This window comes from Dama dama, chromosome 2, assembly GCF_033118175.1.
Source record: "Dama dama isolate Ldn47 chromosome 2, ASM3311817v1, whole genome shotgun sequence".
Lineage (NCBI taxonomy): Eukaryota > Metazoa > Chordata > Mammalia > Artiodactyla > Cervidae > Dama > Dama dama.
In genome coordinates this window covers 23931640-24003728 of record NC_083682.1, presented here as the reverse complement: position 1 = coordinate 24003728, position 72089 = coordinate 23931640, and the positions used below count along the sequence as shown (strand labels likewise).

At 38.8% G+C, this 72089-nt stretch overlaps 5 protein-coding genes across 5 annotated transcripts; all 5 read left to right on the top strand.

The window, feature by feature from the left end:
- Positions 1–1455: 1455 nt before the first annotated feature.
- LOC133068220 (olfactory receptor 10D3-like) lies at positions 1456–2397 on the top strand. Its single transcript, XM_061159379.1, has one exon. It carries the CDS (start codon positions 1456–1458, stop codon positions 2395–2397), a length of 942 nt encoding a protein of 313 aa, XP_061015362.1.
- Positions 2398–11288: 8891 nt separating this feature from the next.
- LOC133068212 (olfactory receptor 10D3) lies at positions 11289–12221 on the top strand. The gene has a single exon (XM_061159369.1). It carries the CDS (start codon positions 11289–11291, stop codon positions 12219–12221), a length of 933 nt encoding a protein of 310 aa, XP_061015352.1.
- A 28467-nt stretch (positions 12222–40688) lies between these two features.
- On the top strand, positions 40689–41657 carry LOC133066981 (olfactory receptor 8G1-like). Its single transcript, XM_061158300.1, has one exon. It carries the CDS (start codon positions 40722–40724, stop codon positions 41655–41657), a length of 936 nt encoding a protein of 311 aa, XP_061014283.1. The 5' UTR covers positions 40689–40721.
- A 9937-nt stretch (positions 41658–51594) lies between these two features.
- Positions 51595–54102, top strand: LOC133066970 (putative olfactory receptor 8G2). Its single transcript, XM_061158299.1, has 2 exons — positions 51595–51667; positions 53143–54102. Exon 2 carries the CDS (start codon positions 53160–53162, stop codon positions 54093–54095), a length of 936 nt encoding a protein of 311 aa, XP_061014282.1. The 5' UTR covers positions 51595–51667; positions 53143–53159; the 3' UTR covers positions 54096–54102.
- A 7744-nt stretch (positions 54103–61846) lies between these two features.
- On the top strand, positions 61847–62818 carry LOC133068206 (putative olfactory receptor 8G3). Its single transcript, XM_061159357.1, has one exon. It carries the CDS (start codon positions 61883–61885, stop codon positions 62816–62818), a length of 936 nt encoding a protein of 311 aa, XP_061015340.1. The 5' UTR covers positions 61847–61882.
- The last annotated feature ends 9271 nt before the right edge of the window (positions 62819–72089 follow it).

Sequence of the window (72089 nt, the reverse complement as noted above, 5' to 3'; positions counted from 1 at the left end):
AAAGTTAATCCATATCTCTTCCCTACTTAGATCAGAAATAGGATACATAATATATCCACATATTTTAGTAAAGAAAAACTTATTGCCATTTTAGGCTGTTTCTTTTACCAATATCTTCCATATGGACGAAGATGAAAATGTGAACACTGTAACATCTCATGATTGAAGGAATGGCATGCTGGAAAGAATACAGTGTATTGTGCATTATTGATGACAGTTCAAATGCACAAAGATGCTTTGATAGACTTGGGTGATGGGTGAATACTAAAACTATGAAACTGAACACTTATAAACTATTTATGTATGAACCTGTGTTTTCACAAAAACCGGCATTAAAAAATGGTTTCAGCACTAAATAACAGAAACTGGTGTGAAAACGTCTTTTTAGCTTCACATATGAATAATTCAATTTCAGACCCCAGTGTTCTCAAGGTTGCTTTGAAAGTTCATGAAATGTATTAGTGCAGTGGCAGAAATAGAATAAGAAATGCAGGGTAACAGCTCGCATTGTGTAACTGTCTGGAATGTTTAACAATAATAGACAGGAAGAGTATAGTGAAAAAAAATCGCAAAGGAGGAACTCAGTGACAACTTGGCAAGGGTGTTTATGGAGAAATCTAAATTTAACAAAATGAATGACCGAGCCACATTGTCTTGTCTTCTCAGTTTAGAAAATACAATAATATTTTCTTTTATCTGCATTTCCATAGTTATTTTTTTCCTTTTCCAATTATGATATAATGGATTTAGAATCCTTGGTGTCTAATTCTGGATCTGCCATGAGTTATATATGAGAAATTCAACAATTTATTTAATCTCTCTGAATCATAATTTCTTCATCATCTATGAAATACAAATATTATTCCTATCTTACATATAGGACTCTGTTATTGTTTAGTCACTCAGTCGTGTTACATTCTTTGTGACCCCATGGACTGTAGCCCACCAGGCTCCTCTGCCAGTAGGATTTCCCAGGCAAGAATACTGGAGTGGGTTGCCATTTCCTTCTCCAGGGGATCTTCCCTTATCAGTCACTATTAAGGCTTAACTCAAAAATGGTCATAAAAATTCTCTGTAAACTAGAAACATGTCTCGTTTTTTCCTTTTCTTTTCTCTACTCTATTTTGTTTTCCTTCCCTTTCTCTTTTCTTTCCTTCATCAGTTTTCAAGCCTTCTACTCTCTTTGCCACTTGCTCCTCTCTATCTGGTAATAATAAAACAATGTCTGTCCAGATACCAGCCTGCCTTCAGTCCTTACCCCAGAGATGGCACCTCTTTCTGGGGTATTTGCTATTCTTGATGTCTCAGTCACAATAAGCTTTACCCTTCCATGAATAGAACCTATGACTGTCTTTCTTTTTATGAATCTATTGGTCACAAGCTGTAGATTTTGGTGCTATGGGTCATTTAATTTACTGTCACTTCCCCTCTTTCCAGGATAAAAATCTAACTTTTATGGAGATAAGGAATCACACTTTGGTTAAAGAGTTCATCCTGCTGGGCATCCCTCGAACCCAGGGGCAGGAAGTTGTGCTGTTTGTGGTGTTCTTCATCTTCTACGTCTGCACTCTGCTAGGAAATCTGCTCATCCTGCTAGCCGTGGCGTCCGATTCCCGCCTCCACACTCCTATGTATTTCTTTCTTTGTAACCTCTCTGTGCTGGATATTGGTTTCTCTTCTGTGAGCACCCCAAAGATGTTGGCCAACCTGCTGGTGAAGAGCCGGGTCATCTCCCTGGGTGGCTGCGTGTCCCAGGTCTTCTTTTACCACTTTCTAGGCTGCACGGAGTCTCTGCTCTACACAGTGATGGCGTATGACCGATTTGCTGCCATCTGCCATCCACTGCGTTATGCCATCATCATGAACCGTCGGGCGTGTGCCCTGCTGGTGGCTGGCACCTGGGTTCTTAGCTCATTTCATGCCATAAGTCTCACTACACTGACCTTCCAGTTGCCATACTGCGGGTCTAATGAGATAGATTATTTCTTCTGCGACATCTTTCCTGTTGTCAAATTGGCCTGTGGTAACACACTCATCATTGAGACAGTGAGCTTCACCAACATTGGCCTCGTGCCCATGATCTGTTTCCTCCTCATCGTTTCCTCCTACATGCGCATCGTCATTGCAGTGGTACAGATGCACTCGGCTGAGGGGCGGCACAAGGCAGCGTCTACCTGTGTCTCCCACCTCTCTGTGGTCACTCTGTTCTTTGGGCCTTGTGCTCTTGTCTATACCCAGCCGTCTTTGAGCGAGGTGCTGGTCACTCCAGTGCAAATCTTTGCAAGTGTAATCACCCCCATGCTGAACCCCACAATCTACACTTTGAGAAACAAAGATGTCAAGGGAGCCCTGAAGAAACTGGTTGGGGGCCAGATTGTTTCAGAAGGAGGTCACTAGTCACTTGTGGGTAAAGCTGATTTTTTTCCCTCCTCATTTGCATATTAAATTAGTTTTTTTAAGTATATCTATGATATTGTAAAGTTCTTTCTGCCATAAAGAGAGTGGGGAAGCAACTCTAACTGATCCAAACTGGTGGCATTTTCCCCATCTCAGAGATGAGGCATCAGCAAATGTTTCCTCTAAAGGTCCAGGTAGTATGTATTTTAGGCTTTGGGAACCAGAGGGTCTCTATCATAAATACAAAATTCTGCTATGGTAGCAAGAAAACAGTCATAGAATGAATGAATAAACATAAACAAATGAAACAAGACAAGCCTTGATCCTGTGAAATTCTATTTACAAAAATAGGCTGCAGGCAGGATATTCCCCACAAGCCATAGTTTGCTGATCTTTGTCAGAGGTTAGTTGAATTTGAAATCAGTTTTTTCTAGGCTACGTTGATAGTGGTTTAAGACTAGACTCTGATGTGGGCTGAGTCCCAGCAGGGCACAAGTTGAACTATTGATCAAGGATGGTCAGGGAAGGGATGGGTGTCAGGAACACAGGGAGCACATCCTGAAGAGAAATCCACAGCATCTCAGTGAGACCTGCTCACTGCCACAGGCTCATCTGAATATGACCCATGCTAAAGTTTGGTCACCTGATGCAAAGAAGAGAAATCCTGATGCTGGGAAAGACTGAGGGCAGGAGAAGGGGGTGACAGAGGATGAGATGTTGGATAGCATCACCAACTCAATGGACATGGGTTTGAGCAAACTCCAGGAGACAGTGAGGGACTGGGAAACCTGGCATGCTGCAGACCATGGGGTTGCAAAGAGCCAGACACGATTTAGTGACTGAACAACAACAATGCCAAAAATAATGGGCTTCCCAGGTGGCTCAGTGGTAAAAAATCTACCTGCCAAGCAGGAGATGCAGGTTCAATCTCTGGGTTGGGAAGATCCCCTGGAGAAGGAAATGGCAACCCCCTTCAGTACTCTTGTTTGGGAAATCCCATGGACAGAGGAGTCTGGTGGGCTACAGTCCATGGGGCTGCACAGATTCAGACACAATTTAATGATTAAACAACAGCAACCCTGCCTAGAAGTGTACTGATACCTTTGGTCCTGGTGCTAGAGGTGGTTTGCGGCCAGTTTTCTTAGGCTTGAAGGTCATAGAGGTCATTATAGTAGTAGTGTTAGTCACTTAGTCATGTCCGACTCTTTGTCACCCCATGGACTGTGGCCCGTCAGGCTCCTCTGTCCATGGGATTCTCCAGGCAAGAATACTGGAGTGGATTGCTGTTTCCTTCTCCAGAGGATCTTCCCAACCCAGGGATCAAACCCAAGTCTCCTGCATTGCAGGCGGATTCTTCACCATCTGAGCTACAGGGAAGATGCATAGAGGTCATTACTGTTGCTTATAAAAGCAATTTATGTTTACCTCAGAAGTTGCTCAGCTTCCCTCTGTTGGTATCAATCACCTCATTAGCATCCCAGCTGTGAAACCCCAAAGGTGACTGGCTGGGCACCTTGGAATATTCTGTTGAAATCACTACCAAGTTTTGTCACAAGATAGGATTATTTTATCTCAGTTTAGCAGAGTTGTCAACAGAGTGAATCTCCTCCTGAAGCCTTTAGTTTTTAGACTCCATGCTCAATGGGAAAGGGCACAATATGTGTGTTATGTGTGTGTTCATGTGTGTTACTATAGTTTATTCCAGTGTGACCAGGCCCTCTGAGGGAGCTGAGAAGTAAAGATAGTTCTCTAGTTGGGACCATGGACTTTGCATGTTTTATTCACACTCCGTGTATTCTGGGAACCTACATAAGTTCTTATTTAACTAACTGAGCAAACTGTGTTATTAGGTGGTACGGGCAACTTGAGCTGGCCTCAGCCTAACCAGATAGAAAGATACAGATAAAGCCTTCTTTCTAGTGATATTGGGCTAAGTTCTTTTTTCCCATTTCCACATAAAAACAAATCCAACAAAATCCATGGTGCCAAGCCCCCAGAATATTTGAAGTGGCTAGTATATTGGAGGGGGCTTCCCTTGTAGCTCAGTCGGTAAAGAATCTGTCTGCAATGCAGGAGACCCGGGTTCGATTCCTGGGTCAGGAAAATCTCCTGGAGAAGGAAGCAGCAACCCACTGCAGTATTCTTGCCTGGAGAATCCCATGCACAGAGGAGCCAGGCCGGCTACAGTCCATGGGGTCGCAAGAATCGAACACAACTTAGCCACTAAACTACTACTACTACGATAGTATACTGGAGCGACTTCCCTGGTGAACCAGTGGTTAAGACTCTGTGCTTCTGATGCAGGGGACGTGGGTTCGATCCTTGGTTGGGGAACTAAGATACCACATGTTGTGCAGAGTGGTCAAAAAAATAAATTAAATTAACAAGTGCTTAGTATACTGGAGCTCCTCTTTTGCCATTCCTAATTCTCTGGAAGAATATAAAATACACGTTTCTTCCAAAGGACAGAATCCAAGTGTTATAGACACATTGGCAAGATCATACCAACTTCTGAATTTGACCTTTTCTAGAAAGATTGTCATTAACCATGGTTCTTGTGGCATGGGTAGAAGTCTGTGTGTCTATTATTCTTAATATTATTTTTCCTTATGGATCCATTTGTGTATTCTTACTTTCTATTTTTGTAATTATTCAACAGAGGTTTGGAAAAGGATTGAAAGTGTTAGTTGTTCAGTTGTATCCAACTCTTTGTGATCCTGTGAACTGTAACCCACCAGGCTCCTTTGTCCATGGAATTCTCCAGGCAAGAATACTGGAGTGGGTTACCATTTCCTTCTCTAAGGGATCTTCCCGACCTAAGGATTGAACCCAAGTCTCCTGTATTGCAGGCAGATTCTTTACTGTCTGAGTCACCAAGAAAAGAACTATCCGTCTGAAATCTTGGTGTCTAGTCTAGGAAGTAAGAGAACCAAAAGAATGACTCAAGAAAAGTTGTCTATATATGGAAATATAACACTGATAGGAACTTGGGACAATTGGCAGTTGTCAGGCTTTATCCTCACGTCTGTTCTCAAGTACATTGAATTTTTGATTCATAGAGGTTTATTTATTTATTTTTTTAATCTGCTACTTTCATCTCCTGAGAGACCATTGCCTTGCATCTCCTAGAACACACTATTTCAAATGAACTAATGGTGGAGAAACCTTAATAGCATTTCTAATTCTTCCTAATATCATTCTATGATGTCACAGTTTATAAGTATTAAAATTCCTTCTTAATACAGTTGCTTATTTTCCCGTTAACAACACTCTGTTCATCACACCTTGTTTACCTCTAGTGCACATGCCATAGGTAGTATTGAGTAAAGGATGTCATCCAACAGGTCCTAGCATATGAAACTGAAAGGTATCAATGTGCCTTACTGTACCAAAACTCAGAGCATCCAAGGTTAATCACAGGAAGGAAAATCTTCAGTCCTTTTACAAAACAGTCTCAAATTTGTCCTGTGTCTCACTTTCTCCTTGTTGGCTCCCGCCCTTTGATTAATCAGAGGTACGCATGTTGCAAGTTGACAATCTGAACCTCGTTTAGGCAAGACATTTTTTTCTCTGATTAAAAAAAATGATGTTATTAAAAGGATAGCAATAGAAACAAGGGATATGAAAACTGAGAACAAGTAAATGTAAAAAACAGATTGAGTTGTGAAGGCAGATATCACTGTCTCAGCAATGACTTCATGAAAGTGTCTTCTCTTGGGGAAAGGAAAACACCGGTTTAAGATGCAAAAGTGTGCTAGCAAAGAGATGTGGCCTGAAAAGACAAACCTCCAGGAAATGAAGTACTAAAAATAAGATAGGAGCTGTCACTGTTTAGCTAGAGAATGTGTATGGGGGAGATAGAATGAATTTCCAGACATGAAGAGCAACTTGACTCCAACACAAAGAAATACAAAACATGGAGGGAAGAAGTCATTTATTCATTCAGTAGATGTTTGTTGAGCAGTCTTATGTCTAAGGCACAATCTAAATGCTTTTATACCTGAAATACTGTCAAGTCTAAAATCACTAGGGGCTATTGACAAACCAGATGCAGAAATGTCAGAAAGCCCAAAGAGCAAGTTATATGAGAAACGGTTGTTGGAAATTAGATTGTTTAGACAAAGAGAAAGCAGATATAACCAAGGATCTCAAATTTGTAATGGGATGCTGAATGAAAAAAGGGTTAGATTCTATTGGTAATATGCAAAGAGTAAAACAAGGAACATTTGCTAGAAAACTCAAAGAGGTAGGCTTTAAATGGAGGAGATAATTACTACAGGTCTGCTTGGAAAGAGTGTCATTCTTGGCCCAGAAGCACTGGAGTGCATTCTAGCTGTGACAGAGGATATTCTAAATTATTCAGCAGCCTTTTCAAATTGGGGGTTTCAAAACCCACAGAGATTTCCTGGAAATGATCCCTGCACTTCATATCGGTAAGGAGAACAATGGTGTACTTTTTTCCAATATGTTTTTTTAAACTAAAATGAGCTAATGAAAATATTTTAATGCAGTTTTCCCTAAATAAAAGCTCTGAAAGCCCCTGTGTGGTTTGAATAAACAAGAGCAGCATTTGAGGCTATGAGACTATATGCTCACGATTTGGTCACTGATTTGTTGATGTGCATGCTTAGTCATTCAGTTGTGTCCGGCTCTCTGCAACCCCATGGACTATAGCCCACCAGGCTCCTCTGTCCATGGAATTCTCCAGGCAAGAATACTGGAGTGGGTTGTCATTTATTCCTCTAGGGGATCTCCCACCCAGGGACTGAACTGGAGTCTCCTGTGTCTCCTGAATTGCCCGCAGATTCTTTACTTTCTGAGCCTTGGGAAAGTCTGATTTGTTGATATTGTGTAAAAATAACAATTGATTACCTATTGCATCTTTAAATTGTTTGTCTTAACTGTTTATATGTAATTATATTCACATCGGACTAATGGTTAAAAAGAGGAGGCATGAGGAAAAATGATACTGAGATTCAAACTAATACGGAGGGTAAATGTGTGTGTGCGTGCAGTCGCTGTTGTTTCTGACTCTGTGCAATCCTATGGACGATAGCCAGCCAGGCTCCTCTGTCTATGGGGTTTTTCCAGGAATGTTGGAATGGGTTGCCATTTACAGAAGATAGATGGATTGACATAAATAACACATTTGGCTCATGTTGAACTTCAGAAATTGTACTCATCTCAAATTTTGGTCTCTGGTTTAAAATCATCTTTAGGATATATAGCAACAATGACAACAAAGGTTGTGTTTCTTTTGCTGAGGATATAGACTTTGCACCTGGTTTTTAAAATAAATGATGTGTTTATAAATAAAAGACTGAATCTTTCACTTTTTAACATTATTTTTTAAAAATTTAAAGCATGAAGTGTTAAAATTTAAGCAGTGATTTTTAAAAACTGTTTTTGTCCAGGTATATGTCTTAACACTCAATGACATTTTAGTCTGTACTTTCTGTACATATTTGGTAAACTAGCCAAACAGAATAAGATGTGAAAAAAATTATGTGGTAATAAATTATTTGTTGTTTTCCATAATCAATTCAAGATAAATCAATAGGGTACATTCTTTAGTGGTTAGAAATATATACATATATATGTTTTATATATTTTTATAATAGTACTTAAAATTAATAACATTTTTATTTATTAGTTTTTAAAATTGTTTTTCTTGTGAAATATCTTGTGTATTAAAATACAAAATTTAAAGAATATTAGTAAATTCACGGGAGCTTTTCAGCCGGTACAGTATATAGAATATAATCTAGAAGTTCCCTTTGTGTAATTTTGTCATCCTCATCCTCTCAGCAGTTGTTAGACAGCTGAATTTTTGTTAAGAAAATACCTTCCTTTTATTTATGAATTTGCCACTATGAGTGCATATAAAGAATATATTATTTTTTTTCTTCTGGTTTTGAAATTTGTTTAAAAAGACTAACGTGATTGTCCTTATTACCATCAAACTTGCTTTTGAGATTGATCAGTCTTAACCCATATGGTGTTTTATTCAGTAATAATCTTTGCAGCAGTATATCTATTTTTTTTAGTATTTTAAGAAAGTCAAAATTTAGCATCATTCATCTTTTCGCTTTTTGTTTTCTTTATTTCATTAGTTTATGCTTTTATTTATTTATTTTACTTCTTTGAAAATTAGATGGCTCTTTGCCACATAAAAGATCAGCAGTTCTCACATTTCTGACATCTGTGTTCAAGAGTCAAGTTTCTTGACGTCCTTTAAGTAGGACAAGTTCCAGACTCAGCAAACATGTTTTGTGCTTAGTTGCACATAGTTGTATAAGTTATTAATAAATATTTGCTGATCAATACACTAATAGAATTTTGGGAAAGTCCTGTGGAGAACAGTTTCTCATTCAGGGAAGTCAACTATGCCAATTGAGAATTCTACTTTTAGGAGAATCTGATATTATAAATTATGTTTCCAAACCAAAGTATCATAGAAAAGTGTATGGGCTAAAGAGAAACTGAGATAAAGTATATGAAATTGGATATTTAAAAGCCTGAGTTATATGGTTCCTATTTCTTATTCTAAAAGTATACCCTGAAACTGGGGAAATGGTTTCTACATATGTCCTAACGTTGAGCTGTACCTCTTAGCTTTTCTCTAACTTCCCCAGGTTATGCACAGAAGTGGAAAATATAGATATGGCTCTATCATGTTCACATCACAGTAATGTCACAGAGGAGTTACCATCACTCACTTCTAATTATTCCCTTTGCTCAACAACCCCTGCAAAATAGGACTCATTCAGGAATGGGGTTCCCCAAGGGCTTCAAGAGCATTTAAATTTCCACTATGAGAAAACAATGTTGCTATTAGTGTTTTGGAAGAGATCTTTACAGAAGGCAGAGGGACTTTCAGCTTTCTGTCACTTAATCTGAGTTTATTTCACTAAGAAGAAAGAACTTTTCAGATTATGAGGGGAGATCCCTGATCCTGGCTTGTGGTATGACATCAGAAGCAAATTTGGGTGACAGATCCTAGAGACACAAACAATACAGGGATGAAATTTTCTCCTTGCTAGTCATGTAAGTGCCACCCTCATCTCTCTCTCTTTTTAAGTCCTCTTTTCTTCCTCAGGTATCCGGTGGAAAGGATAATTTGGAGTCCCTGGTTTACAAATGGTCTCAAAGTCCAGGAAACAAACAGAAACTTGTGGCTAAGAATAGAACACTGCTTGCTTGGTTTGTCATTTACCTCATGATGTTGGCTCACCAACTCCAAATCTCCTTTCTTTACAACCAGGGCTTTGGTGTTGATTCAAAATAATTAAAAGATTGGCCACTTAAATGAGCCTATCCCTGGACACCTTCAGTCCATTTCTCTCCCTCTGTGTGACTCTCTTGATAAGATATCCAGGTCTCTCTCTCTTCCCTTTTTTGGAGACTTCAGATTATGTGGGTTTCTCAGGTGGCTCAATAGTAAAGAATCCGCCTGCAATGCAGGAGCCACAGGAGATGCGGTTTTGATCCCCAGGTCCGGAAGATCCCCTGGAGGAGGGCACAGCAACCCACTCCAGTATTCTTGTCTGAAGAATCCTATGGACAGAGGAGCCTGGCGGGCTACAGCTCATGGGGTCACAAAGACTGAAGCGACTTAGCATGCACTCACATACAGATTATGTAGCTCTTGTCTTGGGTCATCTTTTACAACACAAAGCAAAGCTTCTTCTTGGGTTCGGATGCCATATAGCTAACAGAGAAAGTTCAAATATTCAGAGGATGGTGCAAAAGAGAAACAGGTGTATGATCAAGCATCTTTACATGGTTGTTTAGGAAGACTAATATCTGATAGTGTCACGTAAGTCCTTGTACAAGACAAAACAACTGAATGATTTCCTTTCCAGTTATTCATGGAGTTGTTTCATCATCTCATTCATCAGATCTTTATTAAGAACCTACTCTGTGCCGGTCACTGTTTTCTGCACCAAGGGTATAGCAGTACATGTCAAAAAGTATGAACTCTTCTAGACTTTATATTTAAATGTGTGTGTGTGTGTGTGTGTGTGTGTGTGTGTGTGTGGTGGTGTTTCATGGAGAGACAAGATGGGTTTACATTGTTTACTAAGGAGAACTGGGAGCATTTTTAAAGCCTGGTGACCTCAAAAGAAAAAACATAAACAACATAGAGGCGAAGGACAAAATTTGACAAGGTCAGTAATGCCACAGTCCATCACAAGTGCACACAGTGGAAAGACTCATGTCAGGAAAAAAAAAAAAGAAAATGTTTAAATACCTAGCTCTCCCATGTATAGTAACCTCAAATTAGGCAAGTTGTTTACTCTTCCTAATGTTGAGACATTTCCTTTTCTGTACATTTATCTCAAAGGGTTACTGGGAGGATTAAATGAACTGAGATCATGTTGAGTAAACATTTCAAACTGTTATGAGGTTCAACCCTAGGTCTCACCAGAAAACAGATAAAATACAATTTTGTCAGCAGTAGTGGATCACAAATATAGTGATTCTCAAGTTTCATATCTAGAGACATTAAAGAGCCTTTATCTGGTTTTGAGGCTTCTGATAATCCTCCACTCTGAGGGAGCATATGTTTGTATGGTCATCACCCTTCCCTTTAAAAGCCTTGTTCCAACATGAAGAGTACTGTTTTAATAAAGGATATTTTCATTTAGAAACAGTATGATAAACATATTTGGTATAAAAACTATGAAGTTTTGCTATGGTAGCTGCATTCCAGGTTAAATGCTCTGTATTTTGGCTTAGACATAGAATTTCCTTAACTTTGAACCAAGACACTGTAATTTCACTCACATGTTTCATTTCTCCAGTACATTCAGTCTGCTGACACAAACCAGGACATTCTTCCACATCCTTTGCTCCCGTTTTCTTCCACAGGACTGATATTCCCGGAGATGAAGAACTGCTCTGAGGTGACTGAGTTCATCCTGTTGGGAATCCCGCACACGGAGGGGCTGGAGACTATACTCTTTGTCCTGTTCTTGCCCTTCTATGCCTGTACCCTGCTGGGAAACATGTCCATCCTTGTGACCGTTCTTTCTTCTAATCGCCTTCACACACCCATGTATTTTTTCCTGGGGAACTTGTCTGTGTTTGATATGAGTTTCTCCTCTGTGACCTGTCCTAAGATGCTGCTCTACCTCATGGGACTGAGCCCACTCATTTCCTACAAGGACTGTGTCTCCCAGCTCTTCTTCTTCCATTTCCTTGGCAGCATTGAGTGTTTCTTGTACACCGTGATGGCCTATGACCGCTTCACCGCCATCTGTCACCCTCTGCGGTATGCAGTCATCATGAACCCTAGAGTCTGTGTGGCCTTGGCTGTGGGCACGTGGCTGTTAGGATGTGTCCATTCCAGCATCCTGACTTTGCTTACCTTCACCCTGCCATACTGTGGTCCCAATGAAGTGGCTCACTTCTTTTGTGATATTCCAGCACTCTTACCCTTGGCCTGTGCTGATACATCCTTGGCCCAGAGGGTGAGCTTCACTAACGTTGGCCTAGTATCTCTAGTCTGCTTTCTCCTAATCCTTGTGTCTTATACTCGAATCACCATCTCCATCTTGCAGATTCCATCAACTGAGGGCCGTCGCCGGGCCTTCTCCACATGCAGTGCCCACCTCATCGCCATCCTCTGTGCCTATGGACCCATCATCACTGTCTACCTGCAGCCCACACCTAACCCCATGCTAGGAACTGTGGTGCAAATTCTGATGAATCTGGTGGGACCAATGCTGAACCCTTTAATCTATACCTTGAGGAATAAAGAAGTAAAAACAGCTCTGAAAAAAGTATTGTATAGGACAAACCATGTTCCTGAGATTTAAAAAGAATGGCTGGAAGGGTTGATGATGTGGAATTCTTTCTGCCCCAGTATGTGAAATTTTTCTCTGGAATTCTTACATGTGGCTTTTCAGCCCATGCTGAGTGGTGTGGATGGGTATGTCAAAATACATCATCATTTTGTCTGTTTTATTTTCTTGTATTACCTAAGCCCCTCATCATAGCTTCAGAATAGCATGTTGTTGTTATTCAGTCACTAAGTCATGCCTGACTCTTTGACCCCATGGACTGTAACCCACCCGGCTCCTCTGTCCATGGGATTCTCCAGGCAAGAAAACTGGAGTGGGTTGCCATTTCATTCTTCAGAGGATCTTATCAACCCAGGTATCAAACCCATGTCCCCTGCATTAGCAGGCAGAGTATTTACCACTGAGTACCAGAGAAACCCTCAAAATAGTATACTCTTGTTATTTTGCTTTTCTTTTGTGAAGAATTTCTTGCCACTAAAAGGAAGGAAGGTTGCCTTTGCCATGGTACTTTTCCTACCTTTCCTACTTTACTTCCTGCTAAACTTTTTGTGAGATAAGACAGTGAAAAATGAACTCCCCAGGTCAGTAGGTGCCCAATATGCTACTGGAGATCAGCGGAGAAAGAAATCCAGAAAGAATGAAGAGATGGAGCCAAAGTAAAAATAACACCCAGTTGTGGATATGATAGAAGCAAAGTCAAATGCTGTAAAGAGCAATATTGCATAGGAACCTGGAATGTTAGGTCCATGAATCAAGGCAAATTGGAAGGGGTCAAACAGGAGATGGCAAGAGTGAACATCAATATTTTAGGAATCAGCAAACTAAAATGAACTGGAATGGGTGAATTTAACTCAGAGGACCATTATATCTACTACTGTGGGCAAGAATCCTTTAGAAGAAATGAAGCAGCCATCATAGTCAACAAAATAGTCCAAAATGCAGGCTCAAAAATGACAGAATGATCTCTATTTGTTTCCAAGGCAAACCATTCAATATCACAGTAATCCACGTTTATACTCTGACCAATAATGCTGAAGAAGCTGAAGTTGAATGGTTTTATGAAAACCTAAAAGACCTTTTAGAACTAACATGAAAAAAATTGTCCTTTTCATTCCAGGGGACTGTTAAGTTAAGAGATACCTGGAGTAACAGGCAAATTTGGCTTTGGAGCACAAAAAGAAGCAGGGCAAAGGCTAACAGAGTTTTGCCAAGAGAATGCACTGGTTATAGCAAACACCCTCTTCCAACAACACAAGAGAAGACTCTACACATGGACATCACCAGATGGTCAATACTGAAATCAGGTTGATTATATTCTTTGCAGCCAAAGATGGAGAAGCTCTATAGAGCCAGCAAAAACAAGACCGGGAGCTGTCTGTGGCTCAGATCATGAACTCCTTATTGCCAAATTCAGACTTAAACTGAAGAAAGTGGTGAAAACCAGTAGACCATTCAGGTGTGATCTAAGTCAAATCCCTTATGATTATACAGTGGAAGTGAGAAATAGATTCAAGGGATTAGACCTAATAGAGTGCCTGAAGAACATTTGTGACATTGTACAGGAGGCAGTGATCAAGACCATCTCCAAGAAAAAGAAATGCAAAAAGGCAAAATGGTTGTCTGAGGAGGCCTTACAAACAGCTATGAAAAGAGGAGAAGTGAAAGGCAAAGAAGAAAAGGAAAGATATAGCCATTTGAATGCAGAGTTCCAAAGAATAGCAAGGAGAGATAAGAACATCTTCCTCAGCAATCAATGCAAAGAAATAGAGGAAAAGAATAGAATGGGAAAGACCAGAGATGTCTTCAAGAAAATTAGAGATACCAAGGAAAATTTTCATTGCAAATATGGGCACAATAAAGGACAGAAATGGTATGGACCTTACAGAAGCAGAAGATATTATGAAGAGGTGGCAAGAATACACAGAAGAACTATACAAAAAAGATCTTCATGACCCAGATATTCATGATGGTGTGATCACTCACCTAGAGACAGACATCCTGGAATGGGAAGTCCAGTGGGCCTTAGGAGGCATCACTATGAACAAAGCTAGTGGAGGTGATGGTATTCCAGTTGAGCTATTTCAATTCCTAAAAGATGATGCTGTGAAAGTGTTGCACTTAATATGCCAGCAAATTTGGAAAACTCAGCAGTGGCCACAGGACTGGAAAAGGTCAGTTTTCATTCCAATCCCAAAGAAAGGCAATGCCAAAGAATGCTCAAACTACCGCACAATTGCACTCATCTCACATGCTGGCAAAGTAATGCTCAAAATTCTCCAAGCCAGGCTTTACAAGTATGTGAACTGAGAACTTCCAGATGTTCAAGCTGGATTTAGAAAAGGCAGAGGAACTAGAGATCAAATTGCCAACATCTGTTGAATCATTGAAAAAGCAAGAGAGTTCCAGAAAAACATCTACTTCTGCTTTATTGACTATGCCAAAGCCTTTGACTGTGTGAATCATAACAAACTGTGGAAAATTCTGAAAGAGATGGGAATACTAGAGCACCTGACCTGCCTCCTGAGAAATCTGTATGCAGGTCAAGAAGCAACAGTTAGAAGTGGACATAGAACAACATTCTGGTACCAAATTGGGAGAGGAGTACATCAAGGCTATATATTGTCACTCTGCTTATTGAACTTATACACAGAGTACATCATGAGAAATGCTGGGCTGGATAAAGCACAAGTTGGAATCAAGATTGCCAGAAGAAATATCAATAACCTCAGATATGCAGATGACACCACCCTTATGGCAAAAAGTGAAGAAGAACTAAAGAGCCTCTTGATGAAAGTGAAACAGGAGAGTGAAAATGTTGGCTTAAAAGTCAACATTCAGAAAACTAAGATCATGGCATCTGGACCTATCACTTCATAGCAAATAGATGGGAAAAGAGTGGAAACAGTGATAGACTTAATTTTTTTGGGCTCCAAAATCACTGCAGATGGTGACTGCAGCCATAAAATTAAAAGATGCTTGTTCCTTGGAAGAAAAGTTGTGACCAACCTAAACTGCTTATTAAAAAGCAGAGATTACTTTGCCAACAGAGGTCCATCTAGTCAAAGCTATGGTTTTTCCAGTAGTCATGTATGGATGTGAGAGTTGGACTACAAAGAAAGCTGAGTGCCAAAGAATTGATGCTTTTGAACTGTGGTGTTGGAGAAGACTCTTGACAGTGCCTTGGACTGCAAGGAGATCCAACCTGTCCATCCCAAAGTAGATTAGTCCTGAATATTTATTGGAAGGACTGATGTTGAAGCTGAAACTCCAATAGTTTGGCCAGCTGATGCAAAGAGCTGACTCATTTGAAAAGACCCTGATGCTGGGAAAGATTGAAGGTGGGAGGAGAAGGGGATGACAGAGGATGAGATGGTTGGATGCCACCACTGACTCAATGGACATGAGTTTGAGTAAACTCCAGGAGTTGGTGAGGGACAGAGAGGCCTGGAGTGCTGCAGTCCATGGGGTTGCAAAGAGTTGGACACATCGGAGTGACTGTACTGAACTGAAACTCTGTGTGAGACCAAGGTTATGAAGTGAGGGAATAAATAGAAGACTGAATTACTGAATAAGAACTTGATAGGATCTTCTCCTTTTTAGTATTAACAGACTGAATGCCAGAGGCAAAATAAAGTTTTTATTTTTCTTCCTTTAGTGCATAAGAAGGGAATAAGAGTTTGCCAGCAAGGATGTTCTCTTCTTCATCCCATGATTTCCTTCATGCCTGAGCGTTCTCAGGCAACTAAAATTAGCTCAGTTGTGAAAGGAAAGTGAAAAGCTTGATGACTAGCATCCTATATTAGATGTATATCTTTCACTACCTGCCGACTGTGTGATTATTAATGTGATGCCGTGTTGGGCTGTACTGTGTTGTTCAGTCATGTCAACTCTTTGTGACCCTATGGACTGTAGCCCGCCGGGCTCCTTTGTCCATGGGATTCTCCGGGCAAGAATACTGGAGTGGGTTGCCATTTCCTCCTCTAGAGGATCTCCCCGACCCAGGGATCAAACCCACATCTCTATGTCTCCTACAATGGCAGGCTAGTTCTTTACGACTAGCACTACCTGGGAAGCCTATTAATGTGATAAAACAGTCATTTTATCAGGTCATATTATTAGACTGAGCCAGTGGTTTTCCAAGCATGATTCCAGGAGTCCTGAGACTCTAGTCAATTTATTCTAAGATTTTGTATTAAGTATAATGAAAACTTCCCTTTCGTCTACTTTATATATTGTATTTCTGAACAAATTCCATTGGGAAAAGTTTGAAAGCCTCTGGAATATAGAACATCCATGGTACCTTCCAGAACTAAGCACCATGATGTGCATAATTTTCTTCTACCCATAATTTTAAAGGTATAATTGTCTTTTTTCCAGCCCTCAAATGTTGACCTTATGTCTTCAACCTTTACTTGAACTTGTTGTACTAGTTAAAGTCCCAGGGTTCATTTAATTACCTGCCAGACAATTCTCCTTTTCCTATATATTATTATATACTTGGTCTCATGTAACCTCTTATTTGATCTATATCAGCGATATCCACTTTGGTCCACAAATGGCTACACAGAAGTTTTCGGAAGGCACTGATTAGATCTGAAATGTTATAGAGGGGAAGGGTGGGTTTCATGGAATCTATCATACTCAATGCCTGGATTACACATAATTTTATCTTAACCATTTGTAACTCTCGCTTAAGCACCATACTATTAAAATTCCAATTAGAATATCTCCTGATCCAGTCTAATAGAAAATAAGTTCAGTTTCATAAAATGCCCTCCTGAGAATTCCTAGAAGTGACTCCTAATGGGAAAGTTTCCTCCCAAACTTTCTGAAACCTTAGAAATATCATGCACATATATTCTTTACCTTAAGATGAGATTACAGTCTAATGAGCTTACATGTTGAAAGTTTAAGTAAAAAATGCATTTAGTACACCTAACCTACCAAAAATCATAATTTAGCCTAGTCTATTTTAAACATGCTCAGAAAACTTACAATAGCCTAAAGTTGGGCAAAATCATCTAATATAAAACTTACTTTTTAATAGTGTTGAATAGGTCATGTAACTTATGGAATACTGTACTGAAGGTGAGAAATAGAATGGTTGTCTGTGTGCAGAATGGTCGTAGGTATATCAGTTGTTTATCTTCATGATCATATGGGTGACTGGGAGCTTGGGCTCACGGCTGCTGTCTAGCATCATGAGAGAGTATCCTACCACACATAGTGAATCCAAGGAAAGATCAAAATTCAAAATTAGAAATAAGGTTTGTACTGAATGCATATGGCTTTTGCATCACCAGAAAGTTAAAAAAAAAAAAAAAATCAAACACTTGTAAGTTGGGGACTGTCTGTATATAATTGCTCTCAATAGTCTCTTCACCCATTTGTGCATCACATTTCTGTCTTTGGTTCAGTAGTATGAAGATCATTATTTATAGAGCCCTTACTGTTTGTCAGATATTATGCAAAATGCTATACAAAATGATCTCATTTATTCCTCACAACAATCTTGTGACAGTTGTATTATTATCTCAATTGTATTAATGAATTTCCAAGGCTTAATGAAAAAGAAATTTCTTGCTCAAGATCACATTGCTAGAATGTAATTGGACTAGGTAATGAATCTGAGGCTTTTTCCTCTTAATGAGAAAATCTTTACCAAATACTTAGGGATCTTTCCTGTGGAGAATAGGTAAGGCACTAAATAGGATCGCTTGTCTTTATCTATGCAAACCCAAGAAGATAAAGAACCCTAGATAAGGACTTCTTTTTTCAACCCTTAGGAAGGAAACGGTAACCCAAGTGGTCAGTGGTGTGTTTATCTCACTCTGGCCCATCTAGTGAGATATGAAGGGGCACACCAGTTAGGATCCAACACAGCAACAGAAAAGCAAGGAGGGCCACCCAGCAATAAGAAGTGTTACATCTTTCTCTATGTCTTTTTCCAGAATGAAAGAGGGCAGGAGCTATAAATGAAGGCACTGGAAACTTCGATCATATCTAATCTGAGGAAATTTGCAAAGAGGAGAGAAGACCAAGGATGTGAAAAAACGAGCAATAGCTGGAGACAAAGCTCTGTCTCCATGCAAACATCGACCCCGTGCCGCCTCTGTCGGCTGTGGTCTCCATCCCCTTCATGAGGAAGTTCCCTGGACCGTGAAAGAGAGGGATGCTACTTTCCCAGTGTTGATTCCTCACCTGATCTGGACCACAACCTTTATTCTAGAAGCTCACAGCCTCCTTCTCAGCCACACTACTGTTTGCATTGAGCCTGGTGAATTCACCTTCTTCTGAATCTCAGAAACATCCCAAAGGCTCTGTTAGTGGGGAGGGGATATCCTACAAAAAAAATCCAGGAGCACTTTGGTGGTTTCCAACTTCACCCAAGGGCCTAGGGAAATGATAGCAATGAGACTGCACTTTTCCTGCTTCACTAATACATATTTTTTGTAATATTTTAAGACAAAATGAAAAATTGAAGACAAAATACTGAAACAGAACAGGGGCCTATGGTCCCACCCCCATGTCCTCTGCCTGCCTTTTGCCTGTAGAAAACTTTAATAGAAGAATAAGTTTAATCAGGGAAATGAGAAATGCAGAAGCAAAGGAAAACAAACAAGACCAAATAGTTTAGTCATTAAGCAGAGTCAAAGATGTTTAGTTTCCCTTCAAGGGCTATAGATAATATTCTGATCCATATCTTATAAGCTGTTTTTTAGATACCAAAAAAAGATGAAAATGAAATTTATCCTAGTTCTGTAAAAGCATATGATCCAGGAAAACAGAAACATATACATATGCATCTCTCTTTATATAAATGTAACTTCAGTGCCAAATTAACAGGTGCTACAGCTGGTCGTCATAGAAGTTCTCTTGACTGTTTTCAATTTCTCCTCATATTCCTCAAGTATACATGTAGAAAGCTCTGGGAAGGGTGGTACCAAAGCCAGTCTCTGTTTATTGAGGAAAGTGAAAGTGAAAGTCGCTCAGTCATGTCCTACCCTTTGTGACTCTGTATAGTCCATGGAATTCTCCAGGCCAGAATACTGGAGTGGATAGCCATTCCCTCCTCCAGGGGATCTTCCCAACCCAGGGATAGAACCCAGATCTCCCACATAGTAGGTGGATTCTCTACCAGCTGAGCCAGCAGGGAAACCCAGCTTAAGGTCCTTTTCTCCCTATGTGTTGGTGATACTCCTCATGTCTTCTTTTCCTATGTCAGTAGACTGCCCCCTGGCCATTGGCACAAAATCAGTTAATGTAGAAGTAATTAAAGGGCTTCAGAAGAATTGTATGAACCAGGATAGAAGGACTTAAAGGTAGAACTCAAATAATAACTGGAAGAGTATCAGATTTGGTCTAATAAGGTCCCTAATTTAAATCAAAGAGATGCACATCACTAGTATCTCTGGCCTTCTTATAAATGATTATAATAAACCCAAATGTGTGCATAGTCATTTGTGGTTTGCAAAGTTACTCTACACAAACCATCTGCTTTTATTCTCAAAATAGACCTGTGAGGTTGGAAAAGTATAAGGTAGATATTCTTGGCTCTTAAACCAGGTGCCAAAGAAGGATGTTCACAAATAACTTGGGATTGTAAATAGATTACTCTCTGAGACATATTCCAAATTCATTGAACACTATATCAGATAAATAAACTTTACCGAATGTATTCTGTCCAGCCAGACTTGACTGTAATCTGAAATAATGTGTTTATCTAGAATATAGTTTATTAGTGTCCACTTATTCAGGTTCCTGGAACAAAAATACCATAGGCTGGGTGGCTTAGACACTATCTCTCCACAATCTGGAGGCTGAAAAGTCTGGGATCAAGGCACCAGCAGATTTGGTGTCTGGCGAGAGCCTGCTTCCTGGTCCATAAGTGGCCATTTTTGACTCTGTCCCCTGTGGTGGAAAGAACAAAGGAACTCTCTGGAATCTCTTTCATAATGACACTAAAAATGGGGCTTCTCTGGTGGCTAAGACAGTAAAGAATCTGCCTGCAATGCAGGAGACCTGGGTTCAATTCCTGGGTCGGGAATCAACCTCCATGGACAGAGGAGCCTGGAGGGTTACAATCCATGGGGTCTCAAACAGTCAGAGATGACTGAGCAACTGACACACAACGGCTTTGCCCTTATGACCTAATCATCTACCTAAGGCCCCACCACCTGATACAATCACTCTAGGAGTTAGGATTTCAGCATGTGAATTTTAGAAGGATACAAATTATCAACCATGGCAGTGGGACAGTGTTCAGGATAGGTAGGAATTGTTCAGATCCAGAACCACAAAAAAGATACATTATTAAGATAAATATTTACAGCTAAAATAAACCCAAGAGATAGATTCCAAGTATTATGGTTTCAAAGTCAAGTCCACCCTCATGTATAAAGGAATTAAAGGAAGTTGTAGCCAATTGATTCTAAGTATTACCAGTCCATTGGAAACTTACTTATACTGAGTGATGAATGCAACAGCTATTTAAAATACCTAATCTGGTGATTTATTGCTTCTGGTCTATGGAATAGTATGAAAGTATGACAAAATTTTCACCAGTCAATGGCAAAACTAAAATTTTAATGTTGGCATTGCCTTTGCTTGGGAAGAATGTATTTTTTTTTCTGTGAAACTATATGTTCTTTTTCCTTTTTTTTTTAAAGTAGCTTTTAGTGTTAATTACAGTTTTAATTAATATCTTGCCAAAATAAGAAGTAGGTAACTCCAAATGTAGTTTTAATTGAACTTTTTTCTTTTTTAAATTACTGAACAATAAAATTCAAAGACTGAGAAAAACAGATTCTGTTCAATTTGATTCAATTTACCTATTTTCCTTTTCATTTGACTTCTTAATAAGATCTCGGTGGAGAGAAATTGCAGGGTGCAGATTTTGCTAGTTTGTGTGACATTTATGATTCCCATTTTAAATTAAATTGAACTTTTGGTATTCAGACTTCCCATGTGTAACAATATTGCTCTTTGCAATTATAAATATCTTAGGTTCATGGAAAATTAATAAATTAGAATTCTGGCTTTATGCCTGTTTTCTGTGCCTGGTTAATGTGAAATTGATCCCCTGAGAGACCAATTTCCTTTCTGCATTTGGAGAAAATTAAGTTTCCAAAGGTACAAAACTGAAGGTCAGATGTCTAGACTGTGACACATTTGCTAGCATTATGAATCTCAGTCTATGCAGTCCTTTGGAACAACTGCTAAGCTTTTCCTGGTGATGGATCAACATATATTGCTGAATTCTGCACTCTCCCTTATGGTACTGATAAAAAATAACTCGAAAATATCTCAGACACATACCTAAGGAAATAGAATAATTTGGGTAGAATTTTTTTCCAAACCCAAGTCTTCTGATTCTTAGTACTATTCCCATGCCATTAGCCAGTGTTTTTAATATTCCACTGAAGTGACTCGAAAGGCTATGCAGAGAAAATTGTGTAGGATGAAATGAAGTTGAGAGGGAACAGGGATGATGGGGGGAGGATAGTTATCTGGAATTATCCTCGTCCATCTTAGAAAAAGTCTAAGCGCTCTCTCTCTCTCTTTTAATTTAAAGGTTATTTGAAAATTTGCTTCATAGATGCTTTATTTTCTATTTCATAATAGATCCATTTTTAATTTTTAAAGGATTTTTTTTCATCCGCAAAATTTCAAGTTTAAAAAGCTGAAGACTTTATAAAGGTAACTCTTATTTATTCTATTGCATCATGCATCTCAGGCCCAATTTAGATGAATCCTTGTCCAGACAGCATAGCTTGAAAAATGTGGCTCTACACTGTATTGTTCCCTCCTCATTTGGTCATTAAAAGATAAATTTTTTTTTTTTTTTTTTGGTGTTATGGCAACACATGCAGATTGTCATGGCAACATGTTACAGGTTTTCACACACCAGTAAAACAGAGATGCTTGTGTGGTTCAAAACGAGTGTGAGAGTCAGACTTGTGCTCTCGGGCTCTCTGCAATCCTGCTCCTACTACATCTCTGGCAACAACTCAGCTATCAATTTTTGAAGCAAAAGTAGATTAATCTTAAAGACTTTTCTAATATTTTTGAGCTGCTAAATAAATCTGCTAACTCTCAGATCCCGCAATTTGTGAATGAGCAGCTAAGATGACATTTTCGGTGATCCACTCTGGGTGGATGTAGAGTTACATGGATTTAATTCTGTATTCCAGAACCCTGCTTGGGTGGATTTATTGAACACTTCCAATAATCTTTGTTTAGCATTCCTGTCCAGTAAAAATTGACTAATGGTGGAATTTGATAAGTCAGCAGTGAAGAAATCTGTCAATTTTTGTTGTAGACAGACTAACGCTCCCCAGAGATGCCCATATTCTAATCCTCAAAACCTGTGAACGTGTTAGGAACTGACAAAAAGGAATTAAGAATGCAGATGAATTAAGGTTGCTAATCAGCTGACTTTGAAGTGAAATTATTCTAGATGATCTGGGTAAGCCCAATATAATTACAAAGATTTTTCTAAGTGGAAGAGAGAGGCAGAAGAGAATCAGAGAAATGACAGCTGAGAGGGAACTCAGTCCTGCCAACTCTTTGATTTTAGCACGGTTGGGTTGTTTCATTGCTAAGTCTTGTCTGATTCTTTTGTGATCCCCATGGGCTGTAGCCCACCAGGCTTCTGTGTCCATGGGATTTTCCAGGCAAGAATACTGGAGTGGGTTGCCATTTCCTTCTTCAGGGGAGGTTCCCGACATCCCTAACAGGGGGATGAACCTGAATCTCCTGCTTGGCAGGCAGATTTTTTTTTTTACCACTGAACCATCAGGGAAGCAGTGACACTCACTGTGGATTTCTAATCTCTAGAACTGCAGATGATAAATTGCATTGTTTTAAGCCACATGTGTGGTAATTTGTCACAGCAGCAATAGGAATCTCACATACCTGGTGTGTCTCTGACCTTCACTGCTGATGCAGAAGCTGTCCTGGGTTCTCCCCTGCTCAGCTAGGGCAAAGATGACTCTGAGGGATGGTTGGTCTGACGAACTCCTGAGAACCTGTTAGCCTCACTGAGAAGACTGGAATGCCAAACTAGAAGCACACAGGATGACAAAGACCCTAGATGCTCACTGGGACAGGTCCGAGGAAGACTTTGGGGTAAGCACTCAGTTCTCAACTGCCCTAGGAGTGCAACTGTGTATTTGTCTTAAGCAGAAGTCCCTTGGCAACACAGAGCAAGCATACTTACAGAGCCAGAGGTCTAGTCTCAGAAATTATGAAGAAAAAAAATTCAACAAATAATGATTATATCTCTGGGTTGGCAATATCCCCTGGAGTAGGAAATGGCAACCTGCTCCAGTATTCTTGCCTGAAAAATCCCCTGGACAGTGGAGCCTGTTCTGGGCTGAGTGACTAAGCGCACGCACACATATGGCTTTAGCGCCAGCTAACCTAAACTAGCTTGCAATTCCCTGAAATAATGTAACAAAACAGCCTGGATTTCCCAGTTCAGTTCTGAATGAAAAGATCCTGTTGCCATGTAGGCCATGTTTTGTACACTACGCCAGGCCGTGGAGCCTGAATTTTGGTGCATTCCTCACCCATGCCCTGTCTTTGTTGACCCTGGGTCTTGATCTTGGTCCCTCAGCCTGGGATATGAGTTTTATTTATATGTCCAAATAAATCATACTCATCTTTCAAGGCACTATCCAAGCACAGCCTCACCCCAGTCTCTCCAAAGACTTTGATGTTCCACTTCTCTACTCTGAACCCTTCTGTTTGGAAGTGTAGACTTAAAACAAAAGCCACACAACTGGAGAGCGGTGAATTTGAATTATATTTGGGGATTTTGGGGAGGGGACCATAGCCTGGATTACAGTCTTTTTTAAAAATTAATTTATTATAATTGGAGGCTAATTACTTTACAATATTGTGGTAGTTTTTGCCACACATTGACATGAATCTGCCACGGCATACATGTGTCCCCCAAGCCCAAACCCCCTCCCACCTCCCTCTCCACTCCTTCCCTCTGGGTTGTCCCAGTGCACTGGCTTTGAGTGTGCTGTTTCATCATTGAACTTGGACTGGTCATCTATTTCACATATGGTAATATACATGTTTCAATGCTATTCTCTCAAGTCATCCCACCCTCACCTTCTCCCACAGAGTCCAAAAGTCTGTTCTTTACATCTGTGTCTCTTTTACTCTCTTGCATATAGGATCATCATAGTCATCTTTCTAAATTCCATATATTTGCATTAATGTACTGTATTGGTGCTTTTCTTTCTGACTCACATTACTGTATATAATAGTCTCTGGTTTCATCCACCTCATTAGAACTGACTCAAATGCATTCTTTTTAATAGTTTAATGCACATATTCCATTGTGTATATGTACCACAACTTTCTTATCTGTTCTTCTGCCGACAGACTTCTAGGTGCTTCCATGTCCTAGCTATTGTAAACAGTGCTATGATGAACATTTTGGTACATGTATCTCTTTCAATTCTGATTTCCTCAGTGTGTATGCCCAGCAGTGGGATTGGTGGGTTGTATGGCAGTTCTATTTCCAGTTTTTTAAGGAATCTCCACACTGTTCTCCATAGTGGCTGTACTAGTTTGCATTCCCACCAACAGTGTAAGAGGGTTCCCTTTTCTCCACACCCTTTCTAGCATTTATTACAGTCTTTTATGGAGCTCTGAACAATTGCTCTGAAGAGGTAGGGGGTGAAGCCAGTATATATGTGACATTGGTGAAAGAGTAAGTGCAATCCAGCAGTCATCTCAGTAGAAGGTTACTGCTAATCAGAAGGAATGGATATCTCAGTTAAAGATTTTAGTGCTTTTCAAAGTATGGGAAGATACAAGAATCTGGGTTCAATTCTCCTGAAATATATCCAACTATCTGAGGGCCTGTTTTCCCAATGCACAGAGTGTTTTATCTTGTTCTATGTCCTTGACTGGCTTTCAACCTTTACTCTAGGTAGGTGATCAGGATGGCTAATGATTTAATCCTTATAGAACCTAATGGAGAGAAACATCCCTTTCCTTTACAGAGGTGCAGCTAACACTCCTAACAACTACTACCAAGCTGAGGAAAAAGTATGAGTGGAGGGAAATAAGATGACAAAAGCTTTTATACTAAGCTGAATACATGATACATTGGCATCAAGCCCTACTAGGATCAATACATTTATATGAAACAATAAGACCCAAATGGAATTTATAGCAGAATAACTAAGGTTCAGCAGGAAGCATTTGAAGTACACTCAGACTTTGATAAGCAGTTATATTTAGGATACCATGAAAACTAAAGGCATTTATTAATAACTGACCCATAGTGGTTATGACAATTGTGGAACCAATAGCCACCACTGGAATGTTTGTACTCAATACAGCCAAACTGAATGCTTCAGTTTAGAGGAAGATAGTCTCTCATTCATGTCTGACTTTTTGCAATCCCATGGACTGTAGCCTGTCAGGCTCCTCTGTCCATGGGATTCTCCAGGCAAGGATAGTGGAGTGGGTAGCCATTCCCTTCTCCAAGAGGATCTTCCTGACCTAGGGATTGAACTCAAGTCTTCTGCATTGCAGGTGGATTCTTTAGCAATGAGCCACGAGGGAAGCCATAGACTCTGATAAGGAGTTATAGTTAGAATACCTTGCAAACTAAAGCCTTTTATTAATAACTGACCCACACTGGTTATGACAATTGTGAAACCAACAAACACCACTGGAATGTTTGTATTCAATACAGTTAAACTGAATTCTTCACTTTAGAGAAAGAAGTGAAGTAAAGTGAAGGTCGCTCAGTCGTGTCCAACTCTTTGTGACCCCATAGACTATATAGTCCATGGGATTCTCCAGACCAGAATACTGGAGTGGGTAGCCAGTCCCTTCTCCACGGGATCTTCCCAACCCAGGGATGGAAGCCAGGTCTCCCACATTGCAGGTGGATTCTTTACCAGCTGAGCCACAAAGAAGCCCTTAGAGAATGATAATCCTTTATAAAATTTCCTCAATTTATGATTGTGTACTTAGGTAAAAACAGAAGTAGCAAATATATAGGATATGTTAATAGTACATTTTACATTTATAATGGATCTGAGACACATTTATACTAATTTGCATGCCCTGGTCATAAGAATGTTTTCATATTTTTTGCTTCTTAGCAACCCAGAGAGCTGGAGAACTTGGAACTTCCCTTTGAACAACTGTCAGTAACAGAATCTAATCTCTCCCTCTTTTGAATCTTGAGTTACTGTCCTGTGAGCAAAGTGCAGGCTTCTTTAGACTGTGTGACTCCAGGCTGTATTTAAATAGCCTGCTTTATCACATCAAAGGAATGCAAAATGCAAAAACAGGCAAGAGATACAGGAGACTCTGATTCAGTCCCTGGGGCTGGAATATTCCTTGGAGGAGGAAATGGTAACCCACTCCAGTATTCTTGCCTGAAAAATTCCATGGAGAGAGGAGCCTGGAGGGCTCAATTCCATGGAGAGGAAAAGAGTCTTCCGACTGGGAGACTGAACACACAGACCACACCAGTGCAATGCAAATTGCAAAAAGATGGTGCCCAAAGTCACAAGGATCCCACTTGTGACCTATTTTACCAAACTGAGGGCAAATCAGTGGGTGTAGCATCAACCGCAAACCCAGAAGGATGAAAGAATTAGGAACTCACTTTGTCGTCTCTGATTTGGAGCTCGTGATTCAAAAGAATAAAGATTGCAGGCTCTCTGAGCTCTTTAAATTATCCCTGATATTCTGATGTGTTTCCCATTATTTGTCCTTTCACGAGACAGTTGCCTTATCTTTTACAATATATATTAGGTTTACAGATGAACTGAAATCCTGGCCGTATCTTGTATCTGATACAGCCTAATAAGTCAGTTAATTCTTAGACTTAAATTGCTACCAAGTGGACAAGGCCAGCTGTTTGTATTCTGCAAACTGTGCTCTGTCGCCCTCTGGTGGATGAAGAGCATCTCCGAACCTAGCACAGAATTAAGGGTTCTCCCTGGCTTTAGAAATCAACAATGTGTTTGTTTGGAGGGACACAGAGGAGAAAATTTGTTTTATAAGTGAGCTGATAATTTTGAAGAGATGAAAATTCTGAATAAATGTTATGAACAAAGATGCTCTCTGTAAATATATTTACAATATTTGAAAACATGGGAAACAATTGAAATATTGAAAATGGTGTTGAGAAATGGTATCTTTGTTGCTATATCAGTAAACAAAGGATGTCACTGTCTTTAGAGACTGCGGGCACCACCAAAAGTGAGCTGGTGAGCCCCGAGGGAACTCAGGAATAATACCGGCCATCTAGCAGCCATCAGCGGAGAAGGCAATGGCAACCCACTCCAGTACTCTTGCCTGGAAAATCCCATGGACGGAGGAGCCTGGTAGGCTGCCGTCTATGGGGTCGCACAGAGTCAGACACGACTGAAGCGACTTAGCAGCAGCAGACATCAGACTGTTGCCCCTCCCTACGATGAGCCCTGAGGAAACTCAGGATGTGAGAATGCAAGATCTGGCCTCAGACAGGTGAGGTGCATATGAAAGGAATTCAGTGAGCCCAAACTCTTACATTTTCCCATACATAGGAACACGCAAAATTCCTTATCTTGAGATATCTGTTTTTTCTTTAATTTGCACTTATCTTTGGACATTCAGACTACCTGCTTTTAGTCACAAAACTTCTATATAACACGGCTCCCCACCCTCTCCTCCTTGGAACAGTTCTTTGAGGGTTATTTAAGATGCTGTCTCCCAGGCTTGACATCCTGAAAATTCCTGCTGAATAAAAACATAACTCTCAACTTTTAGGTTGCATCTATTTTTTCAGTAGAAATGTTAAAAATAATTATATCCAATTGAATTGTAGACATTTCTTCTGATATGACTTTTTAAAATTACAATGAATACTTGTGATTATTACTTGTGGTAAAATGTTTTCTTTAAATAATGGCTGCTTGATAAAATAGGTATTTTTTTGAAAATCAGTTTTACCTGTCTATGTTGTCAAAAATCCAGAAATAACCAAATTAAACTCACCAAATCAATGAACTGTACTTCCGAGAGTTTATTGTGTATATGAGAACCGTTCACAAAGCAGGAACTTTTAAATGCAAAGACTGATATGATCATGAATTTATGGGATTGTTGGTGAAGTGGAAATGAGGAAGCTGTGTAACCTCCACAATGATTGGTTATTACCATGTGGTTTCCAAATGGCAGTGCTAGTGTTACGTGCGTGTCAGTCGTGTGAGACTCTTTGTAACCCCATGGACTGTAGCCCGCCAGGCTCCTCTGTCCATGGGATTTCCCAGGTGAGAATACTGGAGTGGGTTGCCATTTCCTCCTACAGGTGATCTTCTTGACCCAGGGGTTGAACTCGAGTCTCACACTGGCAGGCGGATTCTTTACTGCTGGGCCACCTGGGCAGCCAAATGGCAGGGGACTGGTCACAAGTGACCATCTCAAATGTCTGAGCAGGATTCTATGGGGCGTTCCTGGAACAGCCCTTCCCCCAGACCTTCTGCCTTAGCTCCTTTCTGAAGTACCTAGGTAACAGTATTTGATGCAGATTTCCTGAGTTGTTTTGCAGATGTGAACACCCACTCCATCCCAAATGGAAGATGTTAACTACTTGACAACCGAGAGCACATAGCCCCAGGCTTCCTGGAGCCTAAAGACTGATTTAAATTAAACTTCAAGACACACATTCCTCACCTTCAGCCAGAGAACTATGCTGGAGCTGATCACATGCCCTGTGACCCACCTCCCTCATCTGCCTTTTAAAAGTGATTTGCTGAACTCTTTTGGGGAGCTAGGGGCTTTTAAGGTCCTGAATCACCTGTCTCCTTGCATGACCTTACAACAAGCATTTCTCTGCTCTAAACTCCTATGTTTCAGTTTACTTGGCCTAACTGTGCACACAAACTTGTGTTAACACTCATACAGTTTTTGGGAAGATGACTTAAGCTGCTTTCATGATTGTGTGCGTCCCTCAGTTATGTCTGATTCTTTGCTGCCCCATGGACTATAGTCCGCCAGGCTCCTCTGCCTATAGAATTTTCCAGGCAAGAAATTGGAGTGGGTTGCCATTTCCTAATCCAGGGGATCTTCCAACCCAGGGATCCAACTTGTGCCTTTTGCATCTCCTGTATTGGCAGGTGGATTCATTACTACCATGCCATCTATAAGCCTTCTTTCATGATTATCAGAAGCATTTACAAGAAATAGCCTAAATCAAGTCTCACTTAAGTTCATGAAATAAGCTAGAATTAGTTTTACTTACTTATTGGATTAAATAGTTTTGGCTGTTCAGAAGATTCTCAAGTCTAGTCTCCATTTTGCATTTAAGTTTAACAGTGTAGAAGTACATTTGATGACATTACCTTTGTGTTTTAAAATTTTTTGTGTCTATCCATTAACTTTAGAATAAAGCTGTTAGGTCGTTAGAATAGGGAAAAGGAGTCCATAATGGCAGTGGCTAAAAGACAAAGAAAGGAAAAGCCCTGTGAAAATAGAACAAAAGAAGGTCCTAGGACTGGAGTTAGAACTTCAGGTAAAAACAAAAACAAACAAACAAAAAAAACCAACAGCCTTCCTGGGTAGCCCAATTTACATAGGGCAGGGTCAGGGAGAGGAGAAAAACCACATGAAAAGAGAAACCAAATAGAGCCTGGATCTCTCTTCTTTTCGTGTCTTTTGGGTTGGCCTGCCTTCAAGCTTCAAGGATGTATTTTCGTTTGCTTGCCAAATAAAACTGATTGTAACACTGGTCCAATCCATCGCTTCAAATTTTTGCTGTGGTGAGACAGAACCGAGGAAATTACAAACTCCCTTGACATCTATGGTGCCATGACTTGGATTTAACCTGGCTCTGATTAACTTGGAAATAACCTTGGCTCGGCCCCCGTGAGGCAGAGACCAAGTACAGCAGAAGCCCAACTCAGCAAAAGCTCCCATGGTGGAAGCTGAACGTGAAGAAAACCCAGCGCAGGGAAGGTGCCAAGAAGCCCAGTGTGCTGGAAACCGGGACAGCAAAAGCAAACTCCACAGAAAGCTCGTGCAGCTCAGTCTCAGATTCCAGAAGACCTCTGGTTGGGGTAGGAAGTCCTCACTCCTATGACTGGAAGGACATACAGCTAACAAAATCTTAATTACTTTACAATCTCTTGTTTCTTGTTTCCTCAAACCCCCTGTGAAGAGGCAAGCAGTCGTGGGTGTCCCAGGGCGTATCCGCTGTGCCTTAGTAGCTGTTGCCCAAGCAGGTGGGGGTTCTTCTGTCCCTAATTTCCTTTGTGTCAGGGATCAGGCCAATGAAAACTGTGAGCACAGGTCAGGTATTTAGCAGATTTTTCACCAGGTTATGATGGAGATTTCTCGGCACGTTTTTCACCACTGCTTTTTCCTCCTGTCCTTCAGTTCCTCTCTCCATCTATGCCACTGCTTACAAAGTATTGGGCAGGTCATCATCTTTCCATTTTTGAAAGTCGTTCTTGAAACTGTTTACCTAAGATTAAGACTCAAACCCACACGGCAGGCACTCTGCTATGCTTAGTCTCTCAGTCACATCCAACTGGGACTTGAGCCCAGCCAAAACCCACAATGCCTGGTTTTAGGACCCAATGAAGGTCAGGCTTTTGATGTCTCATTGCAAAAAAGTTTATTGAGAGACACAGAGATAGATAAGTTTGTTTGGATTTGTTTGGATTTAGAGAGAAGCACACTCCAAGAGTGTGGGCCATCACAGAGGGGAGTGTGGCATCCATGGAATGTGATGTGGTTAGTTTTTGCTAGCTGGGTGATTTCATATGCTATTGAGTAGGAGGATCATTCCAACAATTTGGGAACCACCCACTCCTCGGTCTTTTGACAGTGACTTAAAACTGTCCTGGCACCTCTGGGTGTGTCATTTAGCTTGCAGACTGAGGATCCAGGTTTAGTTGAATTTGACTTGTCATCTTGGACCCATTTGATTTTCATCAATTTATGTTATTCCCTTGGGCTATATCATTCTTTCAAAAGTTGGGCCTGCCCCCTTCCCTCCTGTTTCATGCTCTTTTCCTGAGCCCTGTCTGGGCCCACAATGTTGCCTCTACATTCTTCTGGAGGGACAACCAGAAATTAGCTGGCCCTTGGGAGGGAAATACTATATAATATCCAATTCCTCTAGATATTAAGGCCTTCATCTTCTATGTTTCCTACTATATGTGCAACAACAGCATATCTCAGTGAATCCACTAGGGGGTGACAGGCACACAGTGCCTGCTAGAAGTCCATCTGTTGGCATCCCTTCAAGGGCAATTGGGTTTCCAGGGTTAATGTTTGCCACTTTGGGACTTAGCCCATGCAGGCCGCTTGGGCCCAAACCCTTACCACCCTTCTTCTAAATTTACAAGCTTACCCCTGGATCAAATCTTCATTCCACTTTTGCGGAACATCTGGTTTGTTGCCTCTTATCAATTTGTTCTTAAGCCACTTACTAACTCCTACAACCAGGACCCTGCCCCCTTATAGGCAATATTGCTCCACCCCACTTATTATTAAAAGACTCTTAATGCTCCTAACAGGACCAGATAACCCACTCCTTTGTCATTACTTCTGCTATTACCTAAAGTGGGTCTATGACAATGGAATGTTTACCACTGGAAACACCCTAAACTGCTCGTATGGAGGACTAGGGGAGGAAATCAGTGACTTGCATTCTCTCAGAGCAATAAGAGGATAAGGCTTATGGCTCTTTCACCAGGTTCCCCATCTCAGGGCACAAGCTAGGATTGCTTTGCATCATGATATTTATCCCCATGGGCTTCCCTTGTGGCTCAGCTTGTAAAGAATCTGCCTGCAATGCAGGAGACCTAGGTTCAATCCCTGGGTTGGGAAGATATTCTGGAGAAGGGAAAGGCTACCCACTTCAGTATTCTGGCCTGGAGAATTCCAAGGACTGTATAGTCCATGGGGCGCAGACAGTCAGACACGACTGAGTGACTTTCACTTCACTTCACATCTATTCCCGTCTGTGGTAGACAAACCAGCAGAGTTAAGATTACAACCCCTTAATCTTACCCAGCGTTAGTTATGCTGGAGATCTTGCGGACGCCCAACTCTAGTCTGGGAATCCCAGGAGGTTGGTCTGCCTTGACCTGCCTATGGATCTTGTCCTTGGAAGGTTGTCACACCTCAACCTGCTTGGGGATCTGCCAGTCCAGGGGTCCCAGGAGGCTGACCTGCCTTGACCTGCCTGGGGATTCGATCTCCAGAAGGCTGTCATGCCTCAGCTTGCCTGGGGATCTGCACCATGTCCCTGGGACACCTGGCTCTCAGAGTGCAACAGTACTGGGTGGGATAAGCTTCAAAAAAACTCACCCCTAAGGAAGTCCTCCCATGGAAATAGAAGGAGGCCTATTAGTTTTTTTTCTTTTTTCTTTTCCTTCCTGTCATAATTGTCTTTCAGATTGGAAATAATCAATCCACTTCCCAACAGTTGCCCTGGAGATGCATCCTTGATAACTGGAAACTGTTCAATCCCCTAACTCTAAGGAGAAGTTGCTTAAAATCTTTTTGTGTCACTACATGGCCATGGTATCCTCTGGGGGACAAGGAATACTAGCCTGAGGATGGGAGTTTAAATTGCAATACCATCCTGCAGCTAGACTTATTCTACAAAAGACAAGGGAAATGGACAAAGCTCCCCTATGTCCACATTTTCTTCTGACTAAGAGATATGAAGGAACTCTGTTTTAAATATGGGATTGTTGTATGCCCTAAAAGTGAGTCTACTAGGCAAATGGTCTTAGGTACAGACAACATAAAGAAGGAAGCCTCCTGTGAAGGCTTACCTCCCATGGCTCCTGAGTTACCTGGTGCTCTTTCCTTGTAACCAAATGTGCCCCCATATCCAGGAGCACCTCTTCAACAAAAGCCAACTCAAGTATGTCCCTTAGTTGAAACTGGAGGAGAATTTGGACCAACCGGGTCCATAAGCCCTTCTCCCTTTTAGAACTAAGACAGATCAAACAAGACCTGGGAAGCTATACAGATGATCCAGGCAAATACATAGGTACTTTCCAACACATTACCTTGGCCTTTGATTTGACATGGAAGGACATCATGGTCATATTTAGTCAAACTTTATCTGACCCTGAGCAGGCTAGGGTCTTAAATGAAGCCCAAAGTTATGCTATGGGACTTCAAACATCAAGCAATAAATATGCAGTGGGGGAAACTGCGGTCCCCTCCTCAGATCCTAATTAAAATTATAATGACCCTGAGCACATCTGGGAAAGGGATCGTTTTCTGATCTGTGTAAAGGCAGGACTAAAAGCAGCCCAGCAAAAAGTAATCAGCTACACCTGGGTCTCAGCAGTAACTCAGAGCCCAACGGGAACCCCATTGCCTTTCTGGAAAGGCTAAAAGAGGCCCTCCAAAAGTTTATCAGTCTGAACTTAGACTCTTATGAGGGACAGATGATTTTAAAGGACAAATTCCTTGTCCCAGTGTGCATCAGACATCAGGATAAAGTTACAACAGCTACAAGAACAGGACCCTGCTGCCTCTTTAGATGAGATGGCCCAGACAGAGGCCCAGTTATACCTTTTATAACAGAGAACAGGAGAAGGAGGTGAAGGCCCAGGAAAGGGAGAAAAGAAAAGAGACAAGGCATGCCCAGATGTTGGCTGCCCTCCCGGGAAGCCCTATAGCAAACCCCGTGTCTTTAAAGGACAAAGCATGAGGCAAATGGCTAATCTGTAGACAGGTGGGACATTGAGCCAAAGAGTGTCCAAGCCAAGCCAAGTCTCCTAAAATGGCTTGCTACAAATGCCATCAACTGGGACATTGGGTGACACTCTGGCCTGGGGACCCAAGAGCCTCAAGGTCAAGTGCCAAGCCTTCCCTCAGGATGGTTCAACAAGACTGAAGCAGCCCACTCCAGCCAGCCCACCTGTCACAGATAACCATCACGGGGCTGGAACCATGGGTGCAACTGGATATGGCAGGTAATTCCAAGAATTTCTTGGTTGACCCAGGGGCTATCTACCCTGTCCTGACCTACTCTGGAGCTTTCTCCTCCCAAACCTGTACCATTTTGGGTGCGACAGGAAAAATAGTTACAAAAAGATTTACCTGAGCACTTTGCTGCTGGGATGGACAAATATTTCCCCATCAGTTTCTGGTGGTCCCTGAGTGTCCTACTCCCTTATTGGGAAAAGATCTTTCCCTGCCTTTGAAATCTTGCAGCTATTGCAGTCCTGATAGAAGATGCTTTAAAACTCTCTTTTTGAGGCAAACTACTTTTACCAGCCACCAAATGAAACAACTCCTGAATGGGAAAGGCCATTTATGAATGTCTGATCAAAGAATCCTCAGATATCAAGTAGTGCTGACGGAAAGTCCAGGCCTCATTATATCCCCTTGTGAGGTTCTTAACCCAGCTACCCTCTTGCCTAGCCCTGAGGGCGCTCTCCCTTTTCACTCTTTCCTAGAAACCTTGGACCACTGGACAAAACCCTGAGAGGGATTGTTGGAAGATCCTCTGACCAGTCCTGAGGAAATCTGGTACACTGATGGAAGCAGCTTTGTCATGGATAGGAAAAGAAGAGCTGGATATGTAGTAATCTCGTATTTTGAGACCATAGAGCCTAAACCTTTGCCACCAGGTACTTGAGCTCAGTTTGCTGAGCTCATAGCCCTGACTTGAGCTTTAGAGATGGGAAAAGGAAAAAGAGTAACCATTTACACTGACTCCAAGTACGTCTTTCTGATGCTACATGCACATGCTGCTATTTGGAAAGAAAGGGGCCACTTAACCACTCGAGGGTCCCCAAACAAATATGGTGATCAAATCCTTAGGCTCTTGGATGCAGTCCATCTGCCCACTGAGGTTTCAGTCTCCCACTGTTCAGTTCAGTTCAGTCACTCAGTCGTGTCCGACTGTTTGCGATCCCATGAATCGCACCATACCAGGCCTCCCTGTCCATCACCAACTCCCAGAGTCTACCCAAACCCACGTCCATTGAGTTGGTGATGCCATCCAGCCATCTCATCCTCTGTTGTCCCCTTCTCCTCCTGCCCCCAATCTTTCCCAGAATTAGGGTCTTTTCCAATGAGTCAACTCTTCACACGAGGTGGCCAAAGTATTAGAGTTTCAGCTTCAACATCAGTCCTTCCAATGAACACCCAGGACTGATCTCATTTATGATGAACTGGTTGGATCTTCTTGCAGTCCAAGGGACTCTCAAGAGTCTTCTCCAACACCACAGTTCAAAAGCATCAATTCTTCGGCGCTCAGTTTTCTTCACCGTCCAACTCTCGCATCCATACACGACTACTGGAAAAACCATAGCCTTGACTGGACGGACCTTTGTTGGCAAAGTAATGTTTCTGCTTTCAAATATGCTATCTAGGTTGGTCATAACTTTCCTTCCAAAGAGTAAGTGTCTTTTAATTTCATGGCTGCAATCACCATCTGCAGTGATTTTGGAGCCCAAAAAAATAAAGTCTGACACTGTTTCCACTGTTTCCTCATCTATTTCCCATGAAGTGATGGGACCAGATGCCATGATCTTAGTTTTCTGAATGTTGAGCTTTAAGCTAACTTTTTCACTCTCCTCCTTCAGTTTCATCAAGAAGTTCTTTAGTTCCTCTTCACTTTCTGCCATAAGAGTGGTGTCATCTGCATATCTGAGGTTATTGATATTTCTCCCACCAATCTTGATTCCAGCCTGTGCTTCATCCAGCCCAGAGTTTCTCATGATATACTCTGCATACCAGTTAAATAAGCACGGTGACAATAAAAATATACAGCTTTGATGTACTCCTTTCCCAACTGGAACCAGTCTGTTGTTCCGTGTCCAGTTCTAACTCTTACTTCCTGACCTACAAACAAATTTCTCAAGAGGCAGGTCAGGTGGTCTAGTATTCCCATCTCTTTCACAATTTTCCACAGTTTATTGTGATCCACACAGTCAAAGGCTTTGGCATAGTCAATAAAGCAGAAATAGATGTGTTTCTGGAGCTCTCTTGCTTTTGTGATAAACCAACGGATGTTGGCAATTAGATCTCTGGTTCCTCTGCCTTTTCTAAAACTAGTTTGTACATCTGGAAGTCCATGGTTCATGTACTGTTGAAGCCTGGCTTGGAGAATTTTGAACATTACTTTACTAGCATGTGAATGTGAGATGAGTGAAATTGTGCGGTAGTTTGAGCATTCTTTGGGATTGCCTTTCTTTGGAATTGAATGAAAACTGACATTTTCCAGTCCTGTGGTCACTGCTAACTCTTCCAAATTTGCTGGCATATTAAGGGCAGAACTTTCACAGCATCAACTTTTAGGATTTGAAATAGCTTAACTGGAATTCCATCACCTCCACTAGCTTTGTTCGTAGTGATGCTTCCTAAGGCCTACTTGACTTCACATTCCAGGATGACTGGCTCAGGATGTCTGATTCTAGGTGAGTGATCACACCATTGTGATTATCTGGGTCATGAAGATCTTTTTTGTACAGTTCTTCTGTGTATTCTTGCCACCCCTTCTTAATATCTTCTGCTTCTGTTAGGTCCCTACCATTTCTGTCCTTTATTGTCACCATCTTGGCATGAAATGTTCCCTTGGTATCTCTAATTTTCTTGAAGAGATCTCTGGTCTTTCCCATTCTATTGTTTTCCTCTATTTCTTTGCACTGACCACTAGGAAGGCTTTCTTATCTCTCCTTGCTGTTCTTTGGAACTCTGCATTCAAATGGGTATATCTTTCCTTTTCACTTCTCTTCTTTTCACAGCTCTTTGTAAGGCCTTCTCAGACAGCCGTTTTGCTTCTTTGCATAGTGGACTTATGTACATAAAAATAAAGTCTTTGAAAACTATATAGAGCACCTACAACTAATGGCTGACACATTACCTACTGTGCTAATGAGGCATTTACTACTAATAATTAGATATAATTAAGTATTTCCCCAAACCTCAAGTAAACATAAAAAGATCGAAATCATGGCTTCAAATATTTCAGAAGTTATATTCATATAAGAAGCTGTTTTCAAAGACTTCCTAAAGCAATGTCTGCAGGCTTTAATTTCTAGCTCTTAACTAATGACTGTTTACTGTCTCAACACTGAGAATATTATACACAAGAGAGCTAATGATATTATCAATAATGAATGAAAATGCAGATTTTAATTGCTTCTATACTCCAATATCTTATCCCTGATGAAAGAAAATCTTGAGGGAGTTTCCAATAGCTTCCAACATGTTTTTGATATTATTAATACCTCTTATATACTAAAACCTTAGATAAACGGATGTCACTTTGTCAAGTGTCTCTGGTAGAATTATGAGGAAGCTACAATAAGGAGTCATGACTCTTGATTCATAGTATCTCTGTGAACAACTCAGGAATCAAGATTTGAATTTGAACACTGAATAAAAGAAAGCATAGGAATTTCTATCTTGAACAGCCCCTACCTTCATCATCGAGATTTCCCTTAGAGAATACTTGTTCTAAAGCACACATACACCCCAGTCTAAGGTTTCCAAGAAAAGGGTGAGTATCTGAACTCCATCTGTTACAGAAGTTTTTAATCTGAGAATATTAAAGGAGTCTAACCTCTTCACATCATTACAGAGATTTCCTGAAAGTGGTTGATATCTAAAAATGGTTGCTCACTTATTAATGTAACACCTCTGAAAGGAGAAAACTGTCTTTTTCATAATTCAATCTATATTATATTCAGACCCATTTAATGGTTAGACAGCCTTGCTATTGAAACAGGTATCTTATGGGCTGTGGCTCTGTCCTTTGAGGTAACATACAATAAATCTAATTCCAATTCATGTTTTTAGTTGTGTGGGTACTTGGAGTAAATTATTTTGATCCAAATATTGTTGTCTTGGACAATTACAATTTGAAATTCACCATCGTAAAGTATAGCCCCCAGAACTAAGCACAATTCATAAGATGTATTTTTTTTTCCCTTGTGTGATTACCACTCCCTTAAATTTGGATGTTATGTTCTTTTTAATGAATTCATTGGCAGTTTGAAGCATTTTCTCTTGATCCAGATGTTTTGAACACAGATTTGTTAGGCCATTGCTTCCCCATTTTGAATGTTTTTGCAGACCTGGCCTTATTCCTACTTATATTCTTTCTTCCAGGTTCAGTTTTTTTTTTTTTTTTGAAGCTTTCATTGACCCCTCCCCTGGGTTAGCATCATAGTCACCATGTTCTGGAGGATCTGTTCAATCGTTTATCACATTGTCTGGTCTGCCCCCTCCACTCTCTCTAGACTGTAAAACTCTGAAGAGTAAGGATTCTATCTTATTTATCTCTATATCCTAAAGGTCCACAGCAGAGTGTGTTTACAGGCTATTAAATTCTTTATAATATCAAATGCTATCAGATACACAGGCTAATAGTATCTTCTAGAATCATTATCATTATAAAAGTGTCTGTTATTCTTCTCTATGTTAACATCATCTACAAATTTCATAATGATTTCTTTTATGGTATTATCAGAGTATTAGTAGAATATTTTTTCAATATAGGACTGCGTCCTTCTCCAGGAGAGCTTCCCGACCCAGGGATTGAACCTGGGTCTCCCACACTGTAGGCCGAGACACACTGAGACACCAGGGAAGCTCAAGTACACAGTACCATGGAATAATTCTTAAAATGATATCTCAAAGTGCAAGGTCCACTTTTTAAAAATATAAATTTGTATTTAAAAAGGCAAACAGTTTTACCTGCTGTTATCACTAAATTCTAGAAAAATAGCTTAAAAAAAAAATCACAATTTGCAGTGTCCTGCTAGCTAAAGAGTAAGAGGACCTTACTCTGAAATGACAATCTTCATAATCAGGACCGAAATTTATGCCTGTGAATGACAAATGTCAATAACAAGAGGGTGGCAGAAAAGAAACGTTCGTATCACGATTATAGTTTTTTCAGCTCTTATGCTCTTTGCATCTAGTGTATGTTTTATGCATGTTTTGATTTTGAGATAGTATTTCCGAAGATATCAGTATTGGCTCAAATCCTTAATTACCACTTTTATTTCTTATGGTTATGTCAATGTTTTTAATCTATACTATTCAGTTCAGTCAGTTCAGTTCAGTCGCTCAGTCGTGTCCAACTCTTTGCGACCCCATGAATCGCAGAATGCCAGGCCTCCCTGTCCATCACCAACTCCCGGAGTTTACTTAAACTCATGCCCATCGAGTCGGTGATGCCATCCAGCCATTTCATCCTCTGTCGTCCCCTTCTCCTCCTGCCCCCAATCCCTCCCAGCATCAGGGTCTTTTCCAGTGAGTTAACTCTTTGCATGAGGTGGCCAAAGTATGCCCTAAATAAATAGTAATCATTTTTGGTACACAAATAATCTCTGATGATACTTCTTGGGTCTCTTTCTTTTGAATTCATTGTGCTCTGCTGTGCATGGAATCATCAGGTTTCTTCCAAACCCATATCCCAGAGAGGGTAAGATATAAATATTCTTTCTGTTTTGGTCTCTTGTGCATATGGGGTAGTGCTTTGGTTTGAAGGTGAGTTTGAAGGCGAGTACAAGGACACCAAGACCACACCCGTATTGTTATAGCCTCAGAATCATGCAAGATCGACATTCTGCAGCCCTGGTTTCCCAGAATCTAAGCCCAGGATCATAACAGGTCATGCAAAGTACTTAGCACATGGTGAGTATTCCACAAGAGATTTTAGGATGAATGAATTTAGGCTTTAATATTTCACACTTCTGAATTCTCCTCATTAAGAAACTCATCTTTCCTGGATGTGGAGTTCATGTTGAATGATAGACTTATTGTTAGCCATCTAGTTGCTTTCTTGAGCTATCTGTATTTTTGGAAAGGTGACCATAGTGAAGGTATTCACTGCAAGGATCAGTTATTGATATACTACTGTCAGTACTTTATATTAATTTTTCCACTTATATTAATTACTGTGAATGGTTGCTTTGATATGACAAAGAGAGATAGAAGGGCAGGTATGAGTGGCTAAAAGGAGAGATGGAAAAGTGAGACAGACAGGCCTTATTTTGTATCCTTGATCATGTACTTTTTATATACCTAACTGTGGGAAAATATCCAACCACTATATTAGTTATCCAGAATGTAAAATAGGCATACTAGTATTTCCTCTGTAGAAGATTTGAGAGGAATGAAAACAAATCATGGAAAGTTCTAATAATAAAGTTAACGAAAAATTTCTTTGGCTGTCTAGGGACTGGGCAATACTGAGACCCACTGGGAGAGTGCTTTGGTTTGATAGCATAGAACAAACAAAGGAACATTCCATCTTATTTGTTAATATTTACATGTCCTACGTTACTGAGATGCACTTTGACCACTAGTGTAGATCAGGAACAGACAGAGAACTGGAGCTATCTGCTTGAGAAGTCTTGGTTTTTATATTACACGTCATTGTAATTGGTTTTTTATTACACATCATTGTAATTGGCTTTTATATTACACATCTTTGTAGCCACTACATTTTTCATTTCTTCCATAAATTCCCAGAGGGAAATGGCAGCAGGAAATCACTCCTCAGTGACTGAGTTCATCCTTGCTGGGCTAACAGAGCATCCAGGACTCCAGCTGCCCCTTTTCTTCCTCTTCCTAGGAGTCTATGTGGTCACGGTGGTGGGAAACCTGGTCATGATCGTATTGATTGGGCTCAGTTCTCGCCTGCACACCCCCATGTACTATTTCCTCAGCAGCTTGTCCTTCATCGACCTCTGTCAGTCCACTGTCATTACCCCCAAAATGCTGATGAGCTTTGTGACAGAGAAGAATACTATCTCCTACCCAGCATGTATGACTCAACTCTTCTTCTTCCTTGTTTTTGTTATATCAGAATGTCATATGTTGGCTGTAATGGTGTATGACTGCTATGTTGCCATCTGTAACCCCTTGCTTTACAATGTCACCAGGTCTTACCAGCTCTGTTCTTGCATGGTGGCTGGGGTTTATATCATGGGCTTGACTGGTGCCACAGCTCACACAGGCTGCTTGCTAAGAGTGCTTTTCTGCAAGGCTGATGTGATCAACCACTACCTCTGTGATCTTTTTCCTCTACTGGAGCTCTCCTGCTCCAGTACTTACATCAATGAGGTGGTAGTTTTGTGTTTCAGTGCATTTAATATCCTCACCCCCATCCTGACCATCCTCAGCTCCTACATCTTCATCATCTCTAGCATCCTCCACATTCGTTCCACGGAGGGCAGGTCCAAAGCCTTCAGCACATGCAGCTCCCACGTCTCAGCTGTTGCTATTTTCTACGGATCTGCAGCATTCATGTACCTGCAGCCATCATCAGTCAGCTCCATGGACCAAGGGAAAGTGTCCTCTGTGTTTTACACCATTATTGTGCCCATGCTGAATCCCCTGATCTACAGCCTAAGGAATAAAGATGTCAAAATTGCCTTCAATAAAATCCTTGAAAAAAGAAGTTTCCTATGATAATGAGTGTTTTGCCTTGGCAAAAATTTATAATTTCCTGAGAAAGTTTGGTAAGAAAACAGTCCAGACACAGGAATGTGTGTCTACAAGTAATGAGATGGTTTCTACTATTAATTCTTGATTTTGGGGGATGAAAGTGGCAGGGAGAGGACTGGATTCATAGTGTTACCATATGAAGAGCAGCACTGTTTGAGGATGTGCCAGCATCCACATGTCCGTAAAACTCTGTATTACCTCTAAATACTAATACAATATTCAAAGGCCTTCATGTGGATTATTACAAGCATAGAATATGGAACTTCTTTAGCCAAGACTTATTCATCTTAGAAATTTGTTTTTAATTTTAAATTTTTATTTTTTGGCCACCCTGTGTGACTTGCAGGATCTTAGTTCTCCCAACCAAGAAGTAAACTTGGGCCCACAACGTTGAAAATGCTGAGTCCTAACTATGGGACTGCCAGGGAAATCCCAAATTTATTTATCTTAATTCAAGGAATAAATCCATCTGATCAGTATCCTTTGATTTTCTCAATATGCTGTGTCCCTGTTGCTGTTTACTAGTAAGACAAATGTCTCTGAAAGTGTGATCTCTATAATAAACAACATTTAGCCATTTGGAATCTATAAAATTCAATCTTTAATTCTTAGTTTGTGCACAGAAATGTATTAGCAGGTACAAGGGCATATGATGGGTGCTAAGACATAATTCCTATGTCATAGGACACACATGTGCTCCACACTTCAGTGGAAGAGATTGACAATAATAAACAGCACTGAAGAATTATGTGTATTTTGACTTATATCTTTATGCAGCATTTCTTACTCCACAGTTCTGAGATAATTCTGTCACCTCCATTTCCCTGACAATCCTGTACTCATTTTCTCTTCTCTCTAAAAAATGTATCTTTTTGTGCCACTCACATTATAGAATCTTAAGATTTAGTAGTGACATTCTTTTATTATTACAACCATATGGATCATTCACATACAAGTTTAAAATTGAAAAAATATTTTCTGATTAATGGTAAGTACCCATCTTATCCCCAAAGTATCTATCATGGAAAAGAAACTGAATTATTTTGAGGAAGAAAAGGAGGTATTTAAGCAATAAATTCCCTCTTTACCCTTTGACTCAGCATGAGCTGTTACACCTGGTAAAAATCCCTGGTGGCTTAGATGGTAAAGAGTCTGCCTGCCAGTGGGAGATGCAGGTTCAATCCCTGGGTCTGGAAGATCCCCTGGAGGAGGAAATGGCGACCCACTCCAGTATTCTTGCCTGGAAAAGTCCATGGACAGAGAAGCAAAGTGGGCTACAGTCCATGGGGTTACAAAGAGTCAGACATGACTGAATGACTAACACTTTTTTTCTTTTCAAACTGTGTTTTAAATATCATCTGTCTCATCTAAAAATGCCAAAGCAGTGTTTTCTTTGAAGTCACTTTGCCTTCAAACATGTAATAGTAACACTTCTGTGAGATATCACCTTTTATCTCATCTCATAAAACCTCAATTCATAATGTGTGAGGCAAGGTTATAACTCTCTTTGAGAATTAGAAGAAAATTTCTTTTTGACTTACTATGTACTAATCATTCCTAAAGTTCATACTCCACTTTCTAATCCATAAAAACTCTCTGTATATATGTGTATCTATCCATATGTGTACATACGTGTATGTATATATGTCTATGTTTATGTGTAACTGATATGAATATTATAATTATAAACCAATCTGCATTTTTATTGCTAGGATATGCTTCATAAGGCTTATGTATGTAATAATTATTTTATTACTCTATGGATTAAACAAACAACATTGGATAAATTTTTTCATATGGATGGCTGGAAGATAGGAATGAATATTTGTGAGAATTTTTTTTGTTTGTTTCTGAGCATTTATTTGTGTATTTCTGCTGCTCAACACTCAGTCGTGTCTGACTCTCTGTGACCTCATGCGCTGTAGCCCATCCGGCTTGTCTGTCCTTGAGATTCTCCAGGCAAGAATACTGGAGTCGGTTGCCATTTCCTCCTCCAGGGGATCTTTCTGACTCAGGAATCGAAACTGCATCTCGTACACCTCCTGCATTGGCAGGCAGATTCTCTAGCATTACCACTACCTGGGAAGCTCCATTTGTATATTGAAACTATTAAAAAGATTAAAGAAAGATAAAACATGTCTGTATTTACTCTAGTGATATGAGAACTGATAGTAGATATGGATTAAAATATTGGAATAGATAGCAGACAGATTCCAAAGTGGAGATGGAACATTACCACAAAAATGAGAGGTAAAGGACTCTGAAAAGAACTACTACAAATGAGACAAAAATTAACAAATACATAGGATTTTTTCGATACCAGTACAGAAAAGTCACACTGTTTTAATAATGAAAAAGAACATGATACAATAAATATATTCTAACACTAGGCACTATGATAAGCTTGGATAAAGCTCTCATACAGAGTTTGTCTTTCATTAATTCTCATACAAGCATATCTTAATTTCTAAAAAAAAAATACAGTTCCTTATATACAATTAGCATTTTCAAGGATGTCACAGGAGTGGATTTCAGAAAATTACTTTATATCTTCTGTTTTAGTCACAGTTAGGTGTGACTGTGCATTACACACACAGAAGTACATACATACCTTGGTACACAATCCTGAAAGTGATACAGGACGGGTTCAGTGGTTCACTGGGGACATAAGCTGCTTTTCAGTTGTTGCTCTGCTACAACATTTAGCTTCCATCCATCATTTGGTCTCAGACAATAGCTCCAGATTCATCCTTCATCTCTACCCCTCAGCCATCAGAACTAAAGGTAGGGAAGGAGAGAGGATGTCCCTTAACTTGAAGACAACCTCCTGGAAGTGACAGGCCTCACCTTCTCCTATTACCATTTGGTGTGACCCAGTTTTATGGTCCAAGTGGATATAAGAGGGGCTAAGAAATACCATGGTATCTATGTAGCCACCTGCCCAACTAAGAATCAGGGCATTTATTATTGAGGAAGAGAGGGTAAATTAGGAATAACTTAATCTCTTCCACTCTTTTGAGTATTTGTATTTAGTCCTACCCAGCTGTGTGTTGTTCTCTCTAGAGTTAACATTTGAATTTGGCATTGCATATAAGAGAATAATAATGCGAACTGTGATTAAAATTATATGTATAATATGCAAAATATATTAATATTTCATAACTAATAGGATCTGCCCAAAAGCTGTTTGTCCTGCTGGGTGGGATAGTTTCTGTAATATCTCGACAATGTGGTTTATTCCTATCACCTCATTCTTGCTGCTTTCCTGTCTTGATATAGCTTCTTGACTCCATTTTCCTTTTCCAGTTTTACATACCTTTCAGTTATAAACACCTTTCAAGAACAAATGCAAGTTTTTAATTCTCCATGCATTTCTGACCACTCCACGTTATTATCAAGCACATTTCTGGTTCTTCACACATACTGTAATAATGATGTCTTTTATGGTACTGCTTATCATTAGAGAATACTTGTGGGTATTCTATCAAAGTTATCAGAATGTTGAGAACAATTGTTTTGTGTTACATTGTGCCATATTTATTGTTCTAAGTTCTGATAATTATTGATGAGCAGCATTTTCCTATGTGTTCATGGATTATTGTATTCGAGATTTTACCCTTTTTCATAGCAATTTGCAAAAATACCTTAAAAATCACCTCCCTGTCTATCACCAACTCCCAGAGTTTACTTAAACTCATGTCCATTGAGTCAGTGATGCCATCCAACCATCTCATCCTTCTGTCATCCCCTTGTTATTGAGGTTTAAAAATATCCCTTGATGATTTAAAATATACAGCGATATTTGAAAAACACTATAAAAGTCAACTGTAAAGTCCTTTGAAAAGGACCAAGCAAATACACTTAACCATGTTTCATAAGAACTTCCTGTTGTGTATTTCCAATTTAACTTGCTTGACTCATGTTGCAATCTAAGATTATTTCCAATTATTCCAGTTTTAGGGAAAAAATAAAAGTATACAAGAAAGAAGAAGGAACTTGAAACATAGGTCCCTAAAAAGAAAATATTTTATTAAATATACAGTTTAACAAGTAGAATTATTTTAAGTGACTATCTGAAAAAAAATCACATATTTGATTAATATTCTGAACTTTGACCCTACTACCCCAAATTCCAGTTTTATATAGATTTGACTTTTGAATCAATTATTTACATTACTTATGTGTGCTAAGTCACTTCAGTTGTATCTGACCTTGCAACCCCATGGACTGAAGCCCACCAAACTCCTCTGTCCATGGGATCCTCCAGGCAAGAATACCTAAGTGGATTGCGATGCCCTCCTTCACGTGATCTTACCAACCCAGGGATTTAACCCACATCTGTTACATCTCCTGCATTGGGAGGCATGTTCTTTATCATTAGTGCCACCTGGGAAGCCCCATGTTACCTGTACATAAGACAAATTAAATATTTTGTTTTTTTTTTGGAATGAAGAAATATTTAATTCTTTAACATTTCTAGCCTTATTAACAATAAGGTGACTTGTCAGGGTATGTCCTGATCCTCTAAAACCTGCTATTCACACTGTTGACACTGAAGGGAAAGCATTGACTAGGAGCTTATAAGAAATAGAATCTCAAATCTCCTTCAGACTTGCTGGATCAGGATCTGCACACACACACACAAAAAAAAAAAACATCAGGAGACCCTGTGAACTAATCTGTATCATGAATTGTTCAGGATTAACAAAGATTCCCTCGTGAAAGAAAAATTTTAACAGTTTGGGAAATGCCAACTGCAATTGCTTCTTTTCTCAAGAGTTTGTTCCCTGAGAAATGGAACTCCCTGGAGGGTATTTGACTCTATTTTATTTATTGCCTTGAACTTCTAAACCCAGGACAAACCTCCACAGCACAGCAGTCATAACTTCCCAGGGGGCTGTCCTGAGGATGTTTGCTTCACTGAAGCTGTAGAAACACACTGAAGACTTAGAATTGGAGATGCTGACCTGCAATGCAGACCAGCTTCAAGAATGGCTCTGACACCAGGGCTGTGCCTGCTCTCCCAGCACTAAGGGCAAAAGAATTCTGGGTTCGTATTACTCTCAACAAAACATTAGTGCTATTTTCCTCTGAGAGCAGAATGCTAAAGAAAAGAAAAATTGATGTTTAGTTTTCCAGGAGTAAAAAAGGTACGTGTTTTGATTTCATATTTGTGTTATAAGACTATTAAGTCTGGAAGCAATCACCTTGGGAATTCAGGGCAATGTCTCATGCTATCTTCATTCATCCATATTATTGTTCATTTCTTCATATAATATTTTTTAACTTGTTATGATGTGCTGGATGTGTGCTATTTACTTGGATGCAGAGGACAGTTTAGTCTGATTTGGCCCATCCTCTGGCTTACAGGTGGCTCTAGTGGTAAAGAATCCACCTGCCAATGCAGGAGACAAAAGAGGCAGGATTCTATCCCTGAGCTGGGAAGATCCCCTGGAGGAAAGCATGAGAACCCACTCCAGTATTCTTGCCTGGAGAATCCCATGGACAGAAAGCCTGGAGGACTACTGTTCATAGCATCGCAAAGAGTTGGACACAACTGAGTCGACTTAGCATGCACGCACTGGCTTACAGTGTAGCTCAAATCTTAAAACCGTGGCTCAGAAATGAGTTTTCTGAGGATGCAGTAAGAAGGTCCAATCACTTAAAAGGAATTGGAGGGTCCCATTATGACAGCAAATATAAATGAAATTGAAAAAGAAAAAAATATTTACCAGAAAACAGAGATAAATGAGGTTGGTAAGGCTATTATTTCATGTGAAAACAAGAGGAAATAAAATACAGATTGTTTAAGAGAATGTAACCCATCTCAGAAAATGAAAATTTTCTGAAGTGGGAAGTAAAGTTTCTAAACAGAACCAAATGTGAGCTGAGTCTGGCAAGAAGGGTACATATTCACACTCTCTTAAATACAGTGGAGGAAATCTTTTCTTCACTGTCTCTGAAAGTGGATCAAATTCTGAAGTATGGTTGAGTGTATTCAGTCATTAAGAATAAGTGCCTCATTTATTTCTAAGAATTCAAATTGTTATAATTATTTCACAAAGGGTATATTTTTAGATCTTTCTAACACTGTACATAAATTCTATTTTCTTCTCTAGATTCTTTTGAGATACGTGATGATACCTGCTAATTATGCCATTACCTTAAAATATTTTCCAAGTTCAATACTTTTTGTTTGCTTTCCATTTTGTCAATGCTCCTCCTTAAAAAGAATACCCCCTGATAGTTGCGCAGTCATGTCTGACTCTTTTATGACCCCATGGACTGTAGACCACCAGGCTCCTCTGTCCATGGGATTTCCCAGGCAAGAATGCTGGAGTGGGTTGCCATTTCCTTCTCCAGGGGATCTTTCCAACCCAGGGATACAACCCAGGTCTCCTGCCTTGCAAGCAGTTTCTTTACTGTCTGAGCACCATAGAAGCCCTCAAATATTTTCCAAGTTCAATAGTTTTTATTTGCCTTCCAGTTAGTCAGTGTTCCTCCTTAAAAAAGAATATCTATAACAAAACCCAGAACTACAGATGTAATTTAAGTGTAGCACAGTGCATCCTAATCTTATGGCCCTCTCAGAATATGGTCGTATTTGTATGAGGTAACAGGTTAAGTGGACAAGACAATGTGGTCAGTGGTGACCACCTAGAAGTCTATGGATGTCACAGACTCAACCTGACTTCCTCAATGATGAAGACCAAGCCCTCAGCACTGTTATAAGCTATTCACGACATTTTAGTTCCGTGGAAGATAAAAAAGAAAAATAAAATAAAAACTGTCTGACAATTTTCAAAATTGTAAATGGCTTGCAATTTCAGTTAAGTAGAACTTTAAAAAGGAAAGAAAAAAATCTGAAAAACTGATAGTTTTTCAACAATTTCAACCTGTTATTAAAAACTTGACCATAAAGGACACCAGGGGCTTCCCTAATAGCTCAGTTGGCAAAGAATCCACTTGCAATGCAGGAGACCCTGGTTCGATTCCTGGGCTGGGAAAATCCATTAGAGAAGGGATAGGTTACCCACTCCAGTATTCTTTCACTTCCCTTGTGACTCAGCTGGTAAAGAATCTTCCCACAATGCAGGAGACCTGGCTTCGATCCCTGGGTTGGGAAGATTCCCTGGAGAAGGGAAAAGGCTACCCACACCAGTATTCTGGGCTAGAGAATGACATGGACTGTATAGTCCATGGGTTGCAAAGAGTCGGACACAACTGAAAGACTTTCATTTACTTTTCAAAGGACACCACACGTCTAGATTGTGTCACTGGGAACACATCCAAACATTTAAGGTACTTTTTATATTCCAAGAATAGAAAAAGAACAATCATTTTCTAAATCTCTTATGAGGTCAAGAGGTTTTAAAAACAGTTCTAGCAAGAACACTACAAACAAGAAAAATTAGAGATCCATCTTTCTTATGATTATGGAAATTTAATGTTGGCAATTTGAATCTAGCCATACACACACATCCACATACATACACATCATATGGCGCACAGAGAAAGTGAATTTATTTTAGATATACACCAATATTTAAATTCTAAAATGAAATATTTTCTTATAAAAATCTACTTTCAAACATTCAACTTAATGTCTAGAATTTGTATTTAATTTATTAATTTCTAAAACTTATCTCTATCACTTTTTTCTACCAACTCAGTCATATCACCTATACATAAGAGATTTATTTCTTCCTTTCCAATCCTTACTTTATTCTAATTGCCTTATTGAATTTGTTAGTATGTTCAGTAAAATAATGAATAGGAATGGAGACAGTAATTATCTTTTTCACTCTCACAGTAACAGAGGACATATGTCATGTTCCACTATTAAGTTTGTTGCTTGCTATGCCTGTTCTTTAAACAGATTTTAGAATTCCTTATATATTCTGCATTTTCTACAATTTTATTATTACTATTGGATGTTGTTTCCTTTTCTATATTTTAGAAGGAAATCTGTAAAATTACTGTCATTCCTCTCTTAAATTGAAGACCAGTGAAAACATTTGAAATGGTATTATAGCTTGAATAATGAACCTGCATACAAATAATTTTATGAAGTGCATACTAATAATTTTTTAAAAGTTCTATGTGCCCTTAAGAAGAATTCATGTCATTTAATTGCTACATGCAATGGAATTGTGCATAAATTACACATTTATACAAATTTACAAATCTTGTTGAGATCCTCCTTAATCCTTGTCAATTTTTGTTAGATTTTCTATTTAAACTATTTCTATTCATTTATTTTAAAACATATTTTGGTATATTAATATTTTTTCACACTCATATCAGGGTACAACTTTATCAAGATTACTTAAAGAATTATGTGCCCATTCTAAGAATAAATTTCACCTACAGGAGTTTTGATAGTTGCATACTCTGTGCACTGGTGAAAGCAAGATCTAAGTAATGACATGAAATGTTTTTAATCATCCTAAAATCTTTTATCATGGCCTTTACCAGTTATTCTCCCATGCCCCATGTTGTCAGTTACTGATCTATTTTTATCTCTTTATAGATTAGTCTCCTTTTCTAGAACTTGATATAAATGGAAATATGCATCTTCTTTTGTATGAATATTGGCTTTTTTTACTCAAGATAATATTTTCAAGATTAATCTTCATGTATCTGTGATTTGTTGCATTTTATTGGTGAGTAGTATTCTACTCTGTGTGCATATGTATCACAATTCATTTTAGTTGGTTGAATACTTGCCTTATTTCATGTTTTTGGTTGTTAGTAACAAATACTCTATGCCCATTTTTGTACAAGTCATTATGTAGGCATGTGTCTATTTTTATCTTGGGTAAAACACCAAAGATTAGAGTTGTTAAATTATGTGTTATCTTGACTTTATAAAAACTGTCAGTTTTCCAAATTCGTTGGACAATTTTATACCTTTTTTAGATATCTGTATTTGAGACATCTGGTTGCCTCACATTGTCTCAAAACTTTGGGTTGTAAGTTTTCATTTCTGTTTCCTTTTTTCTCTAATTTTTTAATAGATTTGTAATGTTTTTTCATTCATGTTTTAGTTTAGTTTTCATTTCCCTGATGAATAGTAATTTCAGTATCTTTTCATATGCTTATTAATTATTCTTTTATCTTCTGTGATAATACCTGTTAAAATAGTTTTCTTATTTTTTAATTTGCTTGATGTCTTCATATTATTGTCTTTTCAATATTAATTTAGATTTTCAGTAACAGTCTGTAGTCAGTGGCTTGCTTTTAATGTTCTAATAATACAATTTGAAGAACAATTTTTAATTTGGATATAGCAGAATTGATCAATATTGCATAGTTAGCATGTGTTCTAATACATACTAACTATACAATATTATAGTTTAGTGTTTAATTTTTTTTTTTTTAGTTTAGTGTTTAAACTATAGTTTAAACTATAGTGTTTTTCCAGAAGTTTAATAGTTTAGTTTTTTGCTTAGAATTAAGATTCATTTCAATTATATTTTATTTAGCTGTGAGGGGTAGAACATTTTAGATTTTGTTTCTTCTTTTTAGTTTTTATTCAAGTGGAAATTATTTTTAATTTACTTTGATCCATAGACAGATAAAATAATCTGTTTATTATTTAATAGAATAGGGAACTGCATTATTCTGTATCCTCTAATTTTATGAATGTTTTTTATACCCTCTTAGTTAATGAAAGATAAAAAAGGCTTAAACATTATAATTGATTTTTCTATGTATTTTGAAGTGTATAATTATCTCTTATTTTCAATTGACAACATATTGTAAAAACAATTATTACTATTTTCAGAGTGTTAAACCTTGCTAATTAAATAATGAAGCTGTTTTACTTTTCCAGATTTATCAACTGTAAATGATGGGAACATATACACTTGGACTTTAAGGCATATTCACTTAAGCACTGTTATATTTCTTCTCTCAAGCAAAGACAGAGGTATTTGGACTGCAAGCAGGCTAACAGTGAGACAATTCAGGTATCACATCTGCACAATGAATGTTGTCTGTGTTATTTTAATTCAAGAACAATATTGAAAATCTGATGATTTTATGTAGAAACCCAAATTTTTGATTTTCAGAAAAATAATTCTGAAATCTAGTAATAATGTGTCTCTTTTCACCCCTGGCAGAAATCAGTTGCTGGTGAATAAAAGATTTTGCACTTATATGGGATTTGCTCTCTCTAGGTTGATGCTCAATAAGCTTCTGTCATTTTTAATAGGTCTTCTAAGTTTTCAAGTCTGCAAACCACACGTTAGAAAAAAACATTTAAAGATAAATGAAATGTTCAAACTAGGGAGTAATCACACAAAAACCTAAACTGATTGTCAGCCAGAAGGCTGAAATACTTTTATTTTATTTTATTTTGTTTCTTTTTTTTTAATTTTTATTTTTAATTTTTTTATTAGTTGGAGGCTAATTACTTCAGAACATTTCAGTGGGTTTTGTCATACATTGATATGAATCAGCCATGGATTTACACGTCTTCCCCATCCCAATCCCCGCTCCCACCTCCCTCTCCACCCGATTCCTCTCGAAACATCCCACCCTCGCCTTCTCCCACAGAGTTCAAAAGTCTGTTCTGTATTTCTGTGTCTCTTTTTCTGTTTTGCGTATAGGGTTATCGTTACCATCTTTCTAAATTCCATATATATGTGTTAGTATGCTGTAATGTTCTTTGTCTTTCTGGCTTACTTCACTCTGTATAAGGGGCTCCAGCTTCATCCATCTCATTAGGACTGGTTCAAATGAATTCTTTTTAATGGCTGAGTAATATTCCATGGTGTATATGTACCACAGCTTCCTTATCCATTCATCTGCTGATGGGCATCTAGGTTGCTTCCATCTCCTGGCTATTATAAACAGTGCTGCGATGAACACTGGGGTGCACGTGTCTCTTTCAGATCTGGTTTCCTCAGTGTGTATGCCCAGAAGTGGGATTGCTGGGTCATATGGCAGTTCTATTTCCAGTTTTTAAAGAAATCTCCACACTGTTCTCCATAGCGGCTGTACTAGTTTGCATTCCCACCAACAGTGTAAGAGGGTTCCCTTTTCTCCACACCCTCTCCAGCATTTATTGCTTGTAGACTTTTGGATAGCAGCCATCCTGACTGGCGTGTAATGGTACCTCATTGTGGTTTTGATTTGCATTTCTCTAATAATGAGTGATGTTGAGCATCTTTTCATGTGTTTGTTAGCCATCTGTATGTCTTCAATGGAGAAATGTCTGTTTAGTTCTTTGGCCCATAAATTATATAATTTAATACCTTTAACATAGAGGTGCAAAAACATTTAATTAAGAACGTATTGCTTAGGTAAACTTATCCAGAGTTAAAATTATTCACAGAAACCAAGAGAATATTCAAATGATTAATTTTCTATGTAATTTATCACTAATAGGGGGCATAGCAAAGTCATGAGTCCAAAAACTGTTCCTTACTCTCCCCTTCAGAAACTACCCAGAGGGAAATGGCAGCAGGAAATCACTCCTCACTGACCGAGTTCATCCTCGCTGGGCTCACAGATCAGCCACGACTCCAGCTGCCCCTTTTCTTCCTCTTCCTAGGAGTTTATGTGGTCACGGTGGTGGGGAACCTGGGCATGATCACTCTGATTGGGCTCAGTTCTCGCCTGCACACCCCCATGTACTATTTCCTCACCAATTTATCCTCTATTGACCTCTGTCATTCCACAGTCGTCACCCCCAAAATGCTTGTGAACTTTGTGACAAAGCGGAACATCATCTCCTATCCTGGATGCATGACTCAGTTGTATTTCTTCATTGTTTTTATTATTGCAGAGTGTCACATGTTGGCGGCAATGGCGTATGACCGCTATGCTGCCATCTGTAACCCCTTGCTTTACAATGTCACCATGTCTTATCACATCTGCTTCCGCATCACAGTGGGAGTTTATATTTTGGCCATCATTGGATCCACAATCCATACAGTATTTATGTTGAGACTCTTTTTCTGCAAGAACAATGTGGTTAACCATTATTTCTGTGATCTCTTCCCACTCTTTGAGCTATCGTGTTCCAGCATCTATGTCAATGAATTATTGGTCATATTCTTGAGTGCATTTAATCTCCTGACTCCTGCCTTAACTATACTTGCCTCCTACATTTTTATCCTCTTCAACATCCTCCAAATCCGCTCCAATAAGGGCAGGTCTAAAGCCTTCAGAACCTGCAGTTCCCACCTCTTAGGTGTTGCTATTTTCTATGGGTCTGCATCATTCATGTACCTGCAGCCATCATCTGTGAGCTCCATGGACCAAGGGAAAGTGTCCTCTGTGTTTTATACCATCCTTGTGCCCATGCTGAATCCCTTGATCTATAGTCTGCGGAATAAAGATGTCAAATTTGCTCTGAGGAAAATTCTGGACAGTAGGAAACATTCATGAATAGAATCTGTATCATGATGTCATAGTAATAATTTGCTGTGAGTTAGATTTGTTATTCAAATATTTATAGTTTCAGTGACACTTCCCCATATAACTCATCTCCAACATTCTCTTCCTGGACACTTCTTCAAAGGTATATTACAAAGAGTATGTATGGAGAAATTGAAGAATAAAATGTTCTTGATGACTAACAGAGCCTTTGTTTTATTTTTAATTAACTACAATAAAGCAAGAACTATAGCAATGATGATGATGATGAAGAAAATTATAGTAATATATTTTAGTATGCTTTTATTTGTAGAGATGTGGAAGGACCTAGAATCTGTCATATAGAATGAAGTAAGGCAGAAAGAGAAAAACAAATATCATTTGTTGTAAAGGAAAAACTAACATAGTAAAGCAATTATACTTCAATAAAAATAACAAATAATGAAAGATTTATGAAATATAAACACTATGCCCTATCTTCAAATGGATAATTATTTACCATATTCCCTCATGGCAAGCTCTAGTATAATTGAAGCTTATTTCACTTGAGTAAATGATTGAGTTTTTCGACAGTTTAAATGTAGAAAAATGATTGAGAAGCACTGTGTCACTCAACTATAAATCTTTTAAAAATAATTGAACTTAATACATATAATCATATTTTATAAGTGCTGCCTAACATGAGTTTCCAATTTATCTTGCATCATGCTAAAATCTAAGACTGCTTCCAATTATTCCAGCTTTGAAAAAAAAGCAAAAGTATATAAAAGAAAAGAAGGATTATGAAACATAATTGACTAATAATAAACTATCTCATTAGATACACATTTAACAAGTAAAATTATTAGTGATATTATTATTATTATTAGTGAAATAATAAAATTATTTTTATTAAAAAAAACAAATACTACATCAATATTCTGAATTCTTGCCCCATAACTCTAAAATTCAATTATATATAGATTTCATTTTTAATCAATTATTTATATCACCTATTTCTATAAAAATTAAATATATTTACTACAAGAAAAATGATTTTAATTCATTATTAAAATTTTTTGGCTTTATTAACAGTAAGATAAATTGTGAGACTATGTCCTGATACTCTAAGTCTGCTATTTGCAGTCTGGACTGTGAATCCACAGCACTGGTAGGAGCTTGTTAGAAATGCAGAATTTCAGATCCAACTTAGACTGGCTGGATCAGGAACTGCATTTTAATAAAATCCTCAGGGGATCCCATGAACAAATCTTTATCACTAATTGGTAAGTTCAGGATTGACAAATAATACCTTTAGAAAGAAAATGTTGGATAACTGGGGACACATCACCTGAAATTGCCTCTTTTCTCAAGAGCCAGTCTCTTGTAAAATGAAAATCCTTGGGGAATATTTGACTCCATGTTATTTATTGTCTGGCATATCTAAATCCAGTACAAACATTCATAGTACTGTGATCACAAGAGCTCAAGGGAGAACTGAGAAAGTTCAGGATGTTTGCTACCCTGAAACTGAAGAAACAACACTGAAGACTTAGAATTGGAGATGCTGATCTGTGACGCAGAATAGCTTCAAAAGTGACTCTTGAGACCAAGACTGTCAGATCTGCTCTCCCAGCAGTAAAGACAGCAGAATGCTGGGTACCTATCACTCCCCACACTAACACTAGTGCTGTTTTTCTCTGAGAGCACATTGTGAAATAGATTTGGCATTGAGATTTTCAGGAACAAAGAAAGGTGCGTGTGTTAATTTTGTACTTGGTATTTGAAACTTCAATTATGAAAATAATAATCATTGGCATTCAGGCAAATATTCCACAACATCTTCGTTCATATAATTATCACTGTATTCATAAACCATGTTTCTAAACATGCTATGATGTGCCAGATGTGGGCTATTTTCTTGGATATAGAGGAGACTAAGTCAGATTTGTTCATCATTTGATGTATAGTGCAGCTGGAGTCTGAACGTGTGCTGTTTAGAAATGGAAGATTCTTGAGCTTGTAGTAAGAAAGTCTAATCAATTGGAAGGAGTCTGAGGTTTTCATGATGATATTCTGCTTTTCTGGTGGCTCAGGTGGTAAAGAATCTGCTTAAAATGCAGAAGACCTGGAATTGATACCTGGGTTGGGAATATGCTCTGGAGAAGAGAATGGCAACCCACTCCAGTATTCTTGCCTGGAGAATCCCATGGACAGAGGAGCCTGGTGGGCTATAGTCCACGGGGTCACAAAGAGTCAGACATGACTGAGCGGCTAACACTACTACTACTATGATGACATTAGTTGTAAATGAGATTAGTAAAGAAAAACTGTTTAGCAGATAGTAGAGATGAATGGGGTGGTTTTTGTTTCATGTGAAAACATGAGCAGGTAAAAATCTGGACAAGTTGAGAGAATTTGACTTATTCCAGAAAATGAACATTTTCTGAATTTGAATGTGTTTCTGAAACTGGAAGGAATCAGATGTGAACTGAGTCTGTTTGAGTGTATTCAGGGATTAAGAATAGACATTTCTAAGAACTCAAAGGTTTAGAATATTTTCCTTGTATTCTTAGATCTTTCAAATGCCATATATAATATGTCATTTCTCTCTTTAGAGTCCCTTAAGATATATGATGAAATCTGTTAATTATCCCAACACCCTCAAATATTTTTCAAGTTTTACACAGTCTTTATTTGCCATTTATCTTGTCAATATCTCTCTTTAAAAAGAATATCCATAACTAAACCCCAAACTCCAGAAATAATTAGTGTAGCACAGTGCTTCCTAACCTAATTGCACACATAGAAAATGGTAATATTTGTGTGAAGTGACAGGTTAAGTGAATCCGGCTGCCTGTGACTAGTGGTTATCAGTTTAATATATGAGGAAGTATTGGTTCATTCACACTTCCTCATATTTGTGGCTTTGCAGTTCCATGTAACTAGTATTAGAAAATCATGTTATTGGATTTGCTACTGATCATACTCTAGACACTGTGTTTCTCCAAGTGCAATTGGAAACTAATATCATTATTAACCAGTCACATACTTTGTGAGTTTTATTGAATTAAAAAAGAATTGATCCCTTATTCTTTTCAAGTGAATGGCACCCAAAGCTATGTCCAGTATACAAAGAATTAGGTTTTTTAAAATCTAAATTTTAAACATAAATACTCTTTGCTTTGCTAAATTTCAGTTTGTTCATTTTAACTGTTTTCAGTGTCTCTACTCATTTTTCCAGTTGCTGTCACCCTCAGGGTCTAGGTTGTACAAACTTGGAAGGTTTTGTTGATCACAGAGTGTGCGCTAAACCAGGGGGCATTGACAGTCTTCAAGCCCAACCTTCACTGAGAAAAGAAAAATTTGAGAGAAAGAGAGTTTGAGTCCCAGCTGCTCATTTCTAATTGTACTACTTCCCATCCCCATTAAAAGTCAAATAAGCTAAAGGCCAGTAAGAAGTACCTTTGTTATTTTTAATGTTCAGTGATTTCATCTTATATTCTGCTAAATGACTTAAACCCAACATAACAGAGTTTATGTCATTGCTATATACACCTAACTCTTACATTAGGTGTATGAGATGGAACTTGGATCAGGACTAGTAAATAACAGAACAAATTTTGAAACAAAAATTACAAAATATTCACTTCCCTAGCTCTGAATCCATTAGGAGATCTGCTCAAATTTGCATGCCCCTCTGAGTCTTCACTCCAATTTTATTTTCATATTATGATTCTTTATAATGAATACTAGACCTCCTTAATATCAAGTTTTGAATTTCATAAGGTTAGTAACTGTGCTTTTGCAGTTTTTATACTCTAAACTTCGTTTTGTAGTAAAGTGCTGTTTCAGCAATTTTTGCTAAATTATTGAAGAAAGAAAGAAGGAAGGAGGTAGGGGAAGAAGGATGAAAAGGAGGAAAGGGAAGAAAGGAGTAAAACAAATAAAAAGATAAAAGGAAAAAAAAAAGATAAAAGGAAAAGAAATGAGAAAAAATGTTTCTCAAGTTCTCCACCTAAAACATGCTGCTACATGAACTTTGTGTCACCCAGTATTTCCCCAAACTGGCTAATCATCAGAATTACATTGGTGGCTTTGCTGGATTATTTGCTTTATATTATTTTGATTATCAGATGTTAATATCTTTACTTCTTCCAATTTTTTTTTCATTTATTTTTATTAGTTGGAGGCTAATTACTTTACAATATTATAGTGGTTTTCGTCATACATTGACATGAATTAGCCATGGATTTACATGTATTCCCCATCCCGATCCCCCCTCCCACCTTCCTCTCTACCTGATCCCTCTGGGTCTTCCCAATGCACCAGGTCCGAGCACTTGTCTCATGCATCCAACCTGGGCTGGTGATCTCCTTCACCATAGATAATATACATGTTTCGATGCGGTTCTCTTGAAACACCCCACCCTCGCCTCTCCCACAGAGTCCAAAAGTCTGTTCTGTACATCTGTGTCTCTTTTTCTGTTTTGCATATAGGGTTTCATTACCATCTTTCTAAATTCCATATATATGTGTTAATATCTTTAAAATCTACCAAGATTCTAAAAACTTTTAAGAAAATTTTTAAAGATAAAGAGCAACTAAGAAAAGATTAAAAAAAAATACAAGCATCAAATATTAGGCTAAAAAGGAGGCACTGTTAATGATTTAACTAAAGTTCAGTTCAGTTTAGTTCATGTGCTCAGTCATGTCTGACTCTGCAACCCCATGGACTGCAGCACGCCAGGCCTCCCTGTCCATCACCAACTCCTGGAGTTTACTCAAACTCATGTCCATTGTGTTGGTGATGCCATCCAGCCATCTCATCCTCTGTTGTCCCCTTCTCCTCCCACATTCAATTTTTCCCAGCATCAGGGTCTTTTCCAATGAGACAGTTCTTCGCATCAGGTGGCCAAAGTATTGGAGTTTCAGCTTCAGCATCAGTCCTTCCAATGAATATTCAGGACTGATTTCCTCTAGGATGGACTGGTTGGATCTCCTTGCAGTCTAAAGGACTCTCAAGAGTCTTCTTTAACACCACAGTCCAAAAGCATCAATTCTTCAGCACTTAGCTTTCTTTATAGTACAAGTCTCACACCCATACCTGACTACTGGAAAAACCATAACTTTGAATAGATGGATCTTTGTTGGCAAAAACATGTCTCTGCTTTTTAATATGCTAAGTTGGCCATAACTTTTCTTCCAAGGAGAAAGCGTCTTTTAATTTCATGGCTTCAGTCACCATCTGCAGTGATTTTGGAGCCCCCCAAAATAAAGTCTGTCACTGTTTCCACTGTTTCCCCATTTATTTGCCATGACATGATGGACCGGATGCCATGATCTTGGTTTTCTGAATGTTGAGTTTTAAGCCAATTTTTCACTCTCCTCTTTCACTTTCATCAAGAAGCTCTTTAGTTCTTCTTCGCTTTCTGCCATAAGGGTGGTGACATATGCATATCTGAAAGTGAAAGTGAAGTAGCTCAGTGGTGTCCAGCTCTTTTCGACCCCATGGACTGTAGCCTACCACGCTCCTTGGTCCATGGGATTTTTCAGGCAAGAATACTGGAGTAGGTTGCCATTTCCTTCTCCAAGGGACCTTCCCGACCCAGGGATCAAACCAGGGTCACCGGCATTGTAGGCAGATGCTTTACCATCTGAGCTACCAGGGAATCTGAGGTTATTAATATTTCTCCTGGAAATCTTGATTCCAGCTTGTGCTTCAACCAGTCCAGTGTTTCTCATGATGTACTCTGCATATAAGTTAAATAAGCACGGTGACAATATACAGCCTTGACATACTCCTTCCCCAATTTAGAACCAGTCTGTTGTTCCATGTCCAGTTCTAACTGTTGCTTTCTGACCTGCATACAGATTTCTCAAGAGACAGGTCAGGTGGTCTGGTATTCCCATCTCTTTCAGAACTTTCCACAGTTTATTGTGATCCACACAGTCAAAGGCTTTGGCATAGCCAATAAAGCAGAAATAGATGTGTTTCTGGAACTCTCTTGCTTTTGTGATAATCCAACAGATGTTGGCAATTTGATCTCTGGTTCCTCTGCCTTTTCTAAAACTAGTTTGTACATCTGGAAGTCCATGGTTCATGTACTGTTGAAGCCTGGCTTGGAGAATTTTGAGCATTACTTTGCTAGCTTGTGAGATGAGTTCAATTGTGCTGTAGTTTGAGCATTCTCTGGCATTGCCTTTCTTTGGGATTGGAACAAAAACTGACATGGATGTCACCAGATAATCAATAATGAAGTGAGACTGATGGAGCCAAAGATGGAGAAGCTCTATACAGTCAGCAAAAATAAGACTTAGAGCTGACTGTGGCTCAGATCATGAACTCCTTATTGCCAAACTCAGAATTAAATTGAAGAAAGTATGGAAAAACACTCAACCATTCAGGTATTATCTAAATCAAATCCCTTGTGATTATACAGTGGAAGTGACAAACAGATTCAAGGGATTAAATTTGTTAGTGTGCCTGAAGAACTATGGATGGAAGTTCATGACATTGTACAGGAGACAGTGATCAAGACCATCTCCCAGAAAAAGAAATGCAAAAAAAGGCAAAATGACTGTCTGAGAAGGCCTTACAATTAGCTGTGAATAGATGAGAAGTAAAAAGCAAAGGAGAAGAGGAAAGATACAGCCATTTGAATGCAGAGTTCCAAAGAATAGCAAGGAGAGATAAGAAAGCCTTCCTCAGTGATCAATGCAAAGAAATAGAGGAAAACAATAGAATGGGAAAGACTAGAGATCTCTTCAAGAAAATTAGAGATACCAAGGGAACATTTCATGCCAAGATGGGCACAATAAAAGGACAGAAGTGGTAGGGACTTAACAGAAGCAGAAGATATTAACAAGAGGTGGCAACAATACACAGAAGAACTATACAAAAAGAGATCTTCATGATCTAGATAATCACGATGGTGTGATCACTCACCTAGAGCCAGACATCCTGGAATGAGAAGTCAAGTGGGCCTTAGAAAGCATCACAATGAACACAGCTAGTGGAGGTGATGGAGTTCCAGTTGAGCTATTTCAAATAGTAATAGATGATGCTGTGAAATTGCTGCACTCAATATGTCAGCAAGTTAACTAAAGTAACAGCATAGATAATAAAATAGACATTTGATAAAATATTCATGGTTGATAATTCTGTAAGTACCAAGATTTATGAATTATTTAGAGCTGTAGAGACAATCTTTTGGAAAATAGACAGAAACAAAAATCATCCAGAAATCAGTGTTTCTCTTAAACTTTATGAAATATCTCAATTATAAAATTCTTGAAGTTTATAATTTCTATTCTAGTTCAACCAGAATCATAGTTTGTCCTGCTGCTGCTAAGTCACTACAATCATGTCTGACTCAGTGCGACCCCATAGACGGTAGCCCACCAGGCTCCACCATCCCTGGGATTCTCCAGGCAAGAACACTGGAGTGGGTTGCCATTTCCTTCTCCAATGCATAAAAGTGAAAAAGTGAAAGTGAAGTCGCTCAGTCGTGTTCGACTCTCATCGAACCCACGGACTGCAGCCTACCAGGGTTCTCCGTCCATGGGATTTTCCAGGCAAGAGTACTGGAGTGGGTTGCCATTGCCTTCTCCAATAGTTTGTCCTAGAGTGGCAATAAATACTAAAGAAATCCCCACATTATGTATATCCTCTGATGACCAGTGAAGATTGATCTCAGCAGGATTACTCTCTGCTGCACACATATGCACATACATATGTCCATAAATCTCTCTGTCACACCCTAACCCAAAAGTACACTCATTTTCTCATTTTTAAATCTAGAACCTTCTGAGAAGAAAATGGACCCTGGAAATCACTCCTCAGTGACTGAGTTCATCCTCGCTGGGCTCACAGAGAAACCAGAGCTCCAGATTCCCCTTCTGGTCTTCTTCCTAGGAATCTACTTAGTCACGGTGGTGGGGAACCTGGGCATGATCACACTGATAGGGCTCAGTTCTCACCTGCACACCCCCATGTACTATTTCCTCACCAATTTGTCCTTTATTGATTTCTGTCATTCCACTGTCGTTACCCCCAAAATGCTGGTGAACTTTGTGACAGAGAAAAATATCATCTCCTACTCTGAATGTATGACTCAGCTCTATTTCTTTATTGCTTTTATTATTGCAGAATGTTATATGTTGGCTGTAATGGCATATGACCGCTATGTTGCCATCTGTAACCCTTTGTTTTACAATGTCATCATGACTTATTATAGGTGCTTCCAGCTCACAGTGACAGTTTATATTTTGTGCCTCACTGAATCTGCAGTTCATACAGGCTTTATGTTTAGACTCTTTTTCTGCAAGAACAAGGTGGTTAACCATTATTTCTGTGATGTCTTCCCACTCTTGGAGCTATCCTGTTCTAGCATCTCCACGAATGAATTACTAGCTCTAGTCTTTAGTGCTTTTAATGTCCTGATTCCTGTTTTAACCATCCTTGCTTCCTACATTTTCATCCTCTCTAGCATCCTTCAAATCCACTCCAATGAAGGCAGGTCCAAAGCCTTCAGCACCTGCAGCTCCCATATCTCAGCTGTTGCTGTTTTCTATGGATCTGCAGCATTCATGTACCTGAAGCCTTCATCTGTGAGTTCTATGGACCAAGGGAAAGTATCCTCTGTGTTTTATACTTGCATTGTGCCCATGCTAAACCCTCTGATCTACAGTCTGCGGAATAAGGATGTCAAATTTGCTCTGAAGAAAATTCTGGACAGTGGAAAATGTAGATGAATAGACTCAATGTTATAGTGTCATACCAGAAATATGCCTTTGGTTTGCTGAGATAGGCAATGTTTTAGTTTTATTCTTCAAATTTTTGGAAATATAGAATCATTTTCTCATATAATACCTTTCCCAAATTCTCTCTGGGACACTTTCATTGAAACTGTGTTACAGTGACTATGTATGGAAAAATAAGAATAAAGTCAGAGATTCTTAAGAATTAAAGAAGCTCCAGTTTGATTTAAAAAAAAAATACGAACAACAGCGACTATGATGATCATCATAAAATAATAACATACATGATTAAGATAGTATAAAATATCAAGCAGAAAGCCCAGCACTTTGAAGTAGATAACCTCATTTAGTATTTACAGTTTTCTCTCAGGGCAAACCCTAGTACTATTTTATTTTGAAAGCTGAATAAACTGACACTTATTTAGTTTCAGTAAATGTCCATGTTCCCAAACATAATAAATGACAAGAATCTAGAATATCTGGCTCCAGGACCTGTGATTTTACTCAAAATATATTGGCCCCAAGTAAACGTGGGTAAGTCTAAGGCCTTACCAGTAATTTTCTCCTACACTTTAATCTACAGTTCCTTATAAGACTGTGCTGCTTTCTTCGCCCTCTCCAATGCTAGTATCACTTTTGTTTCATTTGATACAATGAAAATAATCAAAATATTTCAAACCTGTCCTAACCAAAGGAAAAAAATATCAGTTGGAGGCTTACTGCAGAATCTTATGATATAGTTTCACTAAAGAGATTAAAATTTCTATGCTCAACACTAACAATTTTTGGTGGTCCAAAAATTGCAGCCCAACACATTTTTTATCTTTATACTAGTAATGCTGTATTATTTGTGGAATAGCTACTTATAGTAGCCAAAAACCATACTTTACAAACAATTTTCATTTCATGTCAGTTTCATCTTAGAATCATTTCTTCTTTCCTTTCATATGATTCCTTATTTGCTTCTGAGCATTTTGTCATTGGGTTACTATAAATCCGGGTCGTCTCTGGTGCCTCAGTGGTAAAGAATCTGCCTGCCAATGCAGAACAAGTGAGTCCAATCCCTGATCCCTTGGAGAAGGAAATGGCAACCCCTACCAGCATTCTAGTCTGGGAAATTCCATGCATAGAAGAGCCTGGTGAACTGTAGCCTTGCTACAGTTCAGGGACATCAAAATAAAGTCGGCCATGACTTAGAGACTAAACAACAACAACTATAAATTCTCATGAAATTCTAAATACACAGCTGTCTTCTGTCTCTTCTCAGTTCAAACCATTGTACTCATTACTGGCGGGTCAATGTTCTTTGGATAGTGTTTAAACTTATTCACCTGTAGTGTCTAATTATAGAACAAAAACACATATAATATTATTTACTACCCTTGTATTTAATTATCCATTCATTCATGGATGTCAGACATTGATTTTCCAAGTGCTCTCATATTATTTGACTTAGTTTTCATCAGTATTATAAAAGAAGGTAAATGGCTACAATTAAAATTCCTATCCTTTCAATTAAAATAAATTAAAAAAAAGATTAAAAAAACTATCATAAGCATAATTCCTACTCTGTTATATATATAGTCTAGAATATATATATATATATAATGTATTTATATACATACACACACACACACACACACATATATATATATACACACATATATTCCTTCTAATGAATATTCAGGGTTGATTTCCTTGAGGATTAACTGGTTTGATCTCCTTGCAGTCCAAGGGACTCTCAAGAGTCTTCTCCAACACCACAGTTCAAAAGCATCAAGTCTTTGGTGTTCAGCATTTATGATCCAAATTTCACATCCATACATGATTACTAGAAAAACCAAAGCTTTGACTAGATGGACCTTTGTCAGCAAAGTACTGTCTCTGCTTTTTAATATGCTGTTTTGGTTGGTCATAGCTTTTCTTCCAAGGAGCAAGTGTCTTTTAATTTCACGGCTGCAGTCACCATCTGCAGTGTTTTTGGAGCCCAAGAAAATAAAGTCTGTTGCTGTTTCCATTGTTTCCCCATCTATTTGCAGTGAAGTGATTGGACAGGATGCCATGGTCTTAGTTTTTTGAATGTTGAGTTTTAAGCCAGCTTTTTCACTCTCCTCTTTCATCCTCATTAAGAGGCTCTTTAGTTCCTCTTCTCTTTCTGCCATGATGGTGGTGTCATCTGTACATCTGAGATTATTGATATTTCTCCCAGCAATGTTGGTTCCAGCTTGTGCTTCATCTGCCTCAGCATTTTGCATGATTTGCTCTGCATACAAGTTAAATAAGGGTGATAATATACAGCCTTGACCTTTACCAAACTCCAGCTCTCTTTCTTGCTTCTTTTACTCAGCACACGGATGTAGCTGTAAATCATAGTCTGCTCACCTATAAGGTGGAATTCCAGACACACATATTCCCTTTCAAATATCCCAGAATCCTGCAGCCACAGCAAATCCAATGTTAAAGAAACCGTTTAATGCATGGAAGTGGGGCATCTTACTTGAATCTGAAAGAACTCTAGGGAAGGTGTTCAAAACAAGAGATCTTCTACCCTTTGTTTTTTTTCAAGTGGTCCATAGATGAGTAGCAGTGACAAGATCTGAGAGACTTTATCTAAAATGTATAATTTAAATCCATTTATAAGACTTACTATCAGAATTTGCTTTTGATCAAGATCCTTAGGTTATTCCAGTGCACATTAAAGGTTTAGAAGTTTTCAAAAAGTACTGATATCTTACATTATCCTCTAGAATTTTGACTTTATTGACATAGGGTATACCCTGGGTATTGAGATAATAATAAAATAAACTCCCTTGTTTACTTGAAATGAATATCCAAAATTGAGAAACACTAACACATACAAGTGTAAACTGGTTATAATAATTGAACCAATATGTTTTAACTATATTTTATAGTGTCTCTCCTCACTTGAGTGTCCAATTTATTTTGATTCAGTTAAATGTTAGATTATTTCCAATTTTCTGATTTTGGAACAAAAAACAAAAATATGCAAGAAAATACAAAAATAGAAGGAATATGAAAATAAAAGGAATAAGAAACAAAAGTGCCTAATAAAATGTTTCTTTATATATGTAACTTAGCAACTAGAATGTTTAATAGTGAGGATCTCAAAAAATCAATAATTACATCAGTATTCTGAATTCTTACACCAAAACTTTAAATCCAACTATATATGTTTGAATTTTGAATCAATATTTATATTTCTTATTTACATTAAAAGAATTAATTGTATTTTTATACAAGGTTAATTAATTTTACTTCATTATTTTAAAATCTGTTGTCCTAGTAACATTAAGATAATTAGGGCAGAAATAAATGAAAGAGAAACAAAGGAGACTATAGCAAAAAATCAACAAAACTAAAAGCTGGTTTTTGGAGAAGATAAATAAAATAGACAAGCCATTAGCCAGACTCATCAAGAAAAAAAGGGAGAAGAATCAAATCAACAGAATTAGAAATGAAAATGGAGAAATCACAACAGACAACACAGAAATACAAAGGATCATAAGAGACTACTATCAGCAACTATCTGCCAATAAAATGTACAACTTGGAAGAAATGGACAAATTCTTAGAAAAGTTTAACCTTCCAAAACTGAACCAGGAAGAAACAGAAAATCTTAACAGACCCGCCACAAGCACAGTAATCGAAACTGTAACCAAAAATCTTCCAACAAACAACAGCCCAGGACTAGATGGCTTCACAGCTGAACTGTACCAAAAATTTACAGAAGAGCTAACACCTATTCTACTCAAACTCTTCCAGAAAATTGCAAAGGAAGGTAAACTGCCAAACTCATTCTATGAGGCCACCATCACCCTAATAACAAAACCAGACAAAGATGACACACAGAACAGAAAACTATAAGCCAATATCACTGATGAAGATAGATGCAAAAATCCTCAACAAAATTCTAGCAAACAGAATCCAACAACATATTAAAAAGATCATACATCTTGACCAAGTGGGCTTTATCCCAGGGTTGCAAGAATTCTTCAATATTCAGAAATCAATCAATGTGATACACCACATTAACAAATTATAAGATAAAAACCATATGATTATCTCAATAGATGCAGAGAAAGTCTTTGACAAAATTCAACATCCATTTATGACAAAAACCCTCCAGAAAGCAGGCATAGAAGGAACATACCTCAACATAATAAAAGCCATATATAATAAACCCATAGCAAACATTATCCTCAATGGTGAAAAATTGAAAGCATTTCCCCTAAAGTCAGGAGCAAGACAAGGATGCCCACTCTCACTACTACTATTCAACATAGTTTTGGAAATTTTAACCACAGCAATCAGTGAAGAAAAAGGAATAAATGTAATCCAGATTGAAAAAGAAGAAGTAAAACTCTCACTGTTTGCAGATGATATGATCCTCTACACAAAAAAACTTAAGGACACAACCAGAAAATTACTAGAGCTAATCAGTGAATATGATTTCGGTGTTGACCATCTGGTGATGTCCATGTGTAGAGTCTTCTCTTGTGTTGTTGGAAGAGGGTGTTTGCTATGACCAATGCGTTCTCTTGGCAGAACTCTATTAGCCTTTGCCCTGCTTCATTCTGTACTCCAAGGCCAAATTTGCCTGTTATTCCAGATGTTTCTTGACCTCATACTTTTGCATTCCAGTCCTCTATAGTGAAAAGGACATCTTTTGGGGGTGTTAGTTTTAGAAGGTCTTGTAGGTCTTCATAGAACCATTCAACTTCAGCTTCTTCAGTGTTACTGTTCGGGGCATAGACTTGGATTACCATGATATTGAATGGTTTGCCTTGGAAACGAACAGACATCATTCTGTCATTTTTGAGATTGCATCCAAGTACTGCAGTTTAGAGTCTTTTGTTGACTATGAAGGCTACTCCATTTCTTCTAAGGGATTCCTGCCCACAGTAGTAGATATAATGGTCATCTGAGTTAAATTCACCCATTCCAGTCTATCTCAGTTCGCTGATTCCTAGAATGTCGACATTCACTCTTGCCATCTCCTGTTTGACCGCTTCCAATTTGCCTTGATTCATGGACCTGACATTCCAGGTTCCTATGCAATAGTGCTCTTACAGCATCAGGCCTTACTTCTATCACCAGTCCCATCCACAACTGGGTGTTGTTTTTGCTTTGGCTCCATCCCTTCATTCTTTCTGGAGTTATTTCTCCACTGATCTCCAGTAGCATATTGGGCACCTACCGACCTGGGGAGTCCATCTTTCGGTGTCCTATCTTTTTTGCCTTTTCACACTATTCATGGGGTTCTCAGGGCAAGAATACTGAAGTGGTTTGCCATTTCTTTCTCCAGTGGACCACATTCTGTCAGACCTCTCCACCATGACCTGTCCATCTTGGGTGGCCCCACATGGCATGGCTTAGTTTCATTGAGTTAGACAAGGCTGTGGTCCATGTGATCAGATTGGCTAGTTGTCTGTGATTGTGGTTTCAGTCTGTCTGCCCTCTGATACCTTCTCTAAGCGACTACCATCTTACTTGGGTTTCTCTTACCTTGGACGTGGGATATCTCTTCACAGCTGCTGAAGCAAAGCTGCTTATTTAACTTATATGCAGAGTACATCATGAGAAACACTGCACTGGAGGAAGCACAAGCTGGAATCAAGATTGCTGGGAGAAATATCAATAACCTCAGATATGCAGATGACACCACCCTTATGGCAGAAAGTGAAGAAGAACTAAAGAGCCTCTTGATGGAAGTGAAAGAGGAGTGTAAAAAAGTTGACTTAAAGCTCAACATTCAGAAAACTAAGATCATGGCATCTGGTCCCACCACTCCATGGCAAATAGATGGGGAAACAGTGGAAACAGTGGCTGACTTTATTTTTCTGGGCTCCAAAATCACTGTGGATGGTGATTGCAGCCATGAAATTAAAAGACACTTGCTCCTTGGAAGGAAAGTTATGACCAAAATAGACAGCATATTAAAAAGCAGAGACATTAATTTGCCAAAAAAGGTCCATCTAGTCGAGGCTATGGTTTTTCTAGTTGTCATGTATGGATGTGAGGGTTGGACTATAAAGAAAGCTGACCACAGAAGAATTGATGGTTTTGAACTGTGGTGTTGGAGAAGATTCTTGAGGGTCCCTTGGACTGCAAGGAGATCCAACCAGTCCATCCTAAAGGAGGTCAGTCCTGGGTGTTCATTGGAGGGACTGATGTTGAAGCTGAAACTCCAATACTTTGGCCACCTGATGTGGAGAGCTGACTCATTTGAAAAGACCCTGATGCTGGGAAAGATTGAGGGCAGGAGGAGAAGGGGATGACAGAGGATGAGATGGTTGGATGGCATCACCGACACAATGGGCATGGGTTTGGGTGACTCCGGGAGTTGGTGGTGGACAGGGAGGCCTGGCGTGTTGTTCTTCATGGGGTCTCAAAGAGCCAGACACGACTGAGCGACTGAACTGAACTGATATTCCTTCTATGGGGCTTCCCCAGTGGCTCAGTTGTAAAGAAACTGCCTGCCAGTTCAAGAGACACAGGTTTGATCCCTGGGTCAGAAGATCTCCTTGGAAGGAAATGGCAACCTATTTGAGTATTCTTACCTGGAAATCCCATGGAGAGAGGAGCCTGTTGGTTTATAGTCCATGGTGTCACAGAGTCAGACATGACTTAGCAGCTCAACATATTCCTTCCATAGTTTATACTTAAAACAACAACAACAACAACAACAACAAAAACTTACTTGAAATTTCTACGTGATTCTCCCACTGGGTCATTTTCTGTAACATTTCAGTAACTGAAGTTATCAACTTCTTCTCATCACAAAAAAAGAGTAGGGTCTATGGAGTTAGAGTGTTGTGAATCTTAATTTCCTACTTACAAACTATAACTCTTTGGGCAAGTGACTTCTCTTTCTGCTCCATCCTATGAAATAGTGGTAGTAGAGATAGCCTCTGTTTCATTGGGCTACTGAGTTAATTAAATGGAAGAAGCCTAAATGAACTGGTTGAGAAAGTATCTGGAATATGGCAAATAAATGTCAATGTTAATAAATGTCAGCTGTTATTATCCATGCTCATAAATGACACTAGATTCTCCACCATAACACTCATCAGACTGTTTTGCCCCCTGAATACCTGTGTTTCTCTAGAAACTGTAAATTCTATAAGGAAAAACATTTTTCTATTTTGTTTACTATATGGCTCCTAGATCTAAGACAATGCAGAGTACATAGAAGAACCTCAAGAAATATTTCTGAAAATATTTCTCTAATTTCTCTGTTATTTTTCTCTAAGAGCCATCCGAACATATTCAACATTTTTCTTACACCAAATCGCAACATCTACAACCACAGTGACCTCCACCCATGTCCCTTAGCCACCACACAACTTCTGGCTTTTGATGTTTAAACTGAACTATTGTAATATTGAACTTTCATGGCTTCTAATGATTATTTTAGCATTTTCCAACATACTGTTAGTTAGCCATAAATATTGTCGTTAAACTCACTCTTATTTAGCTATAAACACTGAAGTCTGAAATCATTGCTCTATCCCTCTCTAGCTCAAGTACCTTCTATGCTTCTGAGAGGGTAATAGGCAGGAAGGCCAGGGGTCTCCAAACTGAGGAAATAGGCTGCAAGTGTCACATTTTTTATCTCTCTCTTAAGCAGTAGAAAGAAACAAACTAGTGTTATATTTTTTCCCCTTCTGTATACAAATATAGAAAGAGGTTTCTCTTAAAATTTTGTGTTGCCATAATGACACCTGGTTCCACCTGAAATTAACTTTTCTCAAACCTTGAGCTAACCAATGCATTTTTCTTATGGAAATGTTTGTCTTAAGCTATGCTAATGTACCCTGAAGAAGGAAATGGCAACCCACTTCAGTATTCTTGCCTGAAAAATCCCATGGACATAGGAACCTGGTTACAGTCCATGGGGTCGCAAAATGTACTGTGCATTTACTCTGTCTTCAAGTTGGTTCCACTTGACAAACTAGTATGTTATAATCACACATTGTTCTCCTAATCTATGTTAATGAAACTATATATTTGTACAGAAATCTGCCTCTCTTCAAGATTCATGTCAATCATTTTATGGCCCGGGATGACTCACCTGGTGCCAATGTTATCTCAATGCATGTTGTGGGTGAGGGGCCTGGTGCCATTCTCTGAGTTTTGAGACATTTCCTTTCTTTAATTAGCAGACTGCTAGTAGCTATATAACATCAGGCTAAAGACTAAGCAGGGGGTAATCTTTCTGCTCCCTTCTAATGTCTATGTCAGAAACTTTCTCTCTTTTATACTTTAATAAAACTTTACTACACAAAAGCTCTGAGCGATCAAGCCTCGTCTCTGGCCTCAGATTGAATTCCTGTCCTCCGGAGGCCAAGAATCCTGATGTCTTTTGTGGTTCAGCAACAACCTTTCAGTTCTCCATACTCACTTGAAAATTCAAGCAATGTAATGAAAATATACTTCTCAAAATTATGATTAAATCTTAGTTAAAACGAAATAAGAAATTGAGTCAGAGTTATCTTTGATGAAAAGCCATAAAAAGACCAGTTTGATTTATGAAGTATTTTGCACAAATTAGCTATTGTATAAAATTTAACCTTCTCAAAAACCTAAAAAAAGAAATTTGTAGAATATTTACTTTTCTGAGACAATGCAATTGTTTTGGGAAGTTCAACCTATTTTATAAATATATATGTTTGTATGTGAAAAATAAACATTTACAGGTCTATATACACACATTGCTTACATTTAGTGGAAGAAGGGGAAGATTATCATTTTACAAAATAAGAAGCTTCCCTTCTTAGTAGAAAAGCATCAAACTCTCAGAAAAAAAAAATCTTCAAATTGCTTAAAAGAAAAGGTAGTTTCCCCACACACAAAACAGTGACTTATACTACCAAAATTAAGTGATTTTATTTATTTATTTTCATAACAACTCCTAAGAGAGGGATGGAAAAGACCAATGGGCACTGAATTTCTAGTGAATACAAATTAAGAGTATGCCATTTAAAATTTTGTTTGTTTTTTTAAAATTTTTTTCATAGATCCCTACTTCTTGTTTAAAATCTTTCTAATTTATTGTATAATATTTAAATCTACTAGTCTAACTAAATTAGGTAAGAGAAGGTATGATACATGATGTAGCAGTTTGGAAAAGAATCCAGTGTAAAGAAAAAATTACTAATTATATGAACAGAAGTTAGAAATACCCCAGGAAACTTCACAAATGCTTATGCTATTAATATTAAATAAGAGATACTAGGCTCTC

Bases quoted from the DNA above. Each gene is read 5' to 3' on its own strand.
- LOC133068220 (XM_061159379.1), top strand. From the start codon at position 1,456: ATGGAGATAAGGAATCACACTTTGGTTAAAGAGTTCATCCTGCTGGGC.
- LOC133068212 (XM_061159369.1), top strand. From the start codon at position 11,289: ATGAAGAACTGCTCTGAGGTGACTGAGTTCATCCTGTTGGGAATCCCG.
- LOC133066981 (XM_061158300.1), top strand. From the start codon at position 40,722: ATGGCAGCAGGAAATCACTCCTCAGTGACTGAGTTCATCCTTGCTGGG.
- LOC133066970 (XM_061158299.1), top strand. From the start codon at position 53,160: ATGGCAGCAGGAAATCACTCCTCACTGACCGAGTTCATCCTCGCTGGG.
- LOC133068206 (XM_061159357.1), top strand. From the start codon at position 61,883: ATGGACCCTGGAAATCACTCCTCAGTGACTGAGTTCATCCTCGCTGGG.